The following is a 71,101-nucleotide window of genomic DNA, read 5'->3' on the forward strand; positions in this document are numbered from 1 at the left end:
ACTTGCTGGAGAAAAATATGACATCATCCTTATTGATTAAATTTCCATGTTATAGATGTGTTTACTTAAAAAAAATCTCTAGTTGATGGTTTTAGACTTATATTAATGAATTTGAAAGACTAATAGACAATAATTAAAGTCATAATATTTTAATAGATGTAGTAGACAATAAAATTAAGGTCATAATATTTAATAGTGAGTATTATAAAAAATATGGTAAAATGGAATGGTGTCCAAGTTCATTTATAAAACTTCTTTAAATACATTTTAAATAAAGAGTTTATTATCGACGGAATAAATAGAATAAAAGTGTAGAATCCATTGATAATATGGATTATTTTATATAATTTTTATTTGTAGAATTCGAGTTCACGTAGTTGTATCCATATTTCACAACATTGATGATTTAAATAAAATTTTATTTTGAAATAAATATTACTTGATCTTTACGAAAAAAAGGAGAACGTATTTCGTTCTTGTGTCTCACTTTTTCCTTTAATCAAATAATAAAATACCATCGTGCGAGCTTTTGCTTTCTACCAAAGTTTATATTATATTGTCACCAATTAAATTTCGATACGTAGTTGGGGCAAATATTTTATATTATCAATTGATAATATTATAAGTATGTCTTTTTCAATAAATAAATATTTGTTTCATAAAGTATTGATCAGTGTAACTCTTTGTATAAACCTATATAATAGACGCATGTTACCCTTTTCATTAATATAATGATACGAAGATAAATTGATCAAGTTCAATAATATACGTATCTGTGTACAAATGTTATAAATTAATAATATGTACACATAGATTAAACTCAAATAAACCCCATTTTATCCAAGTCACATACACTATGTATATGTATATATTATCTAATTATATAATTTGGATTATAAAATATGATATACTAATATATAACCCTTTAACAAAAAAGGAAAATACAAAAGGATCATAGGAATTTACAACTTATCTACTTTTGTTTATATATCATCTTAAAGTATGGTTATTCTCGTAATTATGATTCAAAACATAAAAAGATAAAGTTAAATAAGAAATTTTGGTAGCTTAATTGGTAGAAAATTGTGGTGATGGATTCAAATTCTTTTCTACTTTTTTGTTTAAAAAAAATGAAAAAAAAAATTTTAAATATTGAAAGTGGATAAAGCACTGAGATTTTAAAAATCAAATAGGCCAAGTGGTGATTAAAATATTAATATAATAAGATAATATTAAAATAATAAATAATATTAAAAAATTGTTAAATAGTAAAATTTTTGGACTATAAATAGTCATGAGATGGGAGGTTATTCTACACAAAGAGAGGAAGAATCAAGTGAGAGCTTGAGAAATAAAGATGAAAGAGTTAGGAATAAATTTTTAGTTGCAAGAAGAGTAGAGGTTCTGAAGGGTTTTCGGGGAAACAAATTCGGAGCAAGAGAAGTCTGGAATAGAGGTAGGGGAGCTAACCTTTCTATGCTTTTATATTATGATTTAGTATTGTTTTATTACTATTCATGCCTTGAAATTCTGTGTGAATACTGTTAATGCTTATTGTATATCTACCTATGTGGAATTTCGGTGTTAATATTATAAGCTGCTGTTTTGAATCTGTAAATAAGAAATTTGTTAAAAACTAGTTGAGGAACACTTTGGCTAAGGAAAGACTTGGTACTTAAGTTGTCCATTGTGACGCACCTCTCTTTCCTAGAAGTCTACTTGACAAGTTTTTAACTTAAATCCTATTGAACAGATTATGTACTGTTAAACTATTGTGCAATATATCTCGTTGGAATGAAAATGTTTGATGAATTCATGTTATTGTGGCAGATATGGAATTATGAATTATAATTGTGATGGTAGGATAGAGGAATCTTAAAAACCGGAGTTGGTCTATCCCTGATCATAGAGCAGCCCTAGTTAAATCCAATAAGTTGTGATTAGTCATATATACTGACGTTTATGGTGAGTTTGATTCGTCAAACATTTGATTCTTCTCCGGTGACCATTTATAGTGATATTTTAGTATTGTTAATTATCAAACATTTGATTCTTCTCCGGTGACCATTTATAGTGATATTTTAGTATTGTTAATTTATTTATATATTCATTTTGTATGATTTTTGTGATGATTGTATTTTATTATATTGGATTTGAATTTATGCATCCGAACATGATATGAGTATTATGGGGAGATTTTGTAATGGAATAATGTGACTTGAGGAATATGAGCATGGTATGAGTCTCGTGGAGAGATTCATTAATTATATGGTATTTGTGTATATGTTGATGTTGAGGGCCCTGTAGTTGGAGGTTATACTCTAATAATCATCCAGTCTCAAGTAGAGAAGGATGAATTATGTGGTGAGAGGAGTAGGAGGTCCTGGTCTATGTGCCGGTTTTGGACATAGTGTTGAGGACAAACCTTGTGGATGGTATGTAGTATTTTGGAAGTGTATTTGTAAGAAGAAGTAGAAGTCATCACAAGTGCATAACCTCCCATGACCGCTCATGAACGTATCATCGAGATGAGTGTCTACTGTGGTATTGTGGGATGAGTATCTATGATGCGATTGTTATATGATGGTATGAGGGTGTCTGACATAATTATATGAGGTTTGTTGAGTGTATCAAAGTAATTATGCATGTTTTATAAATGATTGGTTGCATGTTAGCTCACCCTACTTGTTTGTGTTTGTGTATGTGCGATGTTTATATAATTCGTTATACGGGAGCATATGAAGGAATGTCGTCTGATTCAGTGCCAATGAAGAGAGAGATAGAAGAATAAAGTAGAAGAGTTCAAGTTATATTTATGATTTTGTAGTTGAGATCTGAGTTTAAAACATGTATAGATATATATATCAACTATAAATTTTCAAATGTGAGATTACGGGATGTTACTTTAAATGTAATGTTACACTATATAAATTATGAATTATCAAGTGTGAGATTATGGAATGTTACAAGACTAATTACTAACCTTTTTTGAAAATTATAAAAAAATATCAAAATACCTAAATGGAGTTAGAGTATTTTATTGCATTTATTTACCAAAGCCTCAGACAATATTTTCTAATGAAATTATGATATTTTTCTTCCATAATCCGTTTCATTATTCAATATTATAATCTAAAAATTAGATGAAATTATTATATAATTATCTTATTTTTTCTCCATCAATTCATTTAATATGCATCTTAAATTAAGTTAAACCATATTATTTATATTAATTACTTCAATCATTAATGATTTATAATATAAATATATTATACAAAATTTAAATATAGAGGAGAACTTATTTACACACAAATTATGAGTTTGGGAATAAAGAATTATAGCTTGAATTAGTTATTTTTTTAGTGAGTGACATTAATTAACATTGATTTGTTGTCATTAAAGTATTTTGATTCTTTATTTGAACAATATCTAACTGTTTGAGAAATTTGCATATTGTTTGAGCCATATATATACAAAAAAGGACATAATTGATTTAATCTCTTCTTTGTTCAAAAGAATATTTGAAACTGCTTAGCTTTCATAAAAGATAGAATTGTTTCTAATTTTTCTTGATTTAATTCACTAACTCCTTGAAGAACTAAAGATTATTAATTACGTTTTAAAAGTATTTAATTCAATTACTTACTGATAGAAAAACTTAAAGAAAGTTGATTAAGTCAAAATAGTTTGTGTATTAATTAATATATTATTTGTGAATTCTATTTATTTTGTTACAAATATTTTTCAATTTATTAAGATTAATAGTACTAATTTTTTTTATTGCATATAATAAATATTGCTGACTTCAAAACTAAAAAAAAAAAAAACTCCCAAACCCTTACTCACCTCTCATTTCTGTCAACCCTTTCTCTTTCATCGTTCTCACTCCAATCTTTTCTCTGTCATCCCTATACTAGCCCCAATTGAAAAAATTAGAAACACCTTGCTGTAACCCCAATTGAAAAAATCAGAAACACTTGTCGTTAAACAATCTTACAAAAAAATGATTTTATAATGAGTTTTGATCTTATAATTTTTGTCTTATCTAATTTTATTCAATTTTCACAAGCAGGAATTGGTAATTGACCTGGAAAAAATCAGAAATACTTATTGTTAAACAATTTCTTACAAAAAATGATTTTATAATGAGTTTTTATTTTATAATTTTTGTCTTATCTAATTTTATCTAATTTTCACAAGCATAATGATATCCGAAAGAATTGGTAATTGGCCTGGAAGGTTTTTTTAGAGATGATGATTCAACATATGTAGATGATGAAATTAGAGAAATTAGTGAAGATGGTGAAATTGAAGAGATCTTGAATGAACCTTTGCCTCAAGGTGAATATGTCAATGACTCAACTCTTTAGAAAGACAAATTGTTTAAAGGCAAGTGTTTCTAATTTTTTCAATGGGCTACAGTAGGGATGACAGAGAAAAAGTAGCGAGAGAGATGAAAGAGAAATGATTGAGAGGAATGAGAGAGGTGAGTAAGGGTTTGGAGGGTTTTTTTCTTTTTTTTTTTTAAGTTTTGAGAATGAAAATTATTAAAATACCCTTAACCTTAAAACTTAGAATCCATGATATATAAAAGTATTTTTGTCTACTATTGGTAAAATGTACTAACTGAAAAACAGGCGTACGCACGTTAGCAAACCCATATATATATATATATATATATATATATATATATATATATATATATATATATATATATATATATATATATAAAGGATAAACATGAAAATAATTTTATAAATACATCATTTTTATAAACGTAATATTTTTAATCATTACATTATCATCAAATTTGTATTGAGAGTTATTTCCATTATTAATATTTTATGATATAAACTTATATATATTTTCTGAAAGTTCCTAAAACGTCTCTTCCAACTAATTAAACAATATATACTCACTCCTTCCTTGATGAACAAAATCCTATTAGACATTTGATATGCATGATTTGATAATGTCAAAGAAAATATGCTCGAAAGAGACTTTTTTTTTTTTGGTAAATATTATATTACCCTAACCGGTCACCGATAGACTAAATTTAAAATAATGTAATATGTCTATAAAATTGAAGAACTTCTTTCTTTTAATTAAGTTAACAGCATATTAATTTTTAGTGCTATTTTTAGTATCAACCAAATGAGAAAACAGTTAACAAAAACTTTTATTAAATTGTAAACCAGCTTTATTAACAGGAGTTTTTCAACATAGTACTATAAGAGGAACTTTCCGCTATATGAATTGTGTTCCAATATCCTAATTGAATACATTTCATTCTTGACTTTAGAAAAACTTTATTTATATTTTTTGTCTACAATAATTTTTTAAATGTATTTTATTTATTTATTTAAAAAATTTAGGCTCAAATTCTCCTTTATAATAAATTTAGCAAAACTGGCAAGAGTAACTTGTCTATCAGTAAAATATAATATAAGAGCATTCACATATTTGTTTATTCATTGGCTTTTGAATTAAATTATTACTTCTATAAATTATGTAAACTTCCCTGAGAAAATATCTGAACTCATGGAACTCATAGTATGATCAATGGAGTCTCAGATGTGGGTAGATTAATTAATATAACAAAAACAAAAATGCAGAACTAGGTATCCAACATTAATTAAACACAACCAATCTATGAGGTTTCCCACTTGTGTTGAACAGAACATTTCAAAATCAATATATACATTATATATATTATTGGCTTCATAATTTTGCATTAACAAGAGATAACGAGGAATTAAAATAGTAGTGTAGAGTTTGAGTTTCTTTTTATATGAAATTGTGTTAAATATTATCAAATAGTTATTAAATAATTAAAATATTATCCTAATCCTTGTTTTATGCAACGGATTCTTCTATCTAAAATAACAGTAACTTTAGGGTTTTATAAAATTTTAAGTCAATTGATGTTTTTAGTTTTGGTTGAAACATTACCTTTTTATTTTAAAATATCTATATATTAATTAATTTTCTGTCAGAATAAAGATAAGGCATTCTTAAAAGTAATATATTAGTTATTTTTAATCTATAGAAAACCTAAAATTACAGTTACTGAAACCAATAAAAAAAATAAAAATAATGAAAGCATAGGTGGAGAAGGTTCCTGAAACATTAAATAATTTGTAGGGTTGATTGAGTGTGCGATAAAGGAAAAAGAAGACGAAAGAGAATAGATTAAAGCAGAAAATGAAAGAGGAGTATATACTATAGACTATGCAGATATTGAGATGATACTCGCAACATTAATATAAGATATTAAATGATGGTATATAATAAATTATATATATAAAAAAACCCGCTGTTGAAACAGCCCACTGGAATGGCAAGCATGGCCCCTGGTTTTCTGATTTGGCTTCCAAAAACCAACTGTTTTTCTCTCTCAACTAACCCTGCCACCACTTCTTCTACCTCTTTTATATCAATATCAATCCACATTCCTTACCCACCACTGCTTCACCCACACAATTTTCCAAGCCAATTTGTAAAATTTTCACATCAATTATTGTTATTATGGTTAGTACAAGCATCATCTAAACCTTTTACCCCTTACACCAACACAACACAACACCACCAACAACATCAAACTGTGTAAAAAAAAAGAAGAAAAAAGTACAAAGAGAAACCAATACATATATACACAGTTACACAAACTCTACCCTTTAGTTCATATTATTAAATTTTTTTTAACTTGTCATATTATACCCTTTTCCTCTGTTTTTGCTCTGTTTCTTCTTCTGGGGTCTTTGTTTTGCATTTTTGAGAGGCCTTTGGGGTGCCCATTTTGTGAATTTGAGGCTTTGGAGGTCTTGTGACGTTGCATTATTGAGTTGGTGTGGAAAGTTGAGACCTTTTTTGGTGGGGGTGGTTTTGGATGGGGATTGAGAAGGCCTTGGCTGAGAGAAAAGGACGAGAATTTTGTGGAATTTCAAGGGAAACCATTGCCAGCAGCAACTCACGGCGGAACCGGCGGCGGCAGAGGAAGAAGCCGCCGGTTCAGATGCTCTTCGAGACTTGTAAGGTTGTTTTTGCCTCTGCGGGTACAGGCTTTGTCCCTCCCCCTCAGGACATTGACAAGTTGCGGTCTGTTCTAGGTACTATACCATGTTGCTGTTTTTCCCTTCTTCTTTCTTCTTTTTAGTTTATGATTGTGCCATGTGTTGTTGCTTGTTATTGGTTGCTTTCCCCCCATCTGGGGTATCAAAATTTTGATCTGGAATGAAAATGTTTAAATTTGTGAGGTTTTCATCTTCATGTAAAATGTAATCTCAATTCTAATGTGGCACGGTGAAATGGGTTGAATTTTTCTCTAATTATTGGAATTATAATAATTTAGTTTGGTCATGGAGTTTGTATTGTTGGAGGGATCAATAAAAGGGTGGGTGTATTTTATTTATTTAGTTGTCTATTTTATGCTCCCAATTCAATAAAATAATGTGAATAATCAGTGTATGCTTTTGGCAATTGCTTCAATATCACAAATTGCACCAGACTTATGTGGGGTTTATGCTTCTTTTATATTCTGATTTTGTGTCTTAACGTGCATGCATGTGTCTTGCAAATATGCACAGAGGTTTCTGCATTGGCTATCAAATAAAAAAATGCTTGTTATCATGTGCTTGTTGTGTCCCCGGGCTAGATATATATTGACATTGAACTAATTTCAGTGTCATGTGAACTACGTGTTTGATTCTAATATGAATGACATCAAGCATAGTGAAATTCTTTGCTTCTCTCTCCTCCTTTTTCTCATGTGTCCATTTGGATAATTTTGATTCTCTATATCATAATTTTGGGCTATTTAGGTGATAAAATTAGCTAGATTAATGGTTAATGAAGGTTTGCAATCCTATTATTAGGTGGGAGACAAATTAACCAATCATTGGATTTGATAACTAGTTGAATGCTTGTAGCAAGTTTTTTGTATGATGATGATTGCCAAAGAGGGAAAATAAAAATTATTCTGTTTTGGAGGCCTAGCACAAAACTCCCATTGTTCAGTGGGAGTTGTTAAACATAGGAATGTTACTCTTAGTTGGTTTTATATGTCTGAACCATAATTAATGCATATAGTGAACTTTTGTTGTATATATGTTTCTTTGGAACCGCTAACTTGCTTAATCAGTTGCCTGGACCACACGTAGCTCTACAGTGTTGCCAAGAATTATGAACCAATTGTTGTAAACTGTTCTTGTTTTTTTTTTTTTGTGAGTTTTATTATATGTGTGCCATGCAAAGCATGCAATGCAACTCTTGTGGTCTCTCTTTGTGCAGATGGAATAAGGCCAGAAGACGTTGGTTTGAGACCTGATATGCTGTATTTCAGGACTAGTGCCGCTCAGAGAGTGCCAAGAATCCAGTACCTGCACATTTATGAGTGTGAAAAGTTCTCGGTATTTGCACATGCTAAACCTGAAACTGATTTCATGGTATGAGAGTGAGTGTTGTTTTTGTGTAGATGATGACTTTGTTTTGTTGTGTGGTTTTTTCAGATGGGAATATTTTGTTTACCACCTTCCGGTGTTATCCCTCTTCACAATCATCCTGGGATGACGGTTTTCAGTAAACTACTTTTTGGCACTATGCACATCAAGTCATATGATTGGGTCGTTGACATGCCTCCTGAATCTCCTAACATCATTAATCCTTCAGAAAGTGAGTATCTTTTTCTATTGTCAAGTGTACTTTTAAGACATGTTTCGATAACTGTTACATGTCTCTCAAAAAATGCTTTTAGAACAAAAGATGCAAAGCTTTCAGTATCTAACTGCACATTCAAGCCCCATGAATAGTGACAAATATATAGAAGGTGGTGTTTAACTTTCTATACATGCCCTTCTGTGTTGAAGGTGCTGTTTGGTTTAAGAATTTGATTTCGTAATGGAAAAATGTACCTAGAAGGAGTTTTGTTGCCAACTAGAGTTATCTCTAGACAAACCTATGGTGTGTGTGTGCATTAGGAGCTTCCTATAGTAACCCCAACAGAACTCTCAAATACTACACAAACTTCTCCAAACGCAAAACCCTCTTTTACTTCTTTTCATCTCAGAATGATGTGAATAATTTCCTGATCAAAGATTGATTGCTGTGGTTTATGGATATGATTGATGGTCATATCTTTGTCGACTTTTATTATTGTGTCTGAGTTCAAGATGCTTGGTGAAACATCTTCTCAGATGATTGTTGTATTTAGTCAATATATCTCCCAAGTTTCTTTCCTTTCATGCTGAAAGAGAAATGGCAATGACATGCTTTTTGACCTGCCTTTTTCAACACATCTTTATTATTGTTGAATTTCATGTGTCTCACTGAAAATAGAGTGGGATCCACATGATTCAGAGGGCCCCACATAAAAGGGGAATTGCTGAATCAGAACCAGTTGCTCCTTCATAGTATTTCGTTTTTTAAAATTGTTCTTGTAAGCACACCATCTCTAAGAGAAAACAACTAATCTTTATACTCTAATTGTGCAGGCCAAACTCGTGAGATGAGGCTAGCCAAAGTTAAGGTTGATGCTGATTTCACTGCTCCTTGCAATCCCTCCATCCTTTATCCAGAAGATGGTGGCAACATGCACTGTTTCACAGCAGTGACAGCATGTGCAGTTCTAGATGTGCTTGGTCCTCCATATTCTGATACTGAAGGCAGACACTGCACATACTACCACAATTTTCCTTTTTCCAACTTTTCAGGTATCTTGCCACTAATGCATGAATGCATGCACAATTACAAAATATCATATGAGATTAGTGAGTTTTATTGTAGTTTAGTGATTGATAGATTCACATTTATTTTTTAAATTTTCAGTGGATGGATTATCCATACCAGACGAAGAAAAGAGTGCTTATGAATGGCTACAAGAGAGGGAGGAACTTGAAGACTTGGAAGTAAATGGAAAAATGTACAATGGTCCAAAGATTGTGGAGAGCTAAATTGCTGATAATCATATCTTCTCACATCACATACACTTTCTTCCAGTTCCTGTGTTTACAGATAATTTTTTTCTGTCAATTTCTTTCTTTTTCAAGTAGAGAAACAACTCCTGTGTTCTTCTTGTACCTTTTTTGTTTTTGTTTCTGTAGTGTTTTTGTTTTCTTTTATGCAACATGAAGCACTTGCCATGCACTTGGTGCTGTTTTCAGTCTATAGTTCTTTTGTGTACATACCAAGAAACAGAAAAGGACAAAACTCACTGAAAATTAAACTCAATGATGGTGCAATGCAATTAGCTGATCGAGCCTCGTTTTGTAGGCTAGTTGGTTATTTCATTCAACTCAATTTTTCTGATGATTTAAATTAGCTACTGTGTACACAATTCATGTATTAATAACTCGGTATGCAATGTTTCAGTAAAGCTTCGTTTTTTAATGATCATCTACACATTTTTCTGATGAGAATACTAAGCTTTGAGCTGTTATTTATGTGGTACTATCACAATGGATCATGTTCAAAATAAAGAGGGGAAAATAGCTTTATACTCGATTTACCCATCCTTTTTTTGCTATTTATTGTGGAAACATTTTCTATGCAGCAATTAAGAATATAATTATGTAATAATATAGTATAGACCTTTTCTTTATCATACATATATATGCACATATCATATTAATAATACATAGTTTAAATCATTTTAATGCATTATATATATTTGTTTCCTTTAGACCGAACCATCAATCATAATAACTTTTATTTTAAATTATATTATTATTATTAATTTTGATATCTTAGTCATATTGATATTTTAAAATCTATTAATTATTTATCATCATGTAAAAATATATTAAAAAGAATAAATATAAAGTATGAGAGGATTATACCTAATTCATGATGAATAATAATTTTAGTATATATATATATATATATATATATATATATATATATATATATATATATATATATATATATATATAACTTTATCATTTACGTATCATTTAAATTTCATTACTAATAAAGATAAAAAAAATGACAAACTATTGTAAAATACAAGAAAAACACCATAATATAAGTTAACAAAAAGTATAAGTAATGTTTATATGGATACTGTCGATCCACAGAAATGCAAAGAGTTCGTTTAGAATGGGTAAACTTAGATTAATCCTTGGCCTTTAATCGTTGTGAAGATTATAGGTTAATTGGTTGTGAGGTGAATGAATTATATAAAGAATAATTAAGCTAGGTTATTGATAGTTCAAATGATTTTCTTTAATGTTATATGTGTTATCTGTGAGAATAGTTTCATGCATGCATGCATGATGGTGACATCATATATATATATATATAGACATATATATGTGTGTATATATAGCTATCAAACTAGCCACGTAGCTCCCATGGTATATGCATCATAGGGTATAGCTGTTGGAAAATGTTGCATGATAGAATATTGTTATATATGTTTTTGGTTATATAGTTTATTAGGTTTTTGACCTTTAATGGACAAGGAAAGGTGAGAGAGAAGATTGAAGCATGTGAAAGATTTCATGCACGTGATAGAGACATGAAACATTGGATGCAATTTGAAGCTAGCTAGAATGTTTGAACGTAAAAAGGTGGCTCTTGGAGCAACAAGAGGGTCCGAAAAAGAAAACATTAGCGGAGAAAATAGAAATCGTTTTCCATTTTTAAGATTCGTTCGTACGAGTTGATGCAGATAACTTAATTTTCGTACTTATCATTTTAAACAAATAATTTAATTACTCATAAGATGTTTAAACTATGAACCAAATAAATTATTATATTAATTAAATAAGTATTTTTGGTTCCTTGATCTCATCAAGTTTGTATGGATTCACAACAAAACTGCGGGGTTTTGGCCCAACTCAGCCTTTGCGATGAACAACGAATTATTTAATGTTTTTTGTGCATATCAAGATATCATGTACCTTTCTTTTGGATATACATACATACATATACATACATATATATATATATATATATATATATATATATATATATATATATATATATATATGTTTTACCATTCAAATTTTAAAATCTTACACATTTGATTTTTGCTTTAAAATCAGAATAATGAAAACCAAAATATAAAATGATGGACTGAAATAAAAAAAATTAACTACTTTCTCTGATTAATTATAGCAGCCCAAAAATATCTTTCTATTTTTAATGACTTTCTTAAATATTGGTATCAAGTTTCATTTCAATGAAGAAAAAGTTATGAACAAAACTTTCTTTTTAAATGATATTAATTAAAAATATATTCACTAATACCAAAAATTAACTAATATTTTTATTTATATTTTGAGTCTAGAGGGATTAATTGATAATGTTAGGGTTTTCGTTTCCCATTTTTCTTTCTTCATATGGATATAGACAAATGAAGTGAGCTTGTTTAGGTAAATTGGTTTGAGATGGTTTTTGGGAAGAGGGTTTTTTTCTCTTTGTTCATTTCTATGGTTTTATTCTGTATATTCATCGGGGTGTGTAAAATACAAAATTAAACTTAGACTTTTACTTTCTTTGTCTTAGTTGTTCTCTATTTCGGATATGATCCGGGAATTTTTCAAATTGTAAAATTAAGAAGTTTTTTTATAAAAAGAAAAGAAAAGATAGTAGCTTTTAGGTTTAATACCTCTTTTGGTCCCTCGAAAGGGGGCAAAAGTTCAATGTGGTCCTACCTTTTTTTAGAAGTTCAATGTGGTCCCAACTTTTGTAAAAAGTGTGCAATCAAGTCCTTTTTGGAAACGGCGTTGAGTTTTTAACGGAGCAGCTGACAGGATGGACTGAAGTTAGCTACGTGGCTGTGTGTGGGTAATACGTGGCTGTGAGAGGGTCATACGTGGCTGTGAGAGGGTAAATGTGAGAATATTACTGAGGTTAAGAAATCAGATGTTAGGGTTTGAGTTGCAGAGAAATTGGTAATGTGGGATTTATCATCGTGGAGGAAGTGTGTTGAAATCTGAAGCGCGAATTGGATAGCGGAAATCTGAAGCTCAAATTGGAAACCGCAAATCAGGTTAGGGTTTATGTTTGATAATTTTATGACATGTAGTTGTTGTATATGTTATCACTGTTGTCGTTTTATAGGGGGTTTAAGTAGGGGTGAAAAGTTGTCTTGTTTTGATGGTTCATAGTGGTCCCATAGATATTAGTTTAACTTAAATTAGTGGTCCCCGTTTGCATTTGCAGGGTTGGGGTAGGGATGGGTGAAGACATGTTTCAGGTTGTGGTCCATCACGGTGGGACCTTGATCAAAGAAGTCCCCTTTAAGTATATGGGCGGGGAGATAGTTTATTGGGACGTAGATCCCGATAAATGGTGTTATTTTGGAGTATTAGGTTCACTTAAAGATCTGGGTTACATGGAAGTAAAAGAATTATATTACAATATCCAACATGTTTTACATAAGCTTGATGATCACTACAAGAAAATAGCTAGTTACCCGCGGATCATTATATACGGATTAAATCCGTATGTAATAAACGTATTATATACGGATTTTACATACGGATATTGGGAAATCCATTATATACGGACAAATCCGTATATAATTAAAAAAAATTTATATACGGAGGATCCGTATGTAATTGGCGTACGTAATAAAAAAACAAGTAAAAATGAAAGTGAAAGCTCCAAAATTTCCCACACTCTGAAAAAAAACATATCTTCTCCCTCTTCTGTCCTCGAACCTTCAGTCCAGTTCTGCCTCTTCTCCCTCTTGTCGAAGCTGCAGTCCACTTCTTTACTGCACTCTCTTCTCCGCTGTGAGTCCACCTCGCCTGCAGGGAGGCTCTTGTTCAGTGAAACCCGCACTCGACGTCACTGCTCGTAGATTCGGATTTCATTTGTTGAACACGGTGAGTAATCGAAGCTTTGAGGATTATTTTTGTTTTCGTTTTCTCTTTTTGTTCTTTGGAGGTTTGAAATTGCGACTTTGGAAACCCTAGGTTGGTTTCTTCGAAGTGGTAGAGATAAGCTGGAGTTGTAGTTGCGTTTTGGTCCTGGTAAGTTTGAATCGTTTAGATTTGAGGTTTATTTGAGTTATCTTTTCTCTCGGTGTTGTTACATTGTCCTATTTTTGCTCGTTGTTGTTTCGAGGTTTGAAATCGCGAATTTAGAAACCCTAGGTGATGGGGTCTTCGAAGTGGAAGAGATAAGATCGAGCTGCTATTGCCTTCTGCATTTAGTAAGTTTGAATTGCTTATATTTTGGTTTCGTTTTATTGGTTGTTATTGAAAATGGGTCTTGACGAAAACTAGTCACTGAAAATGGTTTGCTTCGTTTTGGGTGCTTTTATTGCTTTCAGATATTATTCATCATGGTTTTGACAATCATGTTAGTGGATCCTATTTTGTCAAAAAAGTGGTAACATGGTTTAAGTTTGTCATCCTCTGTTTGAAGTTGTTTCCTGGTTAGGTCATGTAATCATTAATTAGATGTTTGTGATTTTATTCTGCTATAATATCTGTTTATTTTTTTGTTGAAATTTTATTTTGACTTTGATACAGGAGCTGAAGTGGTTGAGAAGTGTGGGGTACCTCATTGGGAAGGCTTAAAGTGTTGTACAGTGAAGCAAAAGAGCTAGGTACTGAAGCAAGGTATGTTTACTCTTGAGTTTTGCTGTGTTGTTTCCCCCTCTTTTATGTTTAAAGTCCTTACTTGACTTCTTATGCAGTTTAGCATTAAATTGTATAAAGTTCATTTGAACTTCCTGGGAGAATTTTAATAGAACAATAGAGGAAGCTGCTGGATCAATCTCAAGGTTAGGAGAATTCTGGTGGTGTAGAGAAAAGAAACTAAGAAGAGCCAAAGTAAGTGGCGCTAAACATTATCTTTGATTCTGTGAAATATGGTGTTATGATTATATAATGGGTGAATGATTCTTTCTAATATGATGAATGCAAATTAACATGTACTTTGATTAGAATAAGGTTTTAGTTATGTTTAGCAATATTTGTATGTGACGTTGTGAAATTGGTCCGAATAGGGGTTTCAAGCAGAATAGGAAGAGTTTGATAGGTTCTCTAGGAACATTTAATTAATTGATTGATTAAGGTGCAATGTTGTATGATTGCTGGAGAATTTCACCTGATATAGTTTATAATCCAGAAAACCACACCATTAACTGACATTTTGGTTAAGAAATGAATATTTAGTAACCAAGGTAAGTAGTTCAATGCGCTTGGAATTGGTTAAGTGCAGGTTTGTTTAACGTGATAGCAGATATTGCGGTGTTACCTCTGGTTGCAAGTTTAATATATAGGTTTGTTAAGTGCAGGTTTGTTAAGAAATATGACATAACCTCTTTTTTAAATCCAACACCCATATAGGAAATATTAGAAGACCGCTCCAACTGCTCCTCTGATATTCCAAAAGGTATTCTCATAGTAGTGTTAAGAAACTAGAAGGCATGAATATTAAAAACTACTAAAATATATAAACTGACTGGTAAAGAAATGCACAACTAGCTAAAACTTGGAGCACTCAACTTTCATACTGAAGAACCACTTTTCAGAAGGTAACAACTCTCTAACTTGTGGCTTATGACAGTAGAAATCATAACTTTCTATAGAGATTTCACCCAGTTTACTATTTCAACTTCCTTCATTTCCCATAGTCACATTGAAACCTATTTCTACCAAGAGAAAACGAGAGAGCACCTCTGTATAAAAACTCATCCCTCTACATTTTCCCTTTATACTTCCTAAAGAAAGTAAACAAATTAAATAAACATATCAATGTGTATATATATATATATATATATATATATATATATATATATATATATATATATATAGAGAGAGAGAGAGAGAGAGAGAGATATATAGAGTGAGAGTAAAGATGTTACAAAAGAGGAGTTGAATTGATTTATTGGTTAGGTTTAGAATGAGAAGTAGTGGGAAGGAAAATATTGGTAGAAAAGAGGTAAACAGGAAGTGATATGGATTTGGATTGAAAATGATGAGTTAGGTATAATGGAGATAGTTATTACAGTTAGAGTAGTGTTAAGATAAAGATACGTTGGTGTGTTTAGTTCCCATCTTTATCTTCTTTTTCTCTCATCCCATCAAACTATAAAAAATAAATAAATAAAAATTAATACAATGTATTATATGATATCTGAAAGCAAAGAAAAGAGCCTGAGTAATGATTCCTCAAGATAATGCATCCATCTTAAAGTCAAAGAAGTCCTCTGGTTCAGAAGACTATGCAAGATCGTTGGCCCTGACAATTTTTCTTATTGCTGCTCCTGTTGCAGTTTTCTGTGTCTATGTTGCCAGAAAACTAATAAATGATTTTTCTGATCACTTGGGGATGACCATAATGGCCATTGCATTATATTCACAATTTATGTGAGATTCTCTTTCTTTGCTTGTTATATGCATACAAACGTACACCAAGCATACAATTTTGTTCTTTGACCCTATATTGTTCAGCTGTATTGATTTGGCACTTTATTTATAATCTTGAGAAACATTTCTTTATGTTGCCACTCACACATGCTTGTTTGAAGTAAGCTATAAGTCGGGATTAGTTAATGATAGGTTCAGTATAGTTTACAATAGAAGGAAAAGACAAGGTAGTTGGTACAGTTGTAATTAAATAGGTGTAACAAACTATTATAAATAGTCTTATTAATGAGGAGAGTGGACAGTTTTATGGGTTTAGCGAGAAGGATTGTGAAGATCTTGGCAGGAGATTGTTAGCTGTATTCGATACTCCTACAGGTATTACTCAATCTTGTATGTCAATGACGGTTGTGTTTTAGTAACTTATCTCTCATAATCATCTTTCTGAATACAGAAAAGGACTGTATTGCATGTTTTTATAATTTAAGATATATTATCTTGTAAGATCTTGTAATATTATGTTCATTTTTCAGTAATAAATTTATGTGTTGTTCTGGTGTTTATAAAAAATGGCAGCTCTTGTTTCTTGATTGCCCCAGACCTTACATTTTAACCTTGATTCTTTTCCCAATTATATTTACAACCCTTTAGAAATTACACAGTTAAAGAGGACCTATCAAATATCCTATACATACACTGTATAAGAAATCAAAGAATGATCTTGTGTTGTATTTTATTGTGTATTGAATAAGGCTATTATAAGTCCTTAGACCAGGGAAAGCCTATAAGAGGGTGGTATAAACCTTAAGCATTTCAAAATATGAGCTTAATTAGATAAAGGGAGCTATATGTGGATGCATATAAAATTGAATACATATATTGACTGATTAGTTCCAATCATAGGAGAAGAATTTGTGTCACCATTAGATAAAGGGAGCTATATGTCACCATTAGATAATTACCCTCAGTTCCAATCATATTAAACCAGCACTATAGATGTCGAATTTGTGTGACGAATTCAAGTGTTTAAAACATGAAACCATATTACATGTATTTACATATAATACTTTTATTCAATTTTAGTTTTGTCCAGTCATGTGCAAAAGTGTTGCAGTGTTATTCTGTCATTAATATTTTGATTCTGTTCAGCTGTATTTTTTTTTCTTTTTCGATTTGGTTGTGCCTTAAGTAGTTGCTAGCTCTCTGATTGATCATATAAAGAAACGACATCATGTCCAGCTTTGATCAGTTGAGCCAAGTAGCATTGCACATTTTGGTTCCAGTAGCAAACTGTCCATAAACTGTACTTTCTGCATTGAGTTGTTATAATCTGCTTTGGTCTAGTTTTCTGGTGTTTCAAGCTTTGACCAAATCTGCTTTATGAGTCTAAATGTGTTTAAACTGATTGCAAACTCATATTAATCTCAGAAAAGCAAAATGACTGGTTGAATTCCTCACACTCTGATTTCAAAAATCTGCATCAATATTCTTCACTGGTTTGAAGTTGTGCTCACTGTTGTTGGTCAGATTTTGTGGTTTTGAATCTTGGTACAAGTGTGTTTACTATTGTTATACATGTTTCAAGTAGTAGCAACTCTTGTTAATCACTAAAATGCAAAATGCATACCTGAGTTCCCTACTTTCAGTAGCTTGTCTTGTCTTTGTTTCACAATTCTCCAATTCAATTTCTGGTCTGCTTTGGTCAATACTGTTTCTGCTCAGTTTTGTTGTGTATAAAGCTTGAGACAAGTTTCTTTTATGATTTTAAGCATGTCTCAAGGGATAGCAACTCCAATCAATCACAGAATTGAAAAATGAATGGTTGAGTTGATTAAATTCTGGATTTCAAAACTGTCACAGTTTTAAATAAAGTGTTTGCACCGTGCTTGCTGTCTTTGTGTGGTTTTAGGTCACTTTAAATCTTCTAGCTGATATCCTGTAGTTAGATCTAGTGTTTAGGCATTCTTTGAGTCTTTATTTGAACCAGCCAGCTTTGAATGTACTGTTTTATTAAATCTGCAAAAGTTTTCAATGCATTTTTCGGCATTTTAAGCAACTGCTGCTGTCATATGAAGCCACTGGCTGTGTCTATGTATTCTAACCAATTGAGCAAGTCTATGTTGTCATTTCAAAGTTGTGTGCAATGTTCAAATGGTCCTTGAGAAGCCTATATGCACAATTCACCTTTAAACCATCACATTTTGCTGCATTTTAAGCTACAACTGTTGTGAATTATAGAATATGATTGTTTCAGTGGAGTTTAAACATTTGTGCATGTGTCTTTTACCGTTTGAAAGTTGTAGTTACTGTTCATTTGGTAAATTTGACACCAGTAACATGTGTTCATTAATCTGTTCTTTTTACTGTTTATTGTGTGATTTACAGGAGGTAGTGTACGGAGGTGTGATTAGGGAAAAGCCAAGAAGCAAAGAAGATTGTCCACAATTCCTGAAAGGTATGCTTAATGTTATAGTCCTAGCATTTTTGTAGTAATAAGTAGTGTTCTTTGTCTTGACTCTGATTTATGTTAATCATCAGGTCAAAATTTCCCCCAACGTTGTAGTAAAACAGTGAAATCAAAACTCAAGTAAGTGGTTCTAACCTTTTATTTGGATCTTTTTGCCCAAAATAATGTTGGAGTTGTGATGTTTTCTTGGATTTTAGTCAATGAGTTTGTTTTCTTTAATCTATTTATTTATCTTCTATTCTATTTTATATATTTAGCATTTATAGATATAATTATTAATTTGGTTTCTACTATTGGCTATCATGCCTTCTGCCATATTTTTATTTTGTTTTCTTCTACATTATAAATAATGAGTGGTAGATCATGATAGAACAATGAATACCTTGAGGGACTAACCAGCATGGATCACCATAAGTCGTTTTCCCATCAAAACCACCAATTAGCAAATTCCTTGGATAAACAGGTTAACTTCATAAAATTAGACTTCTGAACAGGAACCATAATCTTTGATTTCCACGGACACAAAATGAAAATAACAAAGACTCCCTCATGCAACTAACATACATAATCTGTTTTTCTCCCTCAACATTTAGCCAAATCCCCAACCGTATTTTGCAAGTCAGAAATGTATTTGCAAGGATGCCAAAGATCATTAACAAGTTAGCTTTAACAAAATAGATTGACAGACAACAGTTATAATGGTTAATGCCTTGCTAGCTCATTTGTAACGTGTCCATCTCCTCACTCCACTAACACTATTATTCTTTCATGATCTTTTTCCACAGCATTGACACCAAAAAGTTCTACTTTCTTCATTATTTGTATCAACCCATGTACCCCAACTCACTCAAACCTCACTTCCACTCCTCTCATACTTAAAACTCGTTCTTTTCTCTTTAAACAATGGAAGAGAATACTCAATACTCTCTTACCCGCACTCTTGGTCAAAGAGTATAGATAAGTGCCCCACCAATGTATACTTAATGCAAGAGGCTAAAAACAAGATATCCACAATATACATGGTTTTAAAGTGTATCCATGACACTTTTTCATACACAAACAACACCCCAAAGTATCCAACCATGTGTACTAATTATAACAACATCACTTTTCAAGGAGCAGTGATGGAAATTCAATTACTGATTGTTTAGTGTTGAACTTTCTTATTACTTTTCCTTGAAGGAAAACTTGTAATACATAATTAATTTAGCCTTGGATTAAGTAATGGCTAATTTGTCGTTAATTGATATGTATACAGAACATGGATCAAGTTCCACCAAATCGTTCATGGATGTACGATAGGTGTTATAGAGGAAGAGGTGCGTTGAAAGAGTCATTTGTATTGGGTGTTGAAGAGTTTATAATTAAGGCTTGTGAACAAGACCGTTATCAAAGAGATGAGGGGCTTCGATGTCCATGTTCAAAGTGCGATTGTACAAAGATTTTGAACGAAAGAGTTGTGAAGGTTCACCTGTATAAAAACGGTTTCAAGCCTAATTATTTCATTTGGGAGGATCACGGGGAAACCATGCAAGAAGCTGATTTAGATAATGATGTCACTTTCAGGGGTGTGGAGACAGAAGGTGAACCAAATGAACAAGTTATGACGATGGAAGACATGGTCCATGATGCTCTTATACAAAGACAACCCTTCCAAGCATCAAATTCTTCTAACATAGAAGAGGCTCCAAATGAAGAAACTCAAAGGTTTTATAACCTTTTGTTGGAGGCAAATACGCCTTTGTATCAAGGAGCATCAGACTCCAAATTATCAATGTGTGTGAGGCTTTTAGCTTGCAAGTCCAATTGGAATATTCCTAACCAATGCATAGATTTTTTTGCAAAAATGCTTTTGGATGTAACACCACACAAATGTGGTTTACCAAAAACTTACTACGATGCAAAAAAGATAGTGTCGAAGCTGGGATTACAATCGCAAAGGATTGATTGTTGTGTGGATGGTTGCATGCTATTCTATGATAATGAATATGGTAAGATGGATGGAGCGTTAGTTGAATGCAAATTTTGTGGGAAGCCAAGGTATCAACAACACAAGACAGGAGCAAGTTCAAAAAAAAAAAGTTCCCGTTAAATCCATGTTCTATTTGCCAATAATTCCAAGACTTCAAAGACTGTATGCCTCAAAAGAAACTGCAACAGAAATGACATGGCACCATCACAACAGGTCATCAAATGGTGTTTTGCGTCATCCGTGTGATGGAGAGGCGTGGAGGCACTTTGATAGAGTACATCGTGATTTTTCCATTGAGCCACGCAATGTTCGACTTGGTTTATGCTCCGATGGTTTTAATCCATATGTGCAGGCGTCATCTATACCATATTCGTGTTGGCCAGTAATTGTCACGCCGTACAACCTACCTCCAGAAATGTGCATGTCTAAACCCTACATGTTTTTGACTTGTCTCATTCCGGGGCCATTCAATCCAAAAGTACGCATTGATGTATACCTAGAGCCCTTGATAGATGACTTGAAAAAGTTGTGGAGTGGTGTCATAACATACGATATTTCAAGGCGACAAAACTTTATCATGAGGGCGATGCTAATGTGGACAATTAATGATTTTCCTGCTTATGGTATGCTGTCTGGATGGAGCACCCATGGTAAATTGGCTTGTCCACATTGCATGGAGCATTCAAAGGCTTTTAGATTATATAATGGGCGAAAAAATTCGTGGTTTGACTCTCATCGGAGGTTTTTACCAAATGACCATGCCTTTAGGAGAAATAAGAATGCTTTCAAAAAGGGGGAAGTGGACATGGAAGACGCGCCACTATATTTGACGGGAACAGAAGTTTGGAATAGAGTTAATGGTTATCCTAAAGTAACTGAAAATGGTGCACCAAGAATAGATGGATACGGTGAGTGGCATAATTGGACGAAAAAAAACATCTTTTGGGATCTACCATATTGGAAGGATAATTTGTTAAGGCATAATCTTGATTTCATGCATATTGAGAAGAATTTTTTTGACAACATTTTTAATACTGTGATGAATGTCAGTGGAAAGTCAAAAGACAATGAAAAGGCCCGAATGGATTTAGGCTTGTATTGTAAACGAAAAGACTTGGAGCTCAAAACTCAGACAAATGGAAAGATGTACAAGCCAAAAGCTAATTATACACTTTCAGTAGACCAATCAAAACAGGTCTGTCAGTGGTTGAAAGATCTTAGGATGCCTGACGGATATTCTTCTAACTTGTCAAGGTGTGTTGATGTGAATAGGGGAAAGGTCATTGGGATGAAAAGTCATGACTGTCATGTGTTTATGGAATGCTTACTTCCTATAGCGTTTAGTTCTTTACCGACTCATGTTCTCAATCCCATTACAGAAGTAAGTCATTTCTTTAGAGATTTATGTTGTACAACATTGAATGAGGTCGACCTTCGGAAGATGGAAGAAAACATTCCAATCATTATTTGCAAGATGGAGAGAATATTCCCCCCCTCATTCTTTGGTTGTATGGAACATCTCCCTGTACATCTTCCATATGAGGCAAGACTTGGTGGACCGGTCCAATATAGGTGGATGTACCCATTTGAAAGGTGACAATATCTCATTCAACAGTTGAATTTAGATGCAACACATATTGAAACTAACATACCACTTTCTTAAATTGTAGGTTCATGGGATATGCAAAACGTTCAGTTAAGAATAAAGCTAGGGTTGAAGGATCAATAGTGGCATCATATTTGCACAAAGAAACAACTCATTTTTGTTCACACTACTTCAAGAACTTTATGTTAACACCACAAAGCATGAGAAATGAAGTAGACACTGAAGTTGAAAGGACAACATTATCAGTGTTTGACGAAGGTGGTCGTCATTCCGGGAGGGAATCAACTCATTGGCTAAGTGACGAAGAATTGAGATCAGCTCATGTTCATCTCTTGATCAATTGCAATGAAGTTCAACCTTATCTTCAGTAAGGCTCCAAATAAATTGCATTTGTCTATGGATTTTGTTTTCATCATATTAAATTGATATTGACTGAATATTCTCATACCTATGGACAGCTCATTCTTACATACCTATCAACTTTCAGAGTCAAACAGTTCGACACATATACATGCAAATTTCCCATTGTGGTTCAGGGATCAAGTACAACTTATCAAATTCTTCGACATAAATTTGTTATTCACATATTGATTCATTTTTAATTATATTGAATAGGTTCATATATTTTTGTAGGTTCATAACGATCCTTTAAGTGTCAGAAACCAACATCTTAGAGATTTATCACTTGGTCCTTTAAGATGTGTGAAGGAATGGCATACCTACTTTGTCAATGGATATAAATTTCATACCCATGCATGGAGCCAGGGCAAGAAGACTATAAATAGTGGGGTTCATGTTAAAGGCCTTACAGAAGGGGGTGAAGATGATTTCTATGGTGTCATTAAGCACATATATGAGCTCGAGTATAATACCTCAACCATTGAGAAGAAGATTGTATTATTTTATTGTGATTGGTTTGATCCATCAAGAATAGGGACAAGAGTGGATTCAAAGTATGGCACTGTGGATATTCGAATGGATAAAAGATATATCTTGTTTGATCCTTTTATAATTGCACATAATGTAGAACAAGTGTATTATGTACCATATCCTGCATCGCGCACCGACAAACGGGATTGGTGTGTTGCAATAAAGACCAAACCTAGAGGTCGTATAGACTCTAATGAGGAAGATGCCATTGAGCCATACCAAGTGGAGGAAATGTCACATGTTAATGACATCATTCAAGTTGAAGAAGTTATCCGATTGCAAGATATAGAAGCCGGTCTTGAAGAAGTGGACCCCAACAATGTACCATCAGTTCAACGCTATATGGATGAAGAAACAAGTCAATCGGAAGAAGAATGCAGTGAAGAGGGACAAAGTGAAGATGAGGATGAAGATTCATTTCACAGTTCTAGTAGTGAATAGAGTTACGATGTGTTCGTGTACCCATGGGTGATCATAAACCCATACTTGTAGAGGGGAGAAAGAAGAAGTGATGAATTCATTTATGTAATTTCAATTTCCGTGTTATTTTGATTAGGGGTGGGCAAAGCATACTGTACTACATTGTATTGTAAAATTTTATAGTTAACTATAAACTAGTTTAGGAAAACTGTAAAACTGTAATGTACTTAAAAACAGCTCAAAGTAACTGATCTGAACTATTTTTTAGTTCAGTACAATTCAGTTAACTGTTTTATTCATGAAAATGTAATATCTTTACTGGTTTAAACATCACATGATTTTTACAAATAAATCTTTTATATTTTAATCTTCAAGAATATAAAAGATTGGATTATTCACCTCCTGCTTGCAAACTGTAGATCTATCTATCCATCTTTTTTTGTTGTCTTTTATACTTTTAAAATTAATAATTACTCTGCTTTTATCTGGGTGTTGTTTCCCCTCGCATGATTTTCTGCCTTGGGGCTTCCGCCCTTTCTTTTACCATTTGTCTCAGAATCCAAACAAATTTCTTTGTAATTGCTGCAACTGTTTCATTGGATATATCGTTTTTTTTTGTCTTCTGAATCACAATGCCTTTTATTAATATTGGTTGTTTACGCCGTAATTTGAACAAGTATGAAACATTACAATCATATTAGTATCACCCTCCTTAGCCTCTGAATCAACTAAAGCCTTAACTACTCGACTAATGGGTTATGGTATTAGCATAATACTAGTGTATGATTCCCACACACCACAAGTTTCAACACTCCAATAGAAAACTGGTATCAATTTTCAACCAAATACCCATTCCCCAGAACCAATTCTAGACAATTCATTATTTTTTATCTTCTTCTTAACCCAATCAGTCTCTGCCAAAATTACCAACACATTAGCTTCTGCATATGATGTCTATCCTTCAACCATACGACATCCCAGTTGGATTTCTTCGCAAAGGCTTGATTAGACTACTAATTAATCTTCAACAATATACATCTATATAAATCTTCTAATCCACTTAAATTTTATCAAGAACAGTATATACGTATTCAAGAACATAAATACTTGGAATGAATGTAATATATAAAACAACCTTTTCAAAATGCTACATGTCTGTGCGTGGATCTTCTCCTAGTTACTAGGGTACATAGGTGGGGATGGATTCAGCTTTTAGGACCTTTAATCAATTGGTTATGGTTGTTTCCTAGTGTCCGTTAGTTTTTCAATAAATGAAGATTGTGAAAAGACATATTCCCTCTGCTCTCAAGTTTCCATATCAGTAAACAGGAAGAGACTGTGAAGCAGCTATAGGAATACAACATGCTAATGTCTCACAGAATAGCACCAGACATACAAGTTGAGACTTGTCTCTTACTTTTAAAAACTTGTTTTTCATAATCTATTAATCATAAATTATGATATCCTGTATATAAAAAGGTCTTTCAACGCTTCATATATGTTTAAAACTTTTTATATATTTAAAGAGAGTAAAAATGATAAATTGACGTAATAAAAAAGAAAAAGAAAAAAAAGTATATAATAAGTGCAGATAAAATAAAAGTGCATTCTTTATGATGATTTCTTTTAAGTAATCTTCTGATAAAAGATAATTGTCTCGTAGTCTTATCTGCTTGGTACTCAACATCTCCCACCTTATCCTCAGCTTTCAAATCCTTCAGTGTAAAACATCACATTCAATTAATCAAATGAATAAACATCTAAGAGTGATCTGATTTGTTAATGAGCATGCAGAATCATTTTTGAACTATTTGAATGAGCCAAAGATAAACATATAACAAAAGGGATGTGGATAATGTATAATATATATGAACCAGAAAACTGCATAATGCTTGCAGATAAAGATGTATACTTGTGTTTGGCTGTGTTTGAGAAGGTCTCGTATGTTTATACATTAGTTGGAACTGAGATCCATGTGATGATTAGTAGAATGTAATTAAGCAAGTGTGATGTTATTTGTAGTTTTTCAGCAGAGAATACTCTTTATACAGATAAGTTTCTGGGACAGCAAGTTTCTGTCATTTTTTAGTCTGATCTGTTGAATCAGTGGGAAGGGAAATGTGTGAGGTATGCAAGGTGATCATTTGGGATGGAGTTTTGATTGTGTAGATTTGTTGGTTGAATAATCAGAAAAATATCAAGCTGATGTGGTACAAATGGATGAGATGATTGGACACATGGAAGAGAACCGTCTCTTTGAGATGTAAAGGCTGTTAGGGAAGAGAACCACGGTGGAAGATGTGAGTTGCAATCATAAGTAAATATCCTTTAAGCCAGGACTCGAATTTGAATATCCAAGGTGTGGATCAAATTGATTATGAAGGGATTAACTATTAGTTGCTTAAATATTTTGAGAGAAACAGATGTTGTCACTTGGTGGAAATTAAGGATTCTAATTGCTATGTTTGGAGGAAGAAGGTTTGAGAACCCATATATGAGGAATTAGCAACCTTGAGATAATTAGAACCCATATATGCCACTTACCACCCCAATAGAAACCAACAAATCCCATAGTAGAAGCACCTTTCCTTTTCAAGGCTTCAATAATAGGTTTTGCAATTTCAATACATTTTCCCTGCACATTTAATAGGTAATATCATAATAACACAAAATGTTCTTTTCTTACTTTTCCTTTCCATTCAATTGTAAAAATAAATTGACCCCACAATTTGATTTTTGTTCAAGAATATGGCATCAGATGGTTGTGACCCTCCTATTCCACCTTCAGCAAAATCAGATAAGGAGAAGGGCAAGAAGAAATCTTATATGGTCAAGTTGTTAAACCGTTTCAATAACGTAAATGCTTCAAGTAGTCAGCCATCTACACCTACCTCTACCTCCACTGCTAGATTTGTTCCACCACCATTACAAGTTCCTGGTTTGACACCTACTCCACCACCAATTCCACCTTCGTTGGAAGTTCCTCCTTTCACACCTAGTTCACAACAATTTGCTGCTGATCAATGGAGATCACCCTCCCCCCATGTTGGTTCTAACCCAACAACTCCCACAAATATGCCATCACCATCTCCTATAGGGGATAACCCTCCACGTTCAAGTTCAGCAGCCAATGACTTTGAAGATGTTTCCAACAATCGTCCAATCATTACACCTATTGGAGGAGGGTAAGAAAACATCAATTTAATGTTCCAAGCATATACTGTATTATTCTAATATTTGACTTTTATTTTGGTATAGCTTTTATCCAACAAAAACAGCATCCAAAGCAATCACAGCCACCATCAAGGCACAGTTTGATGAGCCATGGGTGACATGGGGACAAATACCTCAAACACGAAGAGATGTTTTCTTTGAGCGTTTTAAGGTACACTTGTGTTCATTTACATTATGTACTACAGTTCATTTTAAATGTTAAGGTCCTCAATTATCTTATCCAATATTCATCTTTTTTGTCAACAGAGAAAGGTTTCATGGAGGTCTAACCATGAAGAAAAGGTGAAAAAAAATTTCCACACAAAAGCATCTCATAGATTATCTGAGATGTTTAAAAAAGCTCGAACAGAAGGAAAAAAACCTGATTGGATGGGGGATATTGTTTGGAATGGTCTTTTGGAGAAAAATGTGAAACGGCCAAAAAGAACAGGACATCTGACAAGGGTGGTTGTTTGCACACTGGGGGATCCATTAGCGTGCATGAGCATGCAATTCGTCTGGTACATATAAATTTATTTTTACATTTCTATACGGATAAACTTTAAAAATATTTGATGTTAACAACTTACATCTTCTTTGCTTGCAGTCACAGGAGCTTGGTCGGTCAGTGCATGTTGATGAAATATTTCAGCAGACACATATTCGAGCATCAACAGGAGAATTTGTCGATGAAAGGTCTAGGCGGACACATGTTAGTTTCTACTAACTTATTCTTTATTAGGTTATATAATTCTTAGGTCTATCTATTTAACGATAATCATGTATTCATTTAACAGGAAGAGTTTGAAGCCAGATTTTCTCAAATAAGATCTGAGACAGCATCCGTTGGGGCTTCAACATGTGCTCCCCTAGACCCTGCAGATGAGGAAAGATTGAGGAACCAATGTTGGTTGGATGTTGCTGGTGGAAGGTACAAGGGACGCGTATACGGCATTGGAAATGTCAGTGCTCAAGATGACTGTGTCGATAGTTACATACAACAGACACAGGCATCTTCTTCTCAGCAACCGATTGCAGAGGACATTCTTAACCTCCACACACTAGTATCAACCCATGATGACCAACTTCGACAGATGAACTCTCAATTGCAAGGCTTTATTGGTGTCATGATGCAGTATCTTCCACCTCCTGCAGCCGCAATTGCACAACAATTTCTTCAATCCCAGAATCAGCCACAAGCTAATGTTCAACCACAACAACCACAACAACCACAACAACCACAACAACCACAGCAACCAACAGATCAACCACAAGATGATACTGTTTATGGAGATTACTAGTTATGTTTTTAGAAGTAGGACATGTGTATGACTCACACTTATTCCCTCAATGACTTTTTTCATGTTATTTGAACTTATTATGATTAACAATTATGTAAACTTTCTTGTTATGATTAATGTGAAATGCATGTTTGTAGGTTTTAAAGACTTAATTTATTTATCAAATTTGTGAATGGATATAATATCCAGGTCTTGTGAATTGTCTGTGTGGTATGGGCAGGTCTTGTAAATTGTCTCTTTTTGGATGTTGGATGACCAGGTCTGCTATTCAAGTCAAGCTGTATGTAATTTATATACGGAATATCCGTATATAAATTATATACGGAATATCCGTATATAAATTATATACGGATATTCCGTATATAATTTATATACGGAATATCCGTATATAAGTTATATACGGATATTCCGTATATAATTTATATACGGATATTCCGTATATAAGTTATATACGGATATTCCGTATATAAATTATATACGGATAATCCGTATATAAGTTATATACGGATATTCCGTATATAAGTTATATACGGATATTCCGTATATAATTTACATACGGATAATCCGTATATAATTTATATACGGATATTCCGTATATAAGTTACATACGGATTATCCGTATGTAATCTTATCTACGCCCTTTTTATATACGGATTTTTGACCGTATATAATCCGTATATAACACCACTTTTTATACGGATTTTCGATGTTATATACGGATTTCGGCCGTATATAAATGCGATTTTTCTTGTAGTGGATGATAAAGGAGCTATGAACATGATGAAGGTGACTAATTATTTGGGGAAAGTGAACATGTATGTTGTGCATGGGGTGGACGAACCAGCTATTGTAGAAAATGATGACAATGAGATTTTGTACCTATGTGAAGGTCCAGCAGACAGTGGTGAGGGTAGTGACGTTGGAGGAGAAGCACATGTTGAGGGTGACAAGGAGGATGCTGAGAATGAAAATGTCTGGGAGGATGACAAGGAGGATGCAAAAGATGTTGAGGTTGCAGTGGAGGTTGAGAATGAGGACAGAGTTGAGCTTGAAAATGATGGATTAGTGGAAGTGCACATTGAGGATGGAAGGGAGGTTGAAAGTGAAGAAGAATTGGAAGTGGACATTGAGGAGGGAGGGGAGGTTCCTACTGAACAAGAAGTGGAAGTGGACATTGAGGATGGAGGGGAGGTTCATATTGAACAAGAATTGGAAGCGGACATTGAGGATGGAGGGGAGCTTCATACTGAAGAAGAATTGGAAGTGGACGTGGACAGTGATGATGAACCAGGAATGGATGATCTGAGTGGTGATGAATATGTGGATGCAGACAATGATCAAGAAACCCAACAACAATGCAGGGGTTTGTCAGATGATGATTGGGAGTCTGATATGCTTATAACTCCTGAAAACAGTTCAAGTGAGGAGGATGACTACGAGGATAGAGTATGTATGGGTGGTTTCTCAAAATATGCAAAACAGAAGTCCATGGCAGATTACAAGTGGCAAGTGGGCACCATTTTCAGTGGGAAGGAAGAGTTTAAGGATGCTATTAGAAGGTATGCTGTTCATGCTGGGAGGGATCTAAAATTTGTGAAGAATGATAAGCGTAGGGTGAGGGTGCACTGCATGGGTGGCCAAGGGAAGTGCCCATGGGTAGCTTACTGTGGGTACTTGCCATCACGCAAAATTTGGCAATTAAGGAAGATAATTGATACTCACAGTTGTAGTAGGCAACTTAACATCAAACTAATGAATGCTCAGTGGTTGAGTGAAGAAATAGATAGGTCTTTAGTTGACAATCCTAATTTAAAGGTGAATGATATTCGTACTAAAGCATTAAGAAAATGGAATACAAATGTGTCAATATCCAAGGCACGAAGGGCAAAGTTAATTGCCACAAGACAACTTGAAGGAGATTTCAAAGCACAGTATAAAAGGATATACGACTATGGACATGAGTTGTTGAGGTGTAACCCAGGTTCAACAGTGCAGATTAAAGTTGACTCTCATAATGGTGACCCAATCTTCCAAAGAATGTATGTTTGTCTGAAAGCTTGTAAAGACAGCTTCAAAAGTTGTAGGCCCATTATATGTTTAGACGGATGTTTTTTGAAAGGTTATTACAAGGGAGAGCTTCTCACTGCTGTTGGTAGGGACCCAAACGATCAAATGCTACCCCTTGCCTATGCAGTAGTAGAAGTGGAGAACAAAGACAACTAGACATGGTTTTTGCAATTATTAATTCAAGACCTCGGGGGTAGTCAAGTATGTAGGGGGTGCACGTGGATGTCAAACCAGCAGAAGGTAAATATACACCTTATATTCAATTTTAGTTAATGCTTTGTTAAAGGATGTTGTTTTATGACTAAAATTATTTGTGCAGGGGTTGGTCCCAGCTATCCAAGAGCTTCTTCCTGGGGCAGAACAAAGATTCTGTATGAGGCACCTGCATGCAAACTTTAGGAAAAGGTTTGGTGGTCAAATTTTAAAAAATCTGATGTGGAGTGCTGCCACAAGCACATATCCACAGGCTTGGGAGAGAGAGATGCTGAAAATTAAAGAAGTCAATATTGAAGCATATAAATACCTCATAGGCATTCCCCCGAGGTAACCCATTAGCCATTACATACAATTTACTATCCCTGATGCATTGTAACCCATTTAAGTGTGCAACAGGTTTTGGTTAAGATCTCGCTTCACAGGTCAAGCAATGACTGATACACTAGATAACAACATCAGTGAAGCTTTCAACAGTGTTCTTATTCATTCAAGAGGAAAACCTATTATAACCATGATGGAGGATATCAGAGTTTATCTCATGAAAAGGTGGGCCACCAATAGAACCAAGGTGGCATCTATGGACTTCACAATATGCCCAAAGATAAAGAAGAGACTTGAGAAGGAATGTAATCTGTCAAGATTTTGGGTGCCAAGGTAATATAACTCAATTTATTTTATATACAAGTTATTTATCTACATTGTTGATGTGCTTCATTTGTTTCAGCTGGTCTGCACGAAAGATTTTTGAGGTTAGACATACTTCATCAGTTGGGAACAAGTTCACACTGGACCTGGACACAAAGGAGTGTAGCTGTAGAAAGTGGATGATTAGTGTCATTCCATGCTGTCATGCAATTGCAACAATGAACTTCTCCAACGTTGATCCACAGACTTTTGTCCCCAATGTGTTCACAAGATCCACCTATGAAGAGGTGTATGCGTCCATAATTTTTCCACTCAATGGCCACCTACTATGGGAAACCACAAATTTCAATGATGTACTACCACCACTGATCAGGAAGATGCCTGGGAGGCCAAAGAAAAAAAGGAGGTTGGAAGCATGGGAGCTAACTAAAGATCACACTCAAATGCGTGTTGGTGGCCATAGGAAAAAATGTGGTATTTGTCGTCAAATGGGGCACAACAAGAATAACTGCCCTTTAAAGCCCCAGCCAGCAGAAACAACACAACCATCACAGCCACCTCCAAGTTCCCCAACCCCTGAACCATCACAGCCATCAAGTCCCCAATCATCCCGGCCAACAAAATGCAAAGTCAGAAGAAAAGATAATTAGATGAAATTGGGTTATTAGATAGTTAAATTACATGGTGGTGTAATATGTACTATTTGTTACATGGTGGTGTAATAGATACTTAACTTACTTACTGAACTGATTTTATGTATTTCTTTTATGTGTCGTAATGAATGAAACTGGTTTTATGTTTTTGTTTTATGTATTTGTTTTATGTATTTGTTTTATGTATTTGTTTTATGTGCCATTATTCAGCATCATATGCATTATTGGGGTGACCTTTGTGAACAGTTTTAAAGCAAATGGGGGACTCATTTCAACATTTTTAAAACATCAGGGGACTGATTTCAACATTCTTAAAACATCAGGGGGACTGATTTGAACATTAATCACTGAAATTAACTCATTAAAATAGTCAATACGTAATACATTGAATTGCTTAATTGATCTTACACCTTTCAAAACATAGGATGTTACAATCTAACTAAATCAACCTAAACAGAACCTGAACAAGGCACTCCACAATATACACACACAAAGCTACAACTAAGATCTTCATCATTTTCTGCAAGTCCTTCACTGAATTTTCCAGCTGACTTATCCTCCTCACAATTGTGCAATCTTTTTCATCAACTTTCTCTTCAACACACCACTTGAAAAAGTTACACGAGTTGCCAATTGAAGATCCACCCTGTTATTCACCAAGTTAGGGAATCTATCAACAAATGCATCAATTCAAAAAAACTTTAACTCAAAAGGGTATACTTCAAACCTTGTAACGTGGACAACCCCAGAAATTTCTCCCAGCATTCTTCGTAGTTCTCGCCACTTTGATTACAGCAACATCACCACAGTAACAAGTAGGGATTATCCCACCTCCTCTCACACCACAACCATGGGACCACCCAGAAGATCCTTTGCCCCAACTTCTCGAACACGACGAACACCCTTCAGAAGAAGCCATTCGTATCTCAAATTACCAATTTCTCTACAACTCAAACCCTAACTTCTGATTTCTTAACCTCAGTAATATTATCACATTTACTCTCTCACAGCCACGTATGACCCTCTCACAGCCACGTATTACCCACACACAGCCACGTAGCTAACTTCAGTCCACCCTGTCAGCTGCTCCGTTAAAAACTCAACGCCGTTTCCAAAAAGGACTTGATTGCACACTTTTTACAAAAGTTGGGACCACATTGAACTTCTAAAAAAAGGTAGGACCACATTGAACTTTTGCCCCCTTTCGAGGGACCAAAAGAGGTATTAAACCTAGCTTTTAAATGGTGAAATTTGACGATCTATTTTAATTGGACGTTAAGAAAGTCAATTATATTTTAAAAAGGTACTTTTTGTAATTTAGAATAAGCTTTTAAAATGTTTTTTTTAATGTTTGTTTCTACATATTTTTACATTTTAAGTTGATGAATTTATAGGTGATGACCGTGTTTTTTTTAATGAATTTGAAGGTAATTGAAGAAGAAAATTTGCGGGAGAAATCCTTATTTTTATGTATGATGAATAGAAATACGATAGTTTATTGTTGCTTGAATACGAATTGGTAAAATTGTCTTTATTTTTTTTTCAAATTAACGTTGCACGTGCATGTATGTAGATAATCTTGCTCCAAACAATTGGATTGAGTTAGTTCTCACCTTAGAGGAAATACGTGATTTTCTGATAGATATTTTTTTGACAGTTAAAGATATGTCAATAAATAATAATTACCAATGGTTAGCTGATTTATATTTAGGTTTAATCATTGAAGAGGTCCCTATTTTTCTGTGAGAATCTCAATTTGGTCCTGTTCTTTTTCGGCGTCTCAATTAGATCCTATTTTTATGAAAATTGCAACAATTGGGTCCTTGCCGTTAAATTGAACCTAACGGTGTTAGTACGTGATTCACGTGGCATGCTGAACTGACTTTTTAATTGACGTGGATATTTGTATTTTTTTTAAAAACAAATAAATGGATAACACATCACCCATCTCTTCTAACACACCATCACCATCAATCATAAAATCTGGAAAACCATCGCGACTAGAATCTGCTACAGTTAATGTTGCACCACCATCTTCTTTGTCTGGCACAACCAAGGGATCTTCAGAATAGTCTGTAACTTTCATCCTTTCACTGAGTTCACTTCCCAGCTCATCATCAGTTTCATCATTTTGGCATTCCTCCCAAAAATCATGAAGACTCCTTTGCCTGCTTCGCTGGGTAAGAACAATGCTTTTTCCATCAAGCAATTTAATCTCATCCTCCCAAACACGGTATCTGCAAGATCAATGACCCTATATAACAATCATCAGTTCAATGATACATTTTCAAGATAACCCAAAAGGATACTTACCATATACATCAAGCAGCTTATAGGCACCAAAAATCCAATATCATCCCTCTTCTGGTACAAAACATAAATTTTTCCCCAAAAATCCAATACACACACATACATAAAAAAGAACCATAACATCAATCAGAAAATAAAGATGCAAACTTGCAAGTGTTAGAAGCGTACACAATGCCCCTCGCCGCTATCCACGGGCGTCCCAAATCAGGCCTTCGCCGCCGACCTCGCCTCCTTCATCTGGAGCGGCTACAATGTCTTCCTCGCTCCCTACCTCCGAATACCTGTTCCGTTCGAGAATTCCCTCACCGTCCAGTTCATCCACATCCACATCCACAACGATTTCGATAGCATGGGTAGCTCCACATCCACATCCACATCCAGCCTCGATTGGAAATTGATCAAGAAGAGCTTTAGGCTTGGAACGAGTGGTCGGGGTCAACGTCGATGAAGAGGGTGTCGTCAGAGACGGTGACGGCATGGGAGGCAGCATCCTCAACGGAGAGAGGGTTCGCTTCGGTACCGGTGAGGTCGTCAATGGCGAGGCGCGAGGGTTCCGCGTTCATGGAGACCAGGTGGTCACGGTTTCGACTTTGCAGAGTTTCGACTTTGCGGGATTGGAGTTGGCGTTGAGGTGGCTGGTGCTCTGATGATGGATTAGGGGAAATGTTAGGGTTTTTGGAAGTGGAAGATGATGATGTGTTAAGAGTAATAACGTGGTTCAGTTGAATGTTTAATAAAAGAATAAAATTCCACGTCAGCGAGCCATGTCACCATACATTAACGCTGTTGAGTCTAATTTAACAGTAGGAATCCAATTGTTGCAATTTTTACAAAATTAGGACCCAATTGATAAATAAAAAAAAACAGCACAAAATTGAGATTCTCCTAAAAAAAATAAGGATACCTTGAATTATTAAACCTTATATTTATTAACGAATGTATCCGTCGATAATGTATATTAGATTTTATTTACTGACAAATATATTGATGTTCGATGAAATAAGTTCAAAATTTGGAGTTCCTCCCCCAAATCAGTTTCGAGAAATTCTTTCTCTTTCACTCTCATTCGCACTTTGTTATGGTTTGCCCTACCTCCATTGGTTTGTTCTTCCCCACCCTTTCTTGGTGTGCTCTTCCTGGACTTCGACTGCCCTTCACTCAGCTTTCACTATTTCTTGAACTCTTTCGTCGTTGACATTGTCATGGTGTTGAGGGATTGTCATCGAGGGTTGGCATTGCGGTTCTCTTCGTTGACGGAGTTTGGTCGAGGTTTCTTGGTGAGCTTTTTGACTTTGTCATTGTTTAGGGTTGGGGTGATTTGTTATTGTTAAGGTTTGGTAATGTAATTTGTCAATTATTTTACAAGGTTTTGGGGTTTCGATTAGGGGCACATAACATGTAGAAGGTTCCAACATAGTGGGTTAAATCTTGTGAATGGTTACAAAAGTTCCATTGTTGAAGGGCTGGAATTGAAGTCAATTGTCCAAAATTTTATCATTGCATTGAGGTAGAGTTTGTCCTCTTTTTTGTGCCTTATTTCATTTTGTTTAGTAATTACGTTATGAGCTGGGACAAAATTATAATTGAGTTTCTTTTGTAAATTGTGCAACTTGAGCAATTTGAGCATGGTCTGGGACGTATGAATTCTCTGTTTTGATCATAGCCTTGGTAGAGAGTAAATTGTTCAATTTGTGCATGAAAACTTATATCCTCTATTCATGTGTCTTATGGTGTTTATATTTGGATATATCTTTGTTTTGAGGAACACTGATAGGGTCTTAAGGGTTTATGTCAGGAAAAAAGGGGAGAAAAACTGAACATAAAATAGAATGGAAGGGGAGTGGTTAGGCAGATTATTTTAGGAGTTAGCTAGGATTTAGCTATACAAGGGGCAATAAGTGTCTGTCAGGGGGACGTTTTGTATTGTTGTAGTTGAGACAGGATCTGCACATCCTATGAGGGAGGAAGTCAGGCTTCCTTGAACGTATTGTACATTGTTGTGTTTTTCTGAAATAAAGAAACAGTGTTCTTTGTTGTGTTTCGTTTTCTGGAGTTAAACCAGAATAGTGTTCAAGGTTTCTTGCTCTTAAGAAACCTAACAAACACTGACTTGGGTGACTTTTGTTTTTGTTTTCACTTGTCATTGCAGGTGGGAGGTTCCTCTTCCTCATGTATTGAGAGCAATTTATATGCACAGAGAGGGGACTGATCCGCGATTTATTAAATTGGAGCCGGTATTTAAATGCTCAATGTTGAGGCGCCGAGATTTACAAAGGTATCTTTTAGGGCTCTATTCAATAAAAACTCAAAATCCTAATGAAGAACCAAGTTATACTCACAACAATGATATTTATCTGAATTTCCTCTTTGTTGATTTAAGAATCAAAGTCACACAAAACCAAAGGTATAAAAAGTATACCTCAAAAGGAACACTCTTCTTTTCACACTGGAAAAATCCAATTAAAATAATTATCAAGATCACTGCCTCCCAAAACAAAAGAAGAGTTATTTATATGCTATATAACAACTAAAAACAAACTAATTTAGTTAACACAGTTTTCTGCACCAAAATTACAGTTGAACCCTTTTTCCTTTTTCTCCTGTAATAAACCTGCTGACACAGGTTTATTATACTCCTTGAAATTATTCCTAAAAGTACTCCCTCCCTCTGAAATGACAATGTCCTCAAGGTTGAATTCAGGGAACTGATTCTTAATGGAGGATCTGTCCTCCCAAGTAGCCTCTTATGGAAGTTAGCTTTGCCACTACATTAACACCTGAAGAGTCTCAGACTAAATTGATTCACTGTTTTGGTGCTAATTCTGTCATATTTAGAGCTTGTTTGTGACTAGAGTGGTAATCTCATGAATAATGAAATGCTACTGGATATTATCCATTTTGGAGACTGCTAAAAGCTGGAACTCAGCTGCAGAATATTATTGAATTTACATAATCATGTTTAATTTGTGTTTTTTGGTATCTTGAATGCTGTTTAATTTAGTCCATCATCTGATCTCACAGCATTCCACTCACAGTGGAGTGGTCAGTTACATCCCCGCATGACTATTTACTTGCTGGCTGCCATGATGGAACGGTACAACTCCTTAAATACTCAATTTATGTTCTTTTTATTCTCTAAATTGAGGTTTGCTTGCTCAAATAATTTGGAAATAGGTTTTTCTATGAAGTTTCACTATGGAAAAGGGAGGCATTTAATTTTTTTTCGTAGTATTTTTCCTCCAATAATCCTGTACTTACAATTTATGATGTTCTAGCACTGTTTTTTTTTTTTTTTTTCATTTTTTATTTTTAAATATAAGCTTATTGTCATAAAAAAACCTTTTTATTCACAATGTATATCACTTCTAGTGTAATTTTCTTTATATTTGTTTAGGTTGCTTTGTGGAAATTTTGTATAAATTCTTCATCCAAATGTGATGGTAATATTTTTGTTACTTGGTGTTTGTCTCATATTTACCTATTTGGTTGTCAGGGAAGGTAGCTATATTGAAAAATAATTTGATACTTTATTTGTTTATTGACAAAATTTGCAATATGCAGATACAATGCCTCTGCTTTGTTTTGGTGGAGATACAGTTCCAATTTGAACGGTTGCCTGGGCTCCTTTTGATTGGTTAGTAGCACTCAACCTTCTTTATGCATTCTTTTCTAAGAACATACACACCTCCTAAATGGTGTGTCCCTATGTATCAGAGACCGACACACGTATGACACTCGTAGGACAGGTATTAGTGAAGTGTCCAATTTAAAAGACATTTTTTTCTCTCTAACATAATTTTATACACAGCTCCAACATAAAGTTAATGAGGACGAACACAATGATTTTCTAAAATCTCATAAATTTATTGAAGGATTTTCAATTATGGTTATAGAAACAAGAAATAAATCATATATGATCACAAATATTTAAATCATGTATTATTTTAAATACATAAATCTTGATTTCCAATTTAAATAATTCATATATAGATCTGTGTCCCCCAATCCTATATTTTGGAGATTACACATGTTGAAGTGTCTGCATCTTAGTTGTGTCCAGTACCCGTGTTAGTATCTGTGCTACATACCTCTTTCTTGACTAGGTCCACCTTCATGATTGGTGCATACCCATCACTGATTTGTTTCCGTTTTCTTATTTAATTTTTCCCAGAGGATACTAATTCTGATTTAGCTGGTTTCTTTCCTTAATCAAACTCTTTCCTATTGAAAAGTAAAATGATACCACCAATTTTGTCTGGATATGGTTTGTAAGTCAATTGTTTTTTGTTTGAGGAGTACTCATGCACCATTGTTTTCTGATGAAGATTGCGTCAACAAAAAAACATTAGTTTATTAAACATGCAAACATCATATACTTGAATTAATCTATGTATAAATCAGTTGGACATCTTTTTACCCTCATGTTGAATGCAATGTGAGATTTTGTTATAATATTCCAGGGATCCAGAGATTTCTAATATAGTAGTAACTGCTGGACATGAAGGTCTGAAGTTTTGGGACCTGCGGTGAGTCTGTTATTTCATCCTCTATTTTTGTTTACTTTGTGATCTTATTTCTTTCTTTTTTTAAGTTAATTTTAAACGTCAATATGTAATATTTATGTTTCATTCTCCCTTAAACTAGAATGCTAGTTTCTATCTTCTTAATTACAATAAAGTTTTGTTAGCACTTAATTTCAAGAGGAGAGTCCAACGTAAAAGCCTAAACCATTAGCTAAAAGAGCCTCTTGACTTAAGTACCACATAAAGTAACTATTCTATTCATTGTGAGACTCCTAACATTGTCATTCCTTTTAAGCGCTTACATCCATTACAGCAGCTTCACTCTCGATACTGACTTTATCCCATTTCTCCTCAACATGACTTCACTCATCTGTAAGTTCTTGGTTTGCACCTTAATCCAGCCTATAGGTAAGACCTTTGGTAGCGCAACTCTCAATGAACACACCAATTGTTAGAACTTGAGTAAAAGAGGAGAGCCTAACCCAAAAGACTAGTCCATTAGGCGGTAGAACTTCTAGGTTTAAGTGCCACATCAAATAGCTTATCCTACTTAATGTGGGACTCCTAGTACATTTTTATGATAGAACTTACGAATTTTGTTTTGAATGATGCAATTTTTTTTTGCAAATAAAACTTGGCTCAGACCTGTAAAATGGTGAACTGATCTCTTGATTGATTTTAGTAGCATGTAGATTGGTTCTGTTACCAAACCACCATGAATTGTAAGTTGGCTAGTTTTGAGTTAACTTATGTTGATTTATCAGAACTAGGCCAATTACCGGAATCTAATAGTGTCTCAATCTGAACTAAAAATTCCTGATCGATACATCCATGTTTTTACTTAGTTTATTCATAATAGGTATTTTTTGCCATGCGTGTGATGTAATTTTATCATGGATTTGGTGTGGTCCGCCATGCTTTTATTTTTTTCTTTCGTTTATTTTTTATTTTTAATAAAATCTTCATGTCATGGTAATGATACCTAGCATGAGCCTATTCAGAGACATTATGAGTACAACACATACATTTCTTAAGAATAGTAGGCCAATCTAAAGTACAGCCATGTAAAAGAGTTGACGGAAAAGGATCCATGGCATAGAAAGTTGTTGGAGGAGTATTTGAACCATGAGAGACTTTAGCAAGAGTGGAGGAGCTCTTTGTGTCTTGCGTTGATATGAAAGGAGAGGTGGTGGAATACTGTTAGTTTGGTTTTCATTTGAGTTGGAGTTAGAAGAAGTTGAAATCATCGTACGAGCAAAGGATTTTACAAGGAGAACCTGCTGATTGAAACAAAAGTTTCCATGGAGGACAAGAATAAAGGTGTCCTTAAAAATGTGACATCTGTTGACATGTACTTTTTGTAGTCGGAGAATAACCTCTATATCCTCTTTTGAGATGAGAATATCCTAGAAAAACACATTTAATAGCTTTTTCCAAGAGTTTGTCTAAACCTTTAGAGACATTATGAACAAAACAAGTACAATTAAACATCCTAGTGAGACATGAAATAAAGGATCATTTGGAAAAATAATGGAGTGACACATTTCATTTTCAGGAGAGGAAGAAGACATTATATTTATTGAAAGAACAATTAATGATAATTACATCTCCCTAATGATGTACATGAACATTTGTATTCAACAATAGAGAGTTTCACTTTCAATGATGTGCCTATTCTCTACAATGCCATGTTGTTGTAATGTGTGAGGATAAGTGGACTAATGTAAAATACCCTATAAAGGTAAGAAGGAAGAAGTCGAATGTATAATATTCTATTCTTTATCGTTGTAAGTTCTGAAGACTTCGTTCTTTTTTTTCCAAATTGGTTCTTAATAATATTAAAGAAGGACATGAGTATGGGCAAAAGTTCATATATGTTTTTCATTAAATAAACCCAAGTACAATGAGAAAATTCATCAATAAAGGTTACCAATTATCTAAAGGCAAAAGATGTGGCATGACTTGGTCCTGAAATATGAAATATGTGAATGAATGGTAGAGAAAGTTGTGCTATAACTTTTTTTCAGTTAATTTTGGAAATGATGACTTAACATTCTCAACATTAAGCTATTATCTTCAACTTGACCCAAACAACCATGCAAAAGTTTTAGAGTCAAGCTAGCAAAGCAGGACATAGGTGGGATTGTTTTCAGATAATGATGTATCATGATTCATGCTTCTCACCAATTAGACAACTTAAATCATGTTCCTGTGTGTCAAAGGGATCAACATCAAAGGTTTCAAAACAATTTAAAGAGCTAGTTAACTAGCAGTGTGGAATATACAAGGCATAATTAAGGTTTAAAAAAGGATAAAGGACTTGACCAATTCTTTCATATGTAACTTTGGATCCATTGGTTAACAAGGTGGAGAAGTTTTGGGAAGAGATAAATGAGGATGAAGAATGATTACCTGAAATATGATTAGAGGTACTTGAGTCAAGTATCCATAGACCTTTACCTTCTATAATTGAGAAATACAAGCTATTGATGCACTTTTTATACATATGACAAAAAAAGGAAAGAGTACATTCCAGGGAAATGTTATACCCTATAACACTCAACCCTTAGATTAGGTAAATACACCCAAAAGCAATATAATAACAATCATAATTTTAACAATTAGCTTTGCTTTTTTCAACACTATAAAGGTTATATTTTTGTATCTTTCCAAGTCAAAGTGTATGATTTCTTGTTTACAGAGGAACTGCATTTAGCCTGTGTCTGGTAAACTTGTTTACAATGGTTTGCTTTATGATGGAAATTTGTTTGTAGTAATCCATTTCGTCCTTTGAGGAGCCTCCATCCTGCACCGAGAATTATATATAGTTTGGATTGGCTGTCAAAGCCAAGGTAATACATCATTTTAACTGAATCAAATGCTGTCTAAATCGTCAATGTAATGAACGAAGAATGATTCTGTTGGTACTTTTTCTAGTTGCATCATTATGTCCTTTGAAGATGGAACAATGAGAACCATTAGCTTGGCGAAGGCTGCAAATGACTTTCCTGTCACTGGAGAAATATACAGTGGAAAAAAACAACCTGGGTTGCACGGTTCTTCATATGCATCTTTTGCCATTTGGAGTGTTCAAGTGTCACGTTTAACAGGTGTGTTTTTCAGTATGCATTGACAATATGATTATATAATCTTATTGCTATAAATATTTTACTTTTGGCATTAAAATACTTTTGTACTATTGATCTTACTCTGTAAAGTAACCGTTAGTATTTCTGGGGGAAGGACTTTCTTGTAATGACAAATTTGTCCTCATTTGTTTACTCAATATCATAACGGCGCACTAAATTACTTCATTATCATTACTACAATTTTGTAAATTGATGGATTTGCTTTTATTATGTTAGGCATGCTTGCTTATTGTGGTGCAGACGGTACTGCCTTTCGTTTTCAGGTAGTTCTTATAATTTGTTGGAGATTGAAAGCACCTGCAGTGCCTTTTTTTTTACTTGATAGATTCTTATGACCAATAGTCAAGAGTTTTCAAACCCCACACTTTATGCTGAAGTTGAACTTCAACTTTCAACACAAGGAAGTTTTGGCTTATGCATTGTTAATTTTTTAGTGCAAGCAAAAAGGGCTTTTTGCATATGTACCTCCACATAGTAACTGCAGGATATAATAGAGTTGATTTTTCACACACAGCCCATAATTCATGTAAAATTTATTAGCTAATATTTCCCAAATGACTAATCACTCCAAAGGTTTGCATGCTGAGTCCTTATTTATGTAACTAACGACTCAATTTCTTTGTCGTATATATTGGGCTAGAGGCTTTCGTATATCTTGTTTAAGATTAGGAGTACAAGACCTATTATACAGTTAGGATGACATGAACCATGGTGATTTTTTCTAAAATGTATGATATTGGTGAGAAGTGCTACTGCCGAATAAGCTAAATAAACTTTAGGGTAAATATAATTTCACTCGTGCAGTTTTACTCTTTCTCAAAGTACCCTCCTATTGTTCTACTAACTTATGTGTCAAACTGTTACTTAGTCGAAAGGGCTGTGGGTATGGCTCGAGAGGGTTTAGTGATACAAAAATAAAAAGGGGTTGGCATTTAGCATATTAAACAGTAGGGGGAAGTGTTTAAAATGACTTGAATACCAAAACACGTGGACATGTGTCAGAGCACTTGGAGCTTTTTAATGAAATGCCCTGCTTGTCTTGTGACTTTTATTGATGACTAATCTTAAATTAAGACCTTGATGTTTTCCTTAAGGAACAAGGATTTGAGGGAGGACTTCGTATATGGAAAAAGTATAATGTTGACAGTACATATCAAATTTGTTAATGAATTTTTCAAAACTATGACTTTAATCCTTGATTAATGTTCTGTACAAATGAATTTTCTCGAACCTCCTCCCCAAATGAAAGTAATTCTGAGCTTGTTTTGATATAATACTCAGCTTACTGCCAAATCAGTGAAGACAGGTCAGAAGCTAGTGATGATAATTAATACGACTAGATACATTTTTGAAATGGTATTTGTTTCCTTGATGGATTTACATAATATAAAATATTTAATATAACTCATAATCTTATGACTAGAAAAAGAAGATATTTATAAAAGCTTTTAGAAAAACTTAATTATGAAACACTATAACTATAAATATGATTTTATATTTATGTTTTTTTAATTATAATTTCTATGATCAATTTTATTCTATAATCAATCTGATATAGCAATAAAGTCTATCTATTCTCTTATAGTGTTGCATAAATTATAGTAAAAGTACACACATTTTAGTAAACGCTTTTACCTTATATATGGACATGTTTAGTATAATTAATAAATCTCAATGTTTCAAAATTTTAATTTTATTCAGGGTGAACGGTGGAAATTACATACAAAGGCCATGATAAGATTTAGGTAAAAAAAGATAATTAACTTATTAAAGTGAATGAATAAAATAATGTGACTAATAATCATATTAGTATATTTACTGATAAATTTATGAGATTGAAATCTATTTATAATAATACAATTTTGGCTTCCATTTCAATGTTTAAGATGGAAATGGAATTACAATTTTGACTAAAGATCCAAATATCAGACAGTAACTTTTTGCTAATAATTTTCTTATTAACATATAATATAATCAGTGTTAATTAATATTCTTATCGGATAATGTCAGAAATTAATTATAATAATAATTTGCGGCCAATCAATGAGAGCCGCCGGCGGCTTTTGCATATGTAGGCTCCAAGCTTTTATTTTAAATTCTGCTTCAATTGTTTTTCTTCATAGATCTAATATATATTTAGATAAAAAGATATTTATAATTTACATTTATTAATTCTTTAATCAATAAATCATGCAAACATGTTATTTAATTAAAATTACAATTTATTAATATTTTGTGTGACTTAGACTATTAAATCATCACTTAAACAAACTTATTTTATTGAAATAAACATCTTACGTTTGTCTATTCATCATATGAAAAATTTATTTACGAATAATTTATATTTAATCTCACTGAATGTAAAAATTTGTCGGATTAACAACAGTGAACTAATACAAAAAAAGAGAGTAAAATATGTCTCTAATGTTTTGTGGGATTTTCTTCAAGTGTTTTAAAAATACATTTTCATTTTTGTTTGTAAATATATCACTCCCTTCTTAATGCCTAATAAAAACATGAGAGTCAATAAAAATAATTATTTTAGTCAGTTTTGTTGAGTTTTTAAAATACTATTATTAATGTACCAAAGTTACTTCCATTGATGTTTAATTTTTTTTATTCTACGTATTCATTGCAAAAACAAATTAAGATTTCATAAAAAAATACTTTATAAAAAGACCCCACACATTTTCTTTTTGTAAAATGTATATTTTCGAATTATATAGAATTTTCTCCCTCTAATTAAAAGACCATATATTAAAATAAAAGGTAATACTTTTAAAAATCCTAAATTAAATGCTAAAATGTTTTAGAATTATTTAGATTGATTGAATTGGTAGTACATCACATGATGACAACTAAGCAGCGTTTACAAGTCAACTTGACTCCATACATTATTAGATCTCCTTTCGATCTTCTTTTAAGTATCACAAACCATTAACCTTTTAGCATTCACTTTTGCAGTTTCTCTGTTTTCTCTTCACCTCTTGCTAGCTCTATAATTCCATAAAACAGCATTCTCAGAGTTTCCTTAAATGCTTGATACCATAATACAATGACCAAGATCTTTGTGTTGTCGTGTGTTCTGTTCTTAGCTGCTTCTGGTTTTGTCCATGGCTCTCATGAGAAGAAGAAGGATAATATTAGGTTGTTTGAGCTGAAGAAAGGTGACCTTTCTATAAAGGTCACTAACTGGGGTGCAACACTTGTGTCTGTCATACTTCCTGATAAAAATGGTACATATACTTCCATTTTCTTAGAGTTCAAACCTTTTCATCAATTGCTTATCTTCTTTTATACATTTCAAGACATTCATTATGTTTTCTTTCCCCATGAAGGAGTGCTGGGTGATATTGTTCTTGGATATGATTCTCCCATGGCATACACGGTAAGTCATAGAAAACATATTTTTTTGATATACATAAATTTTTTACATTCATTTAATACTATCATTTCTTATTTTTTACTCTCTCTTTCTTAAAAAAATACAAAAATTTATATTTTTATAATTATTTTATCCTTACACTGTGTGTCAAATAATTGTAAAAGTGTGTCCTAATTAGTAATTTCTTTTAGTTGAGTATAAAGATAAAATAGATTAATTATACTTTCCTTTTTATTTTATAGAGTTTACTTTCTTTCCCTAATGCTCTTTAACATGAATGTAGATTAAAAATACATTGTTCAAGTTTATTAATACAAAAGAATAAGATGATAAATGAATTTTAACATTTATATAAATAAAATTAATTTGTAAAAACTTTCTTATTGATTTAAATGTTTTCATTTTTAATTTTTACATAAATTAATTTTGATTCAGGTAAAGAAGTCTATTAACTTTTTATATATTTTGTCTTCTAATAGTTTCTGGGATGTTTAATGGCATGTAAAAAGAATTTGCTCTGTTCTGTACACACTTAAGTGACAACATTAGAATTTGAATTTTCTGCATAAAAAGTTCACTTTAAATTAATTTAACATATCATAAATGTGATGACAGAAGATAAATATAAAAGGAGGACAAAAAGTCAGCAATTAACGACTTTGTGATATATAAAATTTAAGTTTATTTGTAAAAGTGATAAATGTAGTTTTATGCGTCTGAAATAGATCCATATCATGTTGGTATATTTTATTGAATAAAAAGTTTCTTTTTTTTTTAATGTGAAGCATGCAACACGAAATGAGTATTCTATACATATAAACTAATTTAAAATTTCAATGAAAATGACTTTTCAAAGTTTGTATCTCTTTCATTCTCTTTATAAAAAACAGTGAACTTCTCTTATTTTATAAAGTAACTAAGTGTAAAAATGAAAGAGGTAAAAAAAACATTATCTGTGATTAAAATTGCAAAAGCATTTTGCAGAATGATTCATCATATTTTGGAGCTACAGTTGGCAGGATTGGTAACAGAATTGGAGGAGCTCAGTTCACTCTGAATGGAATCCATTACAAATTAGTTGCTAATGAAGGAAACAACACACTTCATTGTATGTTTTACCATAGATACAATTCAACACAACTTTTCCATAGTTTATGGTCTGTGCTGCTGCAATATCATTCAACACAACTTCAAGTGCTAATTTTCTCATACAGAAAGACTGACTCATTCTCTCTCACCGATCTTACTTATAGCTGGACCCAAAGCATTCAGTGATGTTCTTTGGGATGTGAAAAAGTATATAAAAGATGGAGACAAACCAAGAATCACCTTCAGCTACCTCAGTTTTGATGGTGAAGGAGGTAACTGCTATTAACTTCGTTTCTTTCAAACAGAGGAAAAACTAATTTACGTCAGTCAATTTTATAAAGTTAAATTAAGTTAAAATTTATTTCTTAACATAATATTAGAATTCTGGACTAAAATCATCATAGATCTTAGTAATAGAATAGATTACAACCATAGCTCTGATACTATATTAAAAAGTGATTTTAAGCCTGTCTGAATCTCACAGTAAGATGAATTTTGCATCCCACTTGTGTTATAATTTGACCTTATTTTTAGTGGACGGACTTTCAAGAAACACTTTCTCTGGAATGGAAAATGAAGAATCAAAAAATGTAATTTAGTCTGATGGAGAAGTGAATCTGCATAATTCAGTATTTGTGTTGCAGGATTTCCTGGGGACCTGCTAGTAACTGTGAGCTACATTCTTGGGAAAAACTCACTGAGTATAATCATGAAAGCAAAAGCACTGAACAAGGCTACACCTGTGAATCTGTTGAACCATGCATACTGGAACCTAGGGAACCACAACAGTGGCAATATTCTTAATGAAGTGGTTCAGATATTTGGATCTCAAGTGACCCTTTTCGATGATAATCTCATTCCCACGGGAAAATTTGCCTCTGTGAAGGGCACCCCATATGACTTCCTTGAACCACACACTGTTGGGGAAAGGATCAACCAATTGGCAAAGACCAATGGCTATAACACGAACTATGTGCTTGATGGTGCAAAAGGCAAAAAGACAAAGCTTGGTGCCATAGTGGTTGATAAGAAGTCAGGGCGAGTGATGAAACTCTTCACAAATGCTCCTGGTTTGCAGTTCTACACTGCTAATTTTGTCAAGAATGAAAAGGGAAAAGGGGGTTTTGTTTATCAGCCACGTTCAGCATTGTGTTTGGAGAGCCAAGCATTCCCTGACTCTGTGAATCACCCTAATTTTCCATCAACCATTGTCACCCCTCAAAACCCTTACAAACATGTCTTGTTGCTCAAATTTTCCACCAAAATTCCACATGCCTTTTCACATTAAATGGAATTCTGTGCTCTCTGCCACTTTTTTATGTGCTTGTTGGTATCAGTGTAGCATGATTCCTGTTCTATTAAACTGAATAATGAAATGTTTCAATTTTCTGCATCTATTGTATTTACCCTTTTCAGTAATCATATATCCTATAGAATGCATTTATTTCTGAAAGAGCACAGATAGAAACAAAATGTCTATGTGAATGCCTTGTTGGTTGTCAGAAATTGATAAAATTCAAGCCCCTATGGCCTATGTGATGTAGTAACAAAAATGCTATTGGACACAGTCATCTATTTATCAGACACTTATAACAGAGAATGAGAAAAAACAGAGTATAATATAAAATAATGAGTCTCGGTAAACTATATATACTGCTGGTAGTTCCCGAACAGATATGTCTAAACCTAACCTGCAAATTATGAATTTGAAGTTAATTTGCACACAATTTCGAGTTGTAAATAGATTTGATGTATTTATCAAAACAAATTTAGGGATGATATGCAGATACCTAGTAGGAAATTCAAAAATATTATTTTGGATTGGAAAATTTGAAATACTACTACAGAAATATTTTTTTCTAAATTATAAAGGATTGAATATGTCATACATTTTTTGTTTTCAAATTTTAAAAGAGAAGGGATATAATTTCTTTAATTTTGATTTTATTATTTTGTTTTATATATTAGACATATTTAAGTTAAAATTTATCGAATGATATAAATATTTCAAGCATATGAAATATTAGTTGACATGTCAAAAAAGTTAAAATAATTAGATTAAAAAGATAATATCTATTTATTTTTAAAATTTAGGAATCAAATCTAATAAAAAATTTGAAACATTTTAATTTTACATTAAATTTATAAATTAAAAACATATTTAACTCCATTATACAATATATTTTTTTTTTAATTTTAACTACATAATTATTTGAAAATTTACATTTATAATGTTTTGAAATGCTCTAAAGACTTCCTAATTCAAAAGAATTTTAAAAATCATTTTTGGACTATTTAATTTTTCGTTTACATTATAGGAAAAATGGTTGCAGAGAGAAAAAGCCATTTTGATATCAATTGATCACTGGCCTTTTCCAGTGAGGCCGGTATCACGTGACTTGGAACACCAGAAAGAGATGCCACGTGACTCAAGAAGATGAGGTTGCACACGGTCACTCCCTGGTTGCCGTTGCAGACTTCATCAACGACAACATAGGATGGCACTGCTGTCACATATTTGCATCTCTCACTTCTCTTCAATTGCACCTTCTTCATCTTTCTCCGTTTCACCAACCACTTTCCTCCAATGTTCTTGGTTGTCCACAGACTCTGGAAACATTCGAGCCACAAACCTTTGTTCCAACTTTAATTCTCTTCATTGTGGAAAGACCCTTTTGCGGCATAGGCATAATAGTCCTTGTTTCTCAATGCCATCTTCTTCTTCTCCTTCTCGGACATCGTGGGATGAGACTGGTAAACGATCCAAGAGAGTGTGGATATGGACCACGAACAAGCAGGTAATGACTGCGGCAGTAGAGAGAGGATGGAATACTTTTGTTTTCCCATCACACCATCGGCAACTTGCTCAAGAATGGTCTTGTAAGTTCTTCATTCGGAAGGAAATTCTATCACCCATTTGTGTTTTTTCGGCAGAATTTAATTTGGATTGACTGCAAATTAAAAACATTTACAATCTCAATCAATTGGGAATCAATCACTATGAATGACTTTGAAAATGATAATTATAGAAGCTAGCAATCTTTCCGTACATGAGACAATCAATGGTTCAGGATGCAAACAGAACATAGAACACAAGCCTTATGCTATTAGATGCGGTTGGTTTCATGAATCGCACTGGGCTATTCTGCTCCGTCAAAGATAAGATTTTCAGAGATATTGTTTTCTATGAGGTCCCCCTAAACAACTTTATCCAATGTGATTCTTTCTTGGTCTTCCTCTCCCCCTTTTCATAGCTGGTCTTAATGCTGGTAAAGGAGGAGAGTTGTGTTAAGCTCTCAGCTGTGAATGTAAAATGAATGTGGACCATGATTGAAGAATGCATTCTGGTGAGCTTCAATTTGTTAATACATGATAGTGGGAAAATGTTTTGTGCTGAAATTATTATAAAAGGTCAAAATGAAATCCCTTTAGTGTTATGCTAACCATAAATAAGATAAGATGACCATAATTGTTTTGTACACAATACATTTTCTGGCTCTGAGGAAAGTAGAGTTTGTATTATTGGTGAACCGGTATATTATACTACTACCATGTGTAATTTTACGAGTTTGGAATTTTGGTCTTGATGGGTACAGCAATTGCAGTAATATGCCCACTTTTTGTTAATGAGGGAGAGGTTTTGGATGAACAGAATAAAAGGGTAGCCACAATTTTTGACGTTTCAAACCCAGAGGAGCTAGAGGGACTTAGACCAGAGGATGAACAGGCAGAGAGCATTGTAGTTAATTTACTAGATTGGCAGGTATTTTCGTTGTAGCTTGCTATAACTAGTATAATGGAATAGTTTTGCACACTTGTTATCCATGAATGATTTTGTCTATAGTTTTTATAACAACTTTAACTCTATGACTTCCACGGCATCACCTCAAAAACCATTTTTTTTTCCTGGTTTGATCATGTCTGACTTCTATTGCTGAAACAAAATCCACTGTCTTTTAAAAGTGTAATATAGTTTATTTTCAATCATTTACATTCTCATTTTCAATACTTTTCTTTGTTTACATTTTCTCAGGTAATACCTGCTGAAAACATAATAGCTGCATTTCAAAGAAGCCAAAAGACCGTGTTTGCCATATCTAATAATACATCTGAAGCTCAGGTGTTTCTTGAGGTATACACAAGAAGACAAATGAAGTAAACTTTACACCGTATATAGTAGTACTTTTTTTCTTAGGCTTAATTCTCTTCTGACAGTTACATCCCTTGGATTTTACAGGCGCTTGAACATGGTTTAGATGGCATAGTTATGAAAATTGAAGATGTTGAAGCTGTTCTTGAGCTAAAGGTATTCTGTACCTAGATTAGTCTTCTTCAATAATTAGGCTTGACCTCTTATTACAGCTGGAAACTTTCAGGCATATTTTGACAGAAGAATTGAAGAAAGCAATCTATTGAGCTTGACTAAAGCCACTGTGACACATATTCAAGTGGCTGGAATGGGGGATCGCGTTTGTGTAGATCTCTGCAGTCTCATGAGACCTGGTGAAGGACTTCTGGTATGTATCAGTTTCCTCTGCAACATTTAAGTTATTTCTTGGCTAATCAGTGAAGCTTCCATTCTTATTGTTCAAATATTTGCAACAGGTTGGATCTTTTGCAAGAGGATTATTTCTTGTTCACTCAGAATGCTTGGAGTCAAATTACATTGCAAGTAGGCCTTTCCGGGTGAATGCAGTAAGTTGTGCACACAAGTTTGAACTTAATATTTTCATTGCCTTTGATCTTATTTGATAAAATCACCTCTCTTTTCATCATAATTCAATGGGTTGACTGTGAGACCAGCAATCAAATCCCTTTTGGGAAAAAGGTTCAGTTATGGTGTTATGTGAGTAACACTCAACTTTCATGTGGATTTTCTATGTTTGTATATAAAAGTTAATCATTAGCTTCATGTAATTTTAAAGATCTGACAGCATCTATAATGACTGTAAAATATATTTATTGCTATTGTGTGTAAGAATTTATTTTAATAGGGAAACCTTGATTATTGCTGAATCAGGATTGTTTTACTTTCAAAGCAGACTTTGACCAAGCTTTTATTAAGGCAGTGCATTACTTATGATAATTGTTTCCCATTATTTGTCATGAATGCTGAATAAAATTTACATGTGCTATGAGTATTGTCTGCTCATGTTGCAGAATCAGTAAACTAGGCTCTTTATAGCTGAAATTTTTCTAACCTTCCATTCTCACTTTGATAAGTTAATTCAGCCTATTTACATTCACAATGTTTTTATTACTTTTTTCATTCACAATGTTTTGGAGTTTTCAGTTAAAATGTTAGTCATGCTGTCTACATAAGCTCTATGAACCCTTTCTAACAAATTACTTATCATAACAGGGACCAGTGCATGCCTATGTTGCTGTTCCAGGAAACAGAACATCCTACCTGTCAGAACTGAAGTCGGGAAAAGAAGTTATTGTTGTTGATCAGCAGGGTCACCAACGAATTGCTATTGTTGGGCGTGTAAAGATAGAAAGTAGACCACTAATCCTAGTGGAGGCAAAGGTTTGTGAAGGCATTATTGAAAAAAAAATATATATTGAAAAGTGTTTCTTTTATATATTTTGCTTGATTTCTTTAATGAGTGTGCTATAGTGTATTTTCTGTGGAAAATGTCAAGTTAATCTAAAACAGTATATTCTTAAAGATGTAGCAGTTGATAATACACTGAGATTACAGCTTGTCCTTAGGGGTTTATGTAAACTCCTATAAACTGGATACTAAAGTGTAATGGGTTAGGTTTTTTGAACAACATTTCTCATGAACTCTGATTCTTAGACAAAATTGATTCTTAAACAACAATTTCAAAGTTGGTCTTTTTCCTGATCCAACTTTAGTTTTTCTTTTGCTCTCTCTTCCACTTCATTTTCCCCTTGTCCTCCTCAACTGGATCTAAGAGTGTTATTGGATAAGATAAAATTGCAAAACCGCTCATTTATCAGTCAGTAAACATGTTAGTGTTTTTGATACAAAACCAGAGTGGTTTAAAACAAATTTTAATGGAAGTTTGGGTTAAACCAAGATTTATAGGGTTTAGGGTTTATAATAACCTGAATTTATATGGTTATCTTATTTTAAATAGTTTTTAATTAGCTATGAGAGTTCTCAAATTTCCCCTTATTTAGCACTTGCAATGAAACCAAGTGTCATAAAGTAGTATTTCATAATCTCATCATCATTAGGGAAACCAGAATTCAATTTTCTATTTTACACTTAATTATATTTCAAAACCACAACATCATCATTCCGGCAACTAACCCTTTGTTAATCCCAACTGTACATGACTAAGAAAAACACCATAGAGATGTATCTGAAAAAACAAAACATTGTTTGGTAACTAATCTTAATACCTCTACTGACACACAAAACGCACGGATAAGAAATTAAATAAACTGAAAAGGAAAAGAAGGAAATATGCTTAATTTGTTGAATAATGGGAGGAAAGTGGAAAGTAACTGCATGCTCTACTTTATATCTACAATAATACATATGATTTATTCAAATATATATATATATATATATATATATATATATATATATATATATATATATATATATATATATTTGTGACGCTACTAACACTTATTGTTGGACTACTAACATTTGTCACACTCTAACCTATGCCATCAACAAAGAATACCAAAAAAATTTTAATGACTGTACATTGAGATTGAATTTCAAATTTGAATGCCGCATGTAATGCTGATCACATTTTTCAAAATGTCTAATTTATATAACCATAACTTTATCATATCTGATGGATCATTGTATGCAGGAGCTGAAGATTTAACTGCTGTTTTGTATACATTTGAACCTGAAGCATAAATAAATTGGTCGGAAATTTTATCATGTTACAACAACTAGTTTTCTCCCCAAAATTAGCCTTCCTGGTTATTAAACATAAAATTCAGAGTACACCATCAAAAGTTGTTTTACAGGGTTTCAGAACTTAAAAAATGATAATTTATGCCAGAATAAATGCAATACACAGTAACTGGTTGAAGTGAATATCTACATCTTCTACTTGTTTGTTGAAGGGGTATTAGCCTTGTCGATGTCTTCACTTTGCAGCAATATTGTATAGTAAAGGATGAACATATTGTGTGCAGTAAAGAACTAAAGTTTTGTTCTGTCGTGTGAACATCTCATAAGTTATCACTATTACAGGTCCTTCTATTGCTGTTTGCTTGAGACCTATCCAAAATTCTGATCTGGCAATAATAATTGTTTCATTTCAGATAGAATCAGATAATCAAACTATCAGCATCCTTTTACAAAATGCAGAAACAGTTGCATTGGTTTGTCCCCCACAAGGTAATTCAATGATTTTTTTCATATTTTATGTTAGTTTGCTGATTTTCTTAAAGTGTTGTGTATTTTGTGTATTCAGGAAATACACTGTCAAAAACAGCCATTCAAGTGACCTCACTCAAAGTTGGAGATGAAATTCTTTTGAGAATACAAGGAGGTGCTCGGCATACAGGAATAGAAATTCAAGAATTTATAGTTGAGAAATGAACTAGTAGTAATGTATTCAAGTTGTAATACTCATTCAAATTGTGAACCTTTGTTCTCCGTGCAGTTATGATGGTAGAGTAGATTATGATCTGGCCAGAGACATGGAAACGGACAGCTTATATTTTGCTCTACACATGACATTTGAGATATGGAGTTAGGTTGGGCCAAAGGGTTAACATGATTGCACAAAAGCAGTAACTCACAGAACTGCTGATGTAATCACCAAGTGTTTGTTAACTTCACCATCATGATTGAGCTCTAAATGCATCTTGGATAGAAGTAGCTCTCCATTTCCTTCTTTCAAATGTTTTTAGGGGCCTATGAACTGAGAGTTTGCATTGGTTTCATCTAAATCAAAGATGTTGCTGACAATTTCTTCAAAACTAAAAAATTGAGGTGTCATCTCTGATTTTGGCATTATTGGACACCTAAATTATAGTCCCCCAATTGAACACTTTTGTGTCAGGACTTAAGTCTTGAAGCGGGTAATTCAGGTTTTGTTATGCTGCCTACATAATTTTCTCACTTGTTCTCTTTTCTCTTAGCATGTATATAAATTTGTAATAGAAGTAATTTATGGGTTGAAGTCCCAACTATACGTCTAAAAATTTTAAATTAGTCAAGTTTATTTTGTTTTAACCTAAATGGAGAGTTGTTTTCTGTGTCGAGAGAATGTTAATCTTTGCAAAATTTGGAAGAGAAAAAGAAGAAAGGAAATTGGTTGACATATTTATTGAGTTACTTTGGTAAATTTGTGATTCCCACTTTGATCACTCTTAGATCATATTGAAACTTTGATAATAGGTTTATGATATATGTTTCTTCGCTTTGATTGTTGGGATTGTTAATTGGAGTTATGGGTTAGAGAAATGTGTTGCATTGTGGTTTTGTTAAGTTTCTTTTTCTTTGTTTTTTAAATTTGGAAGCATTATTGTTTTCTTGACTAGTTACACACACTTGTATGTGTTTTGATCTAACTTTAATATAATTTTAGTGGAGTTTGATTAGTAAGCTTGTGACTATGGACTTTTACTTCTCATTTTAAGAGAGAGTTCTTCCATATTAAAAATATTGATGTCTTCTTTTTATGATTATTGTTGTCATTTTCTATTATTGTTTCTCACAAAATTTTTTAAGTTTCGGAGAATTATTCTAGGAGCATATTTTAGCTTTTAAGACCAAATTTGAATTATATGAGTGATTTCTGATGCCTTTTGGGCACACTAATGCACCTAGCACATTCATGAGACTTATGAATCATGTCCTTAGGGATTGTATATATAGTTTTGTAGTTGTCTATTTTAATGATATTTTAGTATATAGTAAAAGTCTACATGATCCATGTAGATCATCTTAGGTCTGTCCTTGTCATTCTTCAAGAAAATAATTTGTCTTCAAATACATGAAAATTTACATTTTTTGTAGATAATTCCATTTTCTTAAGTTTTGTAGACAATAAACACGAGGTTCATGTGGACCCTGAGAAAATAAAGGACATTCAAGACTAACCTACTCTTAAAAATGTAAGAGAGGTTAAGAGCGTCCATGGGCTAGCAAGTTTTTATAAGAGGTTTATTCCTAATTTCTCAAGTTTAGCTTCACCCCTAAATGAGTTAGTAAAAAAGGATGTATCTTTTAGTTAGGAAAAAAAAACAAGAGTTTGCTTATGAGCAACTCAAGGAAAAACTCACCAATGCACCCATTCTAGCCTTACCAGACTTTTGAAAAACTTTGAGCTAAAGTGTGATGCCTCAAGTGTGGGCATAGGTGTAATGTTTTTGCAACAAGGTCACCCAAATGCTTATTTTTGTTAAAAACTTCATGGTGCCTCCCTCAACTACCCCACCTATGACAAAGAGTTGTATGCCTTAGTTATGGCCATTCAAACTTGGAAGCACTATCTAGTATCTAAGGATTTTGTCATTCATAATGACCATGGGTTGCTTAAATACTTGAAGCATTAACATAAGCTAAATAAGAGGAATTTTGAGTGGATGGAATTCTTGGAACAATTTCCTTATGTGATAAAATACAAGAAGGGAAAAAGTAATGTGGTGGTTGATGATGCCTTATCAAGGAGGCACACCTTGTTTTCAAAGTCGTGAGTCCAAATTCTTGGATTTGAACATATTCCTAAAATGTATGGTTAAGATTATGAGTTTTCATCCAGCTATATGTTGAGTGTTTAAAGAGAGCATAATTGGGCTTTTATGTGAATGATGAATACTTGCTTAAAGAAAGAAAAATTTGTATTCCCCAAGATTTACGTAGAAATCTCATAATTTAAGAAACACATGAGAGAGGACTTATAAGCCATTTTAGGGGTAAAGAAAACCTTACTTTATTAAAAGAAAAATTATTTTCACCACATATCCAAAGACATCGTCACAAATGCATCTAATGTTTACAATATAAGTTTAGGACAATGCCTCATGGTCTCTATACTCCTTACTTGTTACTTCAACCACTTAGAAATATATTAGCATGAACTTTGTTCTAAGTCTCCCAAAAACCTAAAGGAGTTGTGATTCCAGTTTTGTGGTGGTTGATCAGTTTAGTAAAATAACACATTTTATGCCATTCCACAAAGTGGATGATGCAAGCAACGTTGCTAGGCTCTTCTTTAAAGATATGGTGAGACTTCATGGTATACTCCACACCATAATATCAAATAGAGATACCAACTTCCTTTGTCATTTTTGGAGAACTCTTTGGTCAAGACTTGCTACTATTGATGGGTAGACAAAAGTTGTCAATAGGTCTCTCTCTACTATGTTAAGGGAAGTCTTGAAAGAAACCATAAATCTTGGGATGAGTACCTTCTCCATATTGATTTTTCTTACAATATAGTAGTTGATAGGACTACTAAAATCTCTCCTTTTAAGGCTGCTTATGGCTTCAACCTTTTAACTCTAGTGGATTTTCTACCACTTTCTACATCGTTTAACTTTGTTCACAAAGAAATGATAGGTAAAGATGAGCTTATAAAGAAAATGCATGAGAGAGTTAAAAGACAAATACAACAACAAATTGAGAGATATGCTAGATATAAAAATAGGGGAAGGAGGGAAGTCATATTTGAGGAAGGAGATTGGATTTAGCTTCATATAAGAAAATATAGGTTACCTATACAAAAGAAGACTAAACATAGCCCCCGAGGAGATGGACTCCTTATAGTACTTAAGAGGGTAATGTCACCTTTAATATCACTAACTTAATTCCTTTTGCAAGTGGAACTAATGATGACACATACCCTTCATTTGGGCCAAGGAGGATCTGAAGCATTACAAGCCCAAGATAAAGTTCATTTGGGCTAAGAAAGATATGAAGAGTTAGTTTATAATTTTGTATTTGTAAATATTAGACTAGGTTAGACATTGTATTATGAGCCTAATAGCATAAAATTTTCTTTGGGCTATGTATTTGGGCCATGATGGGCTTGTGGGCCTATAAGGTGTTTTTGGACGAAAAAAAAGATGAGCCCTATATTTGGGCCAAGGAGTGTGACGCATATAATTAGAGATTTCTACCCTAATTGATGCCAAACTTAGAGCTAAGCTTCTCCTTAGGCATCACTTGGCAAGGAAAATGTGGCCAGCTTAAGTTCGAAGTCACACTTCTTGCTTGCACTCTCTTTGGTTCTAAATTCAATTTTTTAGACCATTTTTCCATCTATTTTTGGAGACATTTATTCGAAAAAGTTTGTTATACTATTCTTTGATACATCTTTATAAGTGGTGTTCAACTATGGAAAAAATATATTTCCTCTTTGGTTTCATGGTGCTGAGTGAGAGCTAGATGGCACCCAATACAAGTTCTCTTTAGGAATTTCCATATTTAACCTTTCTTTTACACTCTCATGATTCCTCTCTTGTTTGGTTTGATCGTAGAGCTTGTTACACAAAAAAAGTAATGAAACTAATGATATATTTAAATGACTGTAATCAATATCCAACTATTTAAAAAATAATCAAAAGAAAGACTAAGTTAAAAATTAAAGAAAAATTATTTTTGTTAAAGTAAAATAGTTAACAATAATGCTGAAAATTAACATATCATCACTGCACCAGTTTTTAGTTTCTAATTGTAGACAACATAAATAAAACTCATGACATTTAGAAATGAAATTAAGTTTCAATTGCCGTAGTATACGTGAAATCATAACTGCACTTAGTCTTAATCAATAAATAATCATAGTTTTTCTGAATAAATGTGAGTTTCGGAAAATAAAATCTATATTTTCTATTTTATTACTGGTTGGATTTAGTACACTTATCAATATCATAATAATGTATTATAGGTTAGACTAAGTCAAATGATCAAAATAAAAATTAAGCAACATGAATTCAAACTGAACAGAAAGAAATGCACATTCTTGTCAACCTTCGTTTAATACATACAATCCAGCTAAATAGAATTTGAATAAGGCTACAATGATATCAACTAAGTTGATTTTTGTCAACCTTTATTATTATCCATTATTATCACACAAAAGTAGCCCGAACTTTCTTGATGACTAAATAAATTCTTCTTACAATATATACACTTTCGGTTTTTAGGTGTGAGTGAGAGAAGGGCTGGAGAATGAAAGGGGATGATCAATGACTGAGTTTTACGATTTCGTGAGTTTAAATGTTCTCAAAATTTCAAGTTTTGAGCGTATACTTTTAAGTTTTGTTGCGTTGAAGATTTTAAAATGTATTTCTGTAAATTATTTTAAACTAAGCATAAACGTGGTCAGAATCATTTCAAAGTAAATTATTTCTGTAAAAAAATTAGAACTTTTTGAGCTTATAACTTTCTATCATATAAAATAAACTTTTTATCATAAAAGGTTAGTTAAAAAAACAAAAATAGATGAGTAATGAATCATCACTCCTTATTTTTGTTTTCTTAAAGTGTTTGAAAGACAAACTTTTAAAAAGCATAAATGTGCTAAGGAGACAAATACTTTGAAGTGTTCTTGTGATCAGTTTTTGAAAACAAACTTTAATAACAAATATGTTAAAGATGGTAGCATTTATGCATAAATAAAGGGCGAGATCATGTATATATAACAATTTAGTAATACTTTTTTACCGTGTTCTTTGCATTGCTATCTAAATTTAGTTTTGTTTGCTACAACATGGAACTAAAATAATCAATTCCTAATAGTTATGTACACAAGAAACTAACACTAGGTTGAATAAATTTCCAAACTAGGATTTGAGGAAGATCTAACTCTTGGATTTGATGGAGATGGAGGTAGAGGTAAAGGATAGTCTTGACATTCTGGCATGGCTTGGAAGCACCTTGGAAAATTTGATGATGGACATATTCCAACACCATACTTGTTAGGACTAACATGGTTGGATGGACCTTTATGCCTTCTTCCATGGGAGGTTGAGGATCCAAGCATGTCATCATGCAAAGATTTTAACTCATGAAGTACTTCACTCATAAGGGGTCTTGTTTTTGGGTCAAGGCGAAGACAATGAATAGCTAATTTCATTGTCTTATGAGCAAATTTTGTTGGATATTGGCCTTCAAGTCTAGGATCCATCAAATAATGGAAGTTTGCTTTGTTCCCAAGACGAGGCCCTAACCATTCTATCAAGTTTTGCTCCTCTATAGGCATTGTTTTATCTATAACTCTTCTTCCTGTCAATAGTTCAAGTAGAACCAGTCCAAAGCTATAAACATTGCTCTTTGGAGTAAGGAGTCCTGTGTCAGCAACACTATTAATGTTAACAGCAAATCGAGTAGAAACTTGCACTATATACAACATTGAATCTTAAATCATGCACACATTATTACCATGTTTATGTCAATAGTGAAACAATGAGAGATAAGAAGATGATAAATTCTATTGTATCCTAATAAATTTGGAGGTTTTGGTATAGTTAATCTTTGAACAAATAGTTGAATGAGTTTTCATTAAAGAAGTAAAGTCATCTATATATTTTTCCATTTAGCAAGAAAGCTGAGAAATTATACAATTATTGAACCAAAACCTAGTTTTAAGCACCAAAAAACTCTAGATTTACGTTGGAGTAATGACAAATATGCAATCTTAGTACATTGATTTGATAAGTTTACTATGAAGAAAAATTAAGCAGGATCCTAGATAGGTCATTTCCCCAAAGCTTGTGATTATGTGCTACACATGAAATATGTAGTTGAATAAATTAAAGGGACTTAGTGATAATATCTGTGTAAGAAATATCAAATTAGCAACAATGATTTGTTTTCAATAATGATTATCCTTTCAAATAACGTCTTCTTTTAAGAAATATTTAATCTAAAATTTTTATTTACCTTTCTTATTTTTTAAATATGCAATATTTAACAAATTTAACACCCTTCTTTGGAAGTCCTTAACAACCTTTGAAATTGAGATGTTTAAGTATACTAACCTGTCATTATATATTCTGGGGCTTCATAGCCTTTTGATCCTACCATTTTAGTTGTCGAACGCATTTCATGTCCCATTGAAGCATCTTTTGCAAGACCAAAGTCACAAAGTTTTGTGTTGTAATCCTTATACAATAAAATGATATTAAGATGTAGGTAATTGGGTATCTGTGTTGAAAATTAGAATAGTAAGTCATGGAACAGCCATGTTACCTTATCTAATAGGATACTAGATGTCTTAAAATCTCGAAATATTAATGGTCTTGAAGCTTCCTCATGCAAAAATGACATGCCATTAGCAGCTCCAATTGCAATTTTCATCCTCGTAGGCCATGTAAGGTGTACAGCGCCTACTAGTAGATGACAATAATAACTTGTGAATATATAATATATCTCTTAACATATACAATAATCAATGACTTAAATGTTATGGAAAATAAGTTCAAATTTTATAAAAAGAAATTATATTAAAAGTGCAGTTACATTAATGAAATTATTATTGTTTTGTTAATTGAACGAGGATAAAATAAGGTAATACTATAAAGATAAAATAATTCTTGGATCTACATTATCTTTCATTTTGTAAATTGTTTATTAGAGTGATAGTAATTTGGCGGGTTACTTTTATAGCAGGGGAGATCTCTTTCTCCTATGTCCTTTTTTCTTGTTAAAGTACTTAGTAGAAACTCAATAAAAGTGGTTCACAATGGTAGGATTGATGGTATGATGTTATTTAAAGTTATTCCTATTCTTACAAATGTTTTGTACATGGAGGATGTTATGGTTTTTTCTAAAGGTAGCAAAAATTCTTTGGAAAGTATTAGGGAATTGTGTTGAAAGTCATATATTAACTAAAGATAAGATTAATTTATAGTATACTAGTGAATACAAAACTTACTTTACAAGTTAATTTTGTAAAGTTGAGTTAGATTTAACACACTATCAAAGCCATGAGTTAGACTTTATTCCAACAAAGTTTGTTGTTTGTGGGATTTATTGTTCAATTCATCATTGGACTGCTATTGGATCATCCATTAATGTCTAATTTCACGCTTAGATGCATATATGTCTTGGTGTGAGGAGAATGTTTTGAAAGTTTCACATCAACTAAAGATATGGTCAACTTAAAATATGTAAGTGAGTCCAAAACTCACTTTACAAGTCGGCTTTTGTAAGATTAAATTATGTTTAAAGTCCACTTCTTAACAAATTAGTATAGGAGTGTATCGAGTCAATGGAACAAAAGAGAGAAATGTTATTGGCTTATAAGAGTTATACCTTTTTGATAAACCACATATCTTCTTTCAATTATATTAAATGTTATTTTCCCTTTTCTTATTTAAGAGTTTAGATTTCTAGAGGTATTGCTAAGAGAAATATTTGAAGTCACTTCTATGTCAACTTGAATACTCTTTCATCTCTTACCCACTGTTGTATCACCTCGTTCAAGTATTCTTTGAACAAATTATTACTGACTCAACTAAGTAAGATAAGTAGGTTGCTTCTACATTACTTTTTCCAACTAGCTAAGATAAGTAGGTTGCATGAGGAGTGAGGGATCACTAAGTTGCTCGCTAGAGAGGGTAATTGTTTATTGACATATACCAAATTTATTCTTCTCTTAAAGCTTGTTAAGTGAACGTTCCTTTATGAAGCTTTAGTTGGCTAAAAAATTTCAATAGTGTTTTAATACTATGAAACGTCGTTTTTCTCTCTGTTCTTCATTTTGATATGTTTTATATAGATTCTAAAGAAAGTGGTCATTGTAATTGTTTATGATTTTGAGTAACTTTAACTATTTTTTAATGCCTTTTCTTGTTTGATGAGCTTGATATTGAAGGATGCATTAAATGCATTCCATGTAGCAATAAATGCTATTTATGTAACATTTTAATAGTTGGATATACTTATCTCTTTTTTGGATAAGGTTATTTTCCTTGAATTTGACTAAAGTGCAGTGTATATGAGTAGACAGTTCTTTGAGAGTTGTTGAAGAAAAACAATAAATATTTATCTAAGAGGTCTTCTGATGTGAATATTGTCCTCTGCTGATGAATCCCTTTTTGACAAGTGGAAGTACTAGACATTTCCTACAATATAAAATAGGCATTTATGTTTTTTTTTTTGGTATGAGGTTAGCTTAGTTCTATGCGCTTATCAACACATATTATGCCATGTCAAACGTAAAATATGACTGCACAGTTTCATATCATCTATCAAACATGACACTTATATCTTACATGATTTGTTATTAGACTAAATTTTTTTTCTTTCAGATGAAGCATCACCATATTTTTTATACTTTGTTATTCTTAACACTTAATCAAAATTATAGGATGTTTAACATCAAGCTTATGTGAAAAGAAATAAATACCAAACTTTGACCAAGCAAGTACTGTATATTAAACTTAGGTTTTGAATGTGAAACAATGCAAATACATCCCAAGGCATTTAATTTAGCGACTTTGATTGTTCATCAAATAGCATATATAGATCAATCTTTGTGAAAGAGGAAATCCTCTTTCATGGTAAATGAGAAGTTATATATCAAGTGTGATGGTGAAACATGCTTTGATAAGTTCTTGCAACTAAACATTGACCTATACTAAACCTCAAGCATTTTAAATTGAGTAAATTATTTATTCAACTAAACATGTTTAAAGTTATAACCTACTAATCAACATGTCTAACACCAAAACCATGCGGTTCTAAGATGGTATCAAAGCACTTCATTTGAAGTGCTCTGTTACACATTTATGAAAATCTTTTCTCCTTTTTGCTTATCTTTTGTGTTTTATTTTTGTTTTTGCATCATGAGTAAAGAAATGTATGACAATATCTTTGTTAATAGTTTCTTGTATCTTCATCCCAACAAAAGCCCAATTATGTCTTTGGTACCACCCGTTTTGGACATAAAAAAACATTATTCTTGGAGCAGGTCTATGACTACTGCTCTTATTGCCAAAAACAAACTTGAATTTGTTGATGGAACAACCCCTAGCCAGGACAAGGATACTTACTAGGCTTGAAGACAATGTAATAACATGGTAGTGTCTTGGCTCGTGTATTTCGTTTCACCTTCTATTTGCCAGAGTAGTTTATGGATGAGAAAAGCTAAAGATATCTAGAAGGATCTCAAGGCCGGATATTTCCAAGGAAATCTTATATGTGTTTCAAATTTGCAAATGGAGGCCTCTTTCATCAAACAAGGTGATCTCATGGTAACAAATTACTTTACAAAACTTAGAATCATTTGGGATGAAATAGAAAATTTTAGACTCGATCTAGTTGTTCTTCAACGTTATGTCTTTGATCATGAAAAGAAAAGTAGAATACCAGGTCATGTAGTTCCTTAGAGGATTGAACGAAGAATACAAAAGCATGAAGTCACATGTTCTTTAAATAGATCCTATCCCTTCGATCAACAAGGTTTTCTCTTATGTCACCCAAAAAGAACGTCAATGGGAAACAATCTATTGAATGAAACTAAAGTCAAGATAAATGTTGTCAATAATAAACCAAGTTGCATCTTTTGTGGTAAGATTGGTCTTCTTGAAGCTAGTTGTTATAGGAAGAATGGATTTCCACAGAATTATGACGGTAAAGGTTTCAAGAATACAAGTAGAAAGGTATGCATTCATTGGAAGAAATGGTCATACAATAAACATTTGTTATAGAAAACTTGGCTTCCCACCAGGGCATAAGTTTTCAAATAGAAAAGTTAATTCCATCAAATTTTCAAATGCTCAACAAGAAGGAAATCAAGATAGTAGTAATCAAGAGCAAGATGTTCGTTTAACTCTGTTGCAATATCGAGCTCTCATGAGTTTAATGTAGAATAGTAAAAAAGAAAGGTATATCACAGAGTCACATGTTAACAAGATCCATACTATTTCCACTGATCTAACTCAACGATGTAATACTTTTGTGGTGCGTATGATCTTGGTAAAAGTAGTATTTGGATTTTGGATTCAGAAGCTACAGACCATGTGTCTTGTTAGTTTTTGTAGTTTGATTTTAGTCCCACATTGCTTAGTATTGTGAGATGGTGTTCTCTATTTTTTTATATAAGCAACCTTATCTAAGGTTTACAAATGCACCAAAATAAACATACTTCCTAGTGTAGTGTGGACGTAGGCATACACATTGTAGTCGAATCACGTTAAGCTCTTGTGTTGTTTATTTCTCTCTCCTTCTCTTTTATTGTCTTGTTTCTAACAGTTGGTATCAAGAGCCAATTTTATTAGTATGCTCTATGGTTGCAGCTTTGTCTGATCTTCCACATCAGAAAAGATTTGATATCAAGATTTGGTTCTCTTGTTCTTGGAAATCTTGGTCTAGAGAAGTAGTGAGAGCTTTCTTCAAAAGCAGAAGGAGCTTTCTTCAAAAGCAGAAGGAGCAATGACATTGGAAGAAGGAAAGGTGAAGATTAAAAAATTCCATGACAGTGAATTCGAGTTTTGGAAGATGAAAATAGAGGACTACCTATAGCAAAAGAAGTTGTATCTACCCTAAAGCGGGAAGAATCCAGACAACATGGAGTAGTCAGATTACAAGTTGTTAGATCGGCAGACACTTGGTGTGATTCAGATGACATTAATGTTGTGTTCAACATCATGAACGAGAAAACAACAGTGGATTTGATGCTAGCGTTGTGAAATATGTATGAGAAACCATCCACAACTACGCCTCATTCACTACTCCAACCCAGTCGACCGTGCTTACACCCGACCAACTTTGCTCCAACCTGGCTGATCGTGCTTCAAACTGACAAATTGTTCTTCATCCCGGCTACCTCACACCCCGGTAGTTCTTTTTAGCCCATTTCCGATACTTTTTTCCATGGCTTCTACTTCCATTCCTATTGTTTTTTCAACTCTAACAATCAGCTAGCTGACATATTCACCAAGTCCCTTAAAGGCCATCGGATTGAGGACATTTGTAACAAGTTTGGTAAATATGACATACATGCTCCAGCTTAAGGGGGACTATTAGAATGAAGTCGATGTATTTATTATAATTGAATATGTATTATGCTATAAATACATGTTGTGTAGTCTACATTAGACACACGATTTATTTAAAACATATACAATTCTATATTAGTGAATGGCGCAAAGCTATGAATGAAGAAATAATGGATTTAAAAAGAAACAAAACATGTACTATCATGGATTTGCCACCTAACAAGAGTATCATAGGTTGCATATGCGTATATAAGGTAAAGTTTAAAGTTGATGGCACGATCGATAGGCACAAAGCAGTTGCCAAGGGTTACGTGTAAATGGAAGGTCTTGGCTTCCTAGACACTTTCTCACCCGTAGCCAAGCTCACCACCATCTGACTTCTCCTCTCTCTAGCTACTATAAACAAATGAAATTAGAAACAACTGGACGTGAATAACACTTTTCTTCAGGGGGAATTAAGCAAGGAAGTGTATTTGGATTTCCCACCTGGTATTAGCTCTCCCAATCAAATCAAGTTTGACTACGTAAATCTTTATATGGTCTTAAGACAAGCGAGTCGTTAGTGGTATGAAAAGCATACCACTCTCTTATTATCTAATGATTTATACAAACCAAAGGTGATCACACTCTTTTTATAAAGAAATCTGAAACAAGCATAACTACTTTTTTGATATATGTCGATGATATTATACTAATTGAAAATGATATTTTTGAGATTAAGAACATCACTTTGATCCTCGATAAGACTTTTAAAATTTAAAACTTGAGGGTTTAACCTTTTTTCTTGGTCTTGAGGTGGCTCAGAGTAACAAAGGCATTCATATCTCATAAAGCAAATACACATTATATCTTCTTTGCAAGATTGGTATGCTTGCTTGCTTCGACACCCATTTCCACTCTTATGAATTTCTCCAAATGTGTTGCTATAGACTAGGGAATGCCCCTTCTAGATCCTACACCTCTCAAAAGACTTATTGGTAAGCTCATATATTTAACAAATATGCAACCAAACATTGCATATGTTGTTCACAACCTAAGTCAACATGTCTTTGCACTAACCACCATTCACCATCAACCTACTATTTGGATTTTGCGTTATCTCAACAAATAGTGAACTCAAACTCAATGTTTCAGTGATTCAGATTGGACCGGGTGTCCCAAAACTTGAAAATCTTTAACTGGATAGATAATTTATCTTGGTCATTCACCCATTTGTTGGAGATCGAAGAAACAAAATATTGTTTCAAGAAGCTCTTCAAAAGCCAAATATAGAGCTCTTGCTTCTACAACGTGTGAGCTGCAATGGCTCTTATTTTCTAGAAGATCTTCATATTCAACACACTCAACTAACACTCTTATTCTTTGATAATCAGTCTATTGCACAAATTGCATCAAATCATGTATTTCATGAACGAATGAAACACATGTAAATAGATTGTCACGTTGTAAGAGAGAAGATTCAATGTGGAACCATAAAGCTTCTCCTTATCAGCATAAAGGAACAACATGCAGACATTCTCACGAAAGCTTTAGCTCCTTCAATCTTTCATTTCATCCATTGTAAGTTAGGTATGCTCAACATTCACTCGGAGCTTGAGGGGGGCTCTCAAAATAATAAGAATGGAAGCTGCAAAACCAGATTCTAGCATAGCCTGTGTAGCACCAAGTGTTATGCTTTTCTTTGTTTTTATTTTTTCTGTTAACAAATGCATGACCCTGCATGTGTTTTATTTATTCTCCTTTCTTCCTTCTCTTTGTAATATACTCTCTCAAGTTTTGTGTTAATACACTTCTCTTTTCTCTCTATTTTCTTCTTTTTTTCATGGCAAGTCATTATTTGCATGTGTTATACCGCTTATCACAAACACATATTACTCACTTCAACATGTCTAACACCAAAACCATGCGATTTTAAGATTGACGAGTTTGTAAAACTAACTCAAGGTTTTGTAAATGAGAACCCTAGGATATAAACTAAAATTTCGTTAAAGAAAACCTAGACCAAAAGGTTTTCATTTTCACTAAAATACTTCATAAAGTACTAGAATGTGATTAGAATAACCCAGAGGACGTTGTGTTTAAAATGTTGTCTTAAACCTATCTTATGACAACACGAGGATTTGATGAGATCTGAATCATGTAGAAACTAGTTGGCTTCAAAATGTTCATCAACTAATTGTCTATTATTGTTATAGAAAAATTATCCTTGATAAAAATAGTTTTTAAGACTATCTAATAAGTGAAAAATTACCATTACTCATCCTTTGTTGATTGACACAATCAAAGAAGAAAGTAAACCATGACTTGGTTGGATAATGTCTTATTCCAACATGATGTTTTGAATTGGATCCTTACCACTAGATCAAATACTATAAATACTATAGCTGATAACATAATTGATATACCTAACCATGTTTTCACTTTTTTTCTTATAACTATTTAGGTCTAACCGCTGTCCCACTTTAACTAGCTTATGTCCTTCTAGTAATGAAATAACAAGATTTCACGTCCATGGCGGAGAAATCACTATGCTCAGGCAACGCTAAGGGTGCAAAGCATGAGAAATAAATGCAAAAATATCTACAAAACTAATACGATGCAAAGAGATGCTTATACTAATCAGATATAAAATTCGATCACTTGATTATAGGGTCTATGTAAAAGGGATTGGTAACATGCACCATGTATATAATATAATATATAGGCTATTGTAGAAAAAAATAAACTTGGATTTCACTCAATTGGTAATTAAATAATGAACCAATTCCTTAACCTTGGCTTTCTTCCACACCACTAAATTAAGTTTCGTTACACCATGACATTGTAAATTTTGTGACATTAAAACAATCACACCAAATAAGGTTAGTTTATTTTAGGAGGATAATTTTTTGTTTTTTTTATAGTTTTTTATTCGTAAAATTATGATTGAATAATGAAAAGAAAAAAACAAAATAGTTATTTTAAAAAGCATACAAATACAATTAAAAAACTAACATGAATAATGGATAAATAAATACATTAAAACATACTCTTGAAAAGATGCTTCTCTAAACTTCCTTCACATATATGCTCGTATACAAGCAGCCTTTTGTCATCCTCAAGACAAAATCCGACTAGTCTGACCAGATTTAAATGTTGGAGTTTACTAAGATAAATAATTTCATCCTGCATATACATGAAATAGAGAGAAAAAAAAATCATTTTTTTAATTAACAACATAAATAGTAATTAATGTGAATTATAGCATTTTATATCAAAAAAAAAAAAACAAATTACACACTAAAACCTTTTCTAATTATCTTAAGATTATGCACCCTATTTCTGAGTATCTAACATTACATTAACTCATTAAGAGGATACACATTATGATGTACCTTTTTGGAGTTGTGGGTGTAATATGTTTAAAACAACTATAAAAAAACTTAGAAGGTGTTAAAATGACAGTGTGTCTATAATATAGAGAAATATTGAAGCCATGTAATTAATTTTCTAAATAAAAAAATAGTTAAAATAAAATAAATAGCAAACAAAATAAAGAAATTTAGTTAGGGTTAGCATCACATACTAGCCATTCGTTTTTATCTTGACATTCGTTTAAGTTGAGTGCCTTTACAGCAATGGGAATCCCTTTTCCAGGCCTTGCTGCATAGTTTCCATATGGATTAATCCAACCCTTCAACAAAACTCCAAACCCTTTCTCATCATGAAAATTCTCAACCTTAAAAGTTCTTGTTGCCAACATAAGATCTTGAAAAGTGAACCTTCGAAGAAGCAAAGAAGCTTCAAACAGTTCTTGATCCGGAACAGACAATCTTGCATGGCTACTTATTCTTCTGTTGGACGAGGATCTTGGGACAATTGGCTGCTGTCTGTCAACATCATTTGTAACATGTCTTCCTATTGATTTAGGATGAAGTGAAAGCATAGTTAATAAGCAACATAACATGTACATGAATTAGACACAATACATGTAATCCCCGAGAGAATAAAAGAAGATCTTGAATTTCCCATTTTCATGTATACTACACATATAAAAGATGCACATTCAATTTTATTTCACAAGTAATTATGTTAACATATATATACACAAAATCTATGTAGATTTGGTTTAACGTATTTTAAGAAAGAAATTGAATTTTTGAAGTTGGTTTTTCAAAATTACTTTTTGTATTTATATTGTGAGAGAAAAGAGTGGTGGGCACCTAGTATACAAATTATAAACCAAAGATAATATACATATAAATGTGATAGGTAAACATGATTTGAGAATGTGTAGTCTTTTAATAGTGAATTCCAATGTATAAATCAAACAAGTCAACACAAGAATTTTAGTTAAGCAAAAAAGGTGTGTGAATTGTAAGAAATATTGGTGAAAAAGGTAGAATTAATATTACCATGATCAGCTTGGTTGATTTTGTTTATGGAGGAATCTTCCCCTTTGGAACTCCAAAACATGCAACCTAGGAAAGTTCCCAATTTCTTCCAAAATCTTGAACCTTCTCCACTACTACTTTGAACAACATCTTTGTTCTTTCTCCCTCCTTTGGATTTGCCCCCAATTGAAGAACCAACCCTAACACCAGAAATTCTCCCCATTTTCCCTAAAACATTCAACAAATACAAATTTAAGAACAAAATTCTTAATGATGAATACTAAGAGACATGCCAGGTAATTAACAACACACTTTGTACTAATATTGTGTAAACTGATCTTGGTATCCTTCAGTGCTTAATAAGGTATGTGCATTAGAGCTAGAATGGTTAATAGAGTGCTTAATAAATAATAATAAATGTTATAGGGTGGTGAAATATATTTTTGAGAGATTATTTGTGGGTCCATCAACAAATATTTCCATCATGGAAGTCAACAAACACTAATGATAAAATTCAATTTAATCACAAATATTTTAAATATGATAGATAGATTAATCTCATTCGTGATAGTATAAGTATGGGAAACTTGATTTTTTTTCTATTACGAAAGATATGAAAGGGTGTTTAGTGTTTAGCTACTAGACCTGATAAACAAGTTAGAAACTATAACCTCATTGAATATGAGAAATGATTATGTGAAAAGAAAAATAGTCAATGTAATCAATGAATATTTGAGAAAGAGAACACGTTAACATGCATAAACATTAAGATGAGTAAGTTTTGATTTTGAACCCGTAATGTATTAATTAAGCATTCATTTATAAAAGTAATTTAAGCAATTACATAATAAATTGTCAATATACTAATTTAAATATTAAATATTTTTTCGGATGAATTAATTAAAAAAAAAATATGAGACAAAATGACAAGTAGACAAAGATTTTTTAGAAGTATTATATGTTTCAATTTTAAGGTGATTATTCCATCATAATTTTAGATTAAGAAAAGAAAGTAAATATATAATATTTTTTGTAATTTTTAAATTATGGGAGATTTTTAGACATATCATAATAATTTTTTTTTAAATAATATAATCACATATATTAATCATTTCTTACAATTTCTTTCATAAATTTAGGAAAGAATATGACGCTTAAAAAGAAAAAGATTTTGAATTTAAAAAAGTTTGAGTGAGGTCTACACGTAACATGTCAAAAATGACACCACTTTTATTAAAACAATTAATTTTCATAAATTTGACAGCAGAATTTATTAAGATAAAAAAAAAAGATTATGAAAGTTAGAAAGCATTATCAAAAGCATCTCAATTAACATAATTCATAAAACAACGAAAGAAAAATATAAGAAATATTGGATGCATTAAAAACAGTGTTCTAAAACTATTTAAAAAATCAGATGACAGAATACATTACTTGGCTAAGGAATGGAATGAAAGAACACTGATGAACTGCATTATTTCAGAAGAAGGATAGAACCATTTCTGATAAAAGCACTCGTGCATTTCTCTGTCATAATAACTCGTTGGATGCAAT

The 71,101-nt window shown here is 32.9% G+C and overlaps 7 protein-coding genes and 2 pseudogenes across 9 annotated transcripts; 8 read left to right on the top strand and 1 right to left on the bottom strand.

Moving 5' to 3' along the window:
• The first annotated feature begins 6,335 nt into the window (after positions 1-6,335).
• LOC124836482 (plant cysteine oxidase 2-like) lies at positions 6,336-10,389 on the top strand. The gene is made up of 5 exons (XM_047311645.2): positions 6,336-7,109; positions 8,290-8,408; positions 8,508-8,670; positions 9,489-9,707; positions 9,823-10,389. The coding sequence occupies exons 1-5, from the start codon at positions 6,890-6,892 to the stop codon at positions 9,945-9,947; spliced, it is 846 nt and encodes a 281-aa protein (XP_047167601.1). The 5' UTR covers positions 6,336-6,889; the 3' UTR covers positions 9,948-10,389.
• Positions 10,390-21,009: 10,620 nt separating this feature from the next.
• Positions 21,010-22,741, top strand: LOC148200056 (uncharacterized). The gene is made up of 2 exons (XM_088114001.1): positions 21,010-22,357; positions 22,435-22,741. The coding sequence occupies exons 1-2, from the start codon at positions 21,180-21,182 to the stop codon at positions 22,739-22,741; spliced, it is 1,485 nt and encodes a 494-aa protein (XP_087970127.1). The 5' UTR covers positions 21,010-21,179.
• A 3,727-nt stretch (positions 22,742-26,468) lies between these two features.
• Positions 26,469-26,909, top strand: LOC148200057 (uncharacterized). The gene has a single exon (XM_088114005.1). The coding sequence runs from the start codon at positions 26,469-26,471 to the stop codon at positions 26,907-26,909; it is 441 nt and encodes a 146-aa protein (XP_087970131.1).
• A 73-nt stretch (positions 26,910-26,982) lies between these two features.
• On the top strand, positions 26,983-28,234 carry LOC148200058 (uncharacterized; annotated as a pseudogene).
• Positions 28,235-30,734: 2,500 nt separating this feature from the next.
• LOC148200059 (uncharacterized) lies at positions 30,735-31,812 on the top strand. The gene is made up of 3 exons (XM_088112829.1): positions 30,735-30,844; positions 30,914-31,171; positions 31,242-31,812. Exons 1-3 carry the CDS (start codon positions 30,735-30,737, stop codon positions 31,810-31,812), a joined length of 939 nt encoding a protein of 312 aa, XP_087968955.1.
• A 3,317-nt stretch (positions 31,813-35,129) lies between these two features.
• On the top strand, positions 35,130-42,448 carry LOC124826040 (uncharacterized; annotated as a pseudogene). The gene is made up of 10 exons (XR_015785529.1): positions 35,130-35,402; positions 35,511-35,632; positions 36,275-36,400; positions 37,147-37,219; positions 37,520-37,565; positions 37,687-37,759; positions 38,586-38,651; positions 41,423-41,500; positions 41,586-41,758; positions 42,014-42,448. The product of XR_015785529.1 is annotated as an uncharacterized LOC124826040 (transcript).
• A 2,273-nt stretch (positions 42,449-44,721) lies between these two features.
• On the top strand, positions 44,722-47,664 carry LOC124826042 (uncharacterized). The gene is made up of 5 exons (XM_088111652.1): positions 44,722-45,033; positions 45,136-45,185; positions 46,167-46,290; positions 46,436-46,543; positions 46,916-47,664. The coding sequence occupies exons 1-5, from the start codon at positions 44,853-44,855 to the stop codon at positions 47,557-47,559; spliced, it is 1,107 nt and encodes a 368-aa protein (XP_087967778.1). The 5' UTR covers positions 44,722-44,852; the 3' UTR covers positions 47,560-47,664.
• Positions 47,665-48,633: 969 nt separating this feature from the next.
• LOC124826041 (3-dehydroquinate synthase) lies at positions 48,634-54,112 on the top strand. 2 transcript variants are annotated; one of them, XM_047298798.2, is made up of 10 exons: positions 48,634-49,151; positions 49,868-50,034; positions 50,305-50,403; positions 50,509-50,577; positions 50,648-50,788; positions 50,877-50,966; positions 51,634-51,801; positions 53,535-53,610; positions 53,687-53,764; positions 53,879-54,112. In XM_047298798.2, exons 1-10 carry the CDS (start codon positions 48,770-48,772, stop codon positions 53,893-53,895), a joined length of 1,287 nt encoding a protein of 428 aa, XP_047154754.1. In that variant the 5' UTR covers positions 48,634-48,769; the 3' UTR covers positions 53,896-54,112. The 2 variants fall into 2 exon arrangements, with proteins under 2 accessions (XP_047154754.1, XP_047154753.1); XM_047298797.2 differs by having other exon boundaries at positions 48,637-49,151; positions 53,687-54,112.
• A 4,878-nt stretch (positions 54,113-58,990) lies between these two features.
• LOC124826039 (putative serine/threonine-protein kinase PBL11) lies at positions 58,991-69,770 on the bottom strand. The gene is made up of 6 exons (XM_088112830.1): positions 69,569-69,770; positions 68,740-69,071; positions 68,204-68,339; positions 60,421-60,560; positions 60,210-60,333; positions 58,991-59,517 (listed from the first exon to the last, which is right to left on the bottom strand). Exons 1-6 carry the CDS (start codon positions 69,768-69,770, stop codon positions 58,991-58,993), a joined length of 1,461 nt encoding a protein of 486 aa, XP_087968956.1.
• Positions 69,771-71,101: the final 1,331 nt, after the last annotated feature.

Source organism: Vigna umbellata, chromosome 4 (assembly GCF_029865625.1).
Source record: "Vigna umbellata cultivar VRB3 chromosome 4, Vumbellata_1.0, whole genome shotgun sequence".
Classification (NCBI taxonomy): Eukaryota; Viridiplantae; Streptophyta; class Magnoliopsida; order Fabales; family Fabaceae; genus Vigna; species Vigna umbellata.

Bases quoted from the DNA above. Each gene is read 5' to 3' on its own strand.
- LOC124836482 (XM_047311645.2), top strand. From the start codon at position 6,890: ATGGGGATTGAGAAGGCCTTGGCTGAGAGAAAAGGACGAGAATTTTGT. The intron at 8,409-8,507 runs GTATTTGCACAT...TGGTTTTTTCAG, and splicing joins ATGAGTGTGAAAAGTTCTCG to ATGGGAATATTTTGTTTACC. The intron at 8,671-9,488 runs GTGAGTATCTTT...CTAATTGTGCAG, and splicing joins CATCATTAATCCTTCAGAAA to GCCAAACTCGTGAGATGAGG.
- LOC148200056 (XM_088114001.1), top strand. From the start codon at position 21,180: ATGTGCATGTCTAAACCCTACATGTTTTTGACTTGTCTCATTCCGGGG. The intron at 22,358-22,434 runs GTGACAATATCT...CTTAAATTGTAG, and splicing joins TGGATGTACCCATTTGAAAG to GTTCATGGGATATGCAAAAC.
- LOC148200057 (XM_088114005.1), top strand. From the start codon at position 26,469: ATGGCATCAGATGGTTGTGACCCTCCTATTCCACCTTCAGCAAAATCA.
- LOC148200059 (XM_088112829.1), top strand. From the start codon at position 30,735: ATGTGGAGTGCTGCCACAAGCACATATCCACAGGCTTGGGAGAGAGAG. The intron at 30,845-30,913 runs GTAACCCATTAG...AGTGTGCAACAG, and splicing joins CTCATAGGCATTCCCCCGAG to GTTTTGGTTAAGATCTCGCT. The intron at 31,172-31,241 runs GTAATATAACTC...CATTTGTTTCAG, and splicing joins TCAAGATTTTGGGTGCCAAG to CTGGTCTGCACGAAAGATTT.
- LOC124826042 (XM_088111652.1), top strand. From the start codon at position 44,853: ATGACCAAGATCTTTGTGTTGTCGTGTGTTCTGTTCTTAGCTGCTTCT. The intron at 45,034-45,135 runs GTACATATACTT...TTCCCCATGAAG, and splicing joins CATACTTCCTGATAAAAATG to GAGTGCTGGGTGATATTGTT. The intron at 46,291-46,435 runs GTATGTTTTACC...TCTTACTTATAG, and splicing joins AGGAAACAACACACTTCATT to CTGGACCCAAAGCATTCAGT.
- LOC124826041 (XM_047298797.2), top strand. From the start codon at position 48,770: ATGGCACTGCTGTCACATATTTGCATCTCTCACTTCTCTTCAATTGCA. The intron at 50,404-50,508 runs GTATACACAAGA...TGGATTTTACAG, and splicing joins AAGCTCAGGTGTTTCTTGAG to GCGCTTGAACATGGTTTAGA. The intron at 51,802-53,534 runs GTTTGTGAAGGC...GTTTCATTTCAG, and splicing joins TAATCCTAGTGGAGGCAAAG to ATAGAATCAGATAATCAAAC.
- LOC124826039 (XM_088112830.1), bottom strand. From the start codon at position 69,770: ATGGGGAGAATTTCTGGTGTTAGGGTTGGTTCTTCAATTGGGGGCAAA. The intron at 60,334-60,420 runs GTAACATGGCTG...TTATTGTATAAG, and splicing joins CTAGTATCCTATTAGATAAG to GATTACAACACAAAACTTTG. The intron at 59,518-60,209 runs GTTAGTATACTT...TTGCTGACACAG, and splicing joins CCCAGAATATATAATGACAG to GACTCCTTACTCCAAAGAGC.